This window comes from Borostomias antarcticus (genome assembly GCF_949987555.1).
Source record: "Borostomias antarcticus genome assembly, chromosome: 24".
Classification (NCBI taxonomy): domain Eukaryota; kingdom Metazoa; phylum Chordata; class Actinopteri; order Stomiiformes; family Stomiidae; genus Borostomias; species Borostomias antarcticus.
This window is the reverse complement of record NC_140257.1, coordinates 6,855,515-6,927,603: the sequence shown is the minus strand read 5'-3', so window position 1 is coordinate 6,927,603 and position 72,089 is coordinate 6,855,515. Positions and strand designations below refer to the sequence as shown.

General features: G+C 44.2%; 3 protein-coding genes across 3 annotated transcripts in view; all 3 read right to left on the bottom strand.

Moving 5' to 3' along the window:
- The window catches only part of rasal2 (RAS protein activator like 2), a gene marked incomplete at its 5' end in the record, with an annotated part of 47,727 nt that extends 32,967 nt beyond the window's left edge, over positions 1-14,760 (bottom strand). The window contains one exon of the mRNA XM_084458190.1: positions 14,220-14,760. Within this exon, the coding sequence (XP_084314316.1) occupies positions 14,220-14,760 (541 nt within the window). The remainder of the gene's footprint in view (positions 1-14,219) is intronic.
- Positions 14,761-22,296: 7,536 nt separating this feature from the next.
- On the bottom strand, positions 22,297-25,248 carry LOC311325649 (putative nuclease HARBI1). The gene is made up of 2 exons (XM_084458375.1): positions 25,009-25,248; positions 22,297-23,953 (listed from the first exon to the last, which is right to left on the bottom strand). The coding sequence occupies exons 1-2, from the start codon at positions 25,207-25,209 to the stop codon at positions 22,910-22,912; spliced, it is 1,245 nt and encodes a 414-aa protein (XP_084314501.1). The 5' UTR covers positions 25,210-25,248; the 3' UTR covers positions 22,297-22,909.
- A 400-nt stretch (positions 25,249-25,648) lies between these two features.
- Positions 25,649-58,383, bottom strand: LOC311325472 (uncharacterized protein; the record flags this gene model as incomplete). Its single annotated transcript, XM_084458189.1, has 32 exons — positions 57,836-58,383; positions 54,252-54,999; positions 54,092-54,172; positions 53,896-53,984; positions 53,704-53,817; positions 52,275-52,346; positions 52,016-52,151; positions 51,072-51,175; positions 50,514-50,661; positions 50,335-50,422; positions 49,033-49,210; positions 48,661-48,803; positions 48,284-48,420; positions 47,887-48,059; positions 47,224-47,302; positions 47,075-47,136; positions 43,270-43,422; positions 42,921-43,028; positions 40,171-40,281; positions 39,583-39,671; positions 38,219-38,396; positions 37,847-37,989; positions 37,472-37,608; positions 37,091-37,299; positions 32,379-32,531; positions 32,021-32,128; positions 29,565-29,660; positions 29,286-29,396; positions 28,664-28,787; positions 26,798-26,976; positions 26,399-26,559; positions 25,649-25,709 (listed from the first exon to the last, which is right to left on the bottom strand). Exons 1-32 carry the CDS (start codon positions 58,376-58,378, stop codon positions 25,649-25,651), a joined length of 5,016 nt encoding a protein of 1,671 aa, XP_084314315.1. The 5' UTR covers positions 58,379-58,383.
- Positions 58,384-72,089: the final 13,706 nt, after the last annotated feature.

Below are 72,089 nucleotides of genomic sequence, written 5' to 3'. Positions count from 1 at the left end.
CCTACTGGCCCATACACACCCATACTGGCCCATACACACCCATACTGGCCCATACACACCCATACTGGCCCATACACACCGATACTGGCCCATACACACCCATACTGGTCCATACACACCCATACTGGCCCATACACACCCATACTGGCCCATACACACCCATACTGGCCCATACACACCCATACTGGCCCATACACACCCATACTGGCCCATACACACCCATACTGGCCCATACACACCCATACTGGCCCATACACACCCATACTGGCCCATACACACCCATACTGGCCCATACACACCCATACTGGCCCATACACACCCATACTGGCCCATACACACCCATACTGGCCCATACTGGCTCGGCTACACACCCATACTGGCCCATACACACCCATACTGGCCCATACACACCCATACTGGCCCATACACACCCATACTGGCCCATACTGGCTCGGCTACACACCCATACTGGCCCATACACACCCATACTGGCCCATACACACCCATACTGGCCCGGCTACACACCCATACTGGCCCGGCTACACACCCATACTGGCCCATACACACCCATACTGGCCCATACACACCCATACTGGCCCGGCTACACACCCATACTGGCCCATACACACACCCATACTGGCCCGGCTACACACCCATACTGGCCCATACACACCCATACTGGCCCAGTTACACACCCATACTGGCCCAGTTACACACCCATACTGGCCCATACACACCCATACTGGCCCGGCTACACACCCATACTGGCCCATACACACCCATACTGGCCCATACACACCCATACTGGCCCATACACACCCATACTGGCCCATACACACCCATACTGGCCCGGCTACACACCCATACTGGCCCATACACACCCATACTGGCCCATACACACCCATACTGGCCCATACACACCCATACTGGCCCATACACACCCATACTGGCCCGGCTACACACCCCTACTGGCCCATACACACCCATACTGGCCCATACACACCCATACTGGCCCATACACACCCATACTGGCCCATACACACCCATACTGGCCCGGCCACACACCCATACTGGCCCATACACACCCATACTGGCCCATACACACCCATACTGGCCCATACACACCCATACTGGCCCAGTTACACACCCATACTGGCCCAGTTACACACCCATACTGGCCCATACACACCCATACTGGCCCATACACACCCATACTGGCCCATACACACCCATACTGGCCCATACACACCCATACTGGCCCGGCCACACACCCATACTGGCCCATACACACCCATACTGGCCCATACACACCCATACTGGCCCATACACACCCATACTGGCCCAGTTACACACCCATACTGGCCCAGTTACACACCCATACTGGCCCATACACACCCATACTGGCCCATACACACCCATACTGGCCCATACACACCCATACTGGCCCATACACACCCATACTGGCCCATACACACCCATACTGGCCCATACACACCCATACTGACCCATACACACCCATACTGGCCCATACACACCCATACTGGCCCATACACACCCATACTGGCCCGGCTACACACCCATACTGGCCCAGTTACACACCCATACTGGCCCGGCCACACACCCATACTGGCCCATACACACCCATACTGGCCCAGTTACACACCCATACTGGCCCGGCCACACACCCATACTGGCCCGGCTACACACCCATACTGGCCCATACACACCCATACTGGCCCATACACACCCATACTGGCCCGGCTACACACCCATACTGGCCCAGTTACACACCCATACTGGCCCGGCCACACACCCATACTGGCCCATACACACCCATACTGGCCCATACACACCCATACTGGCCCATACACACCCATACTGGCCCATACACACCCATACTGGCCCAGTTACACACCCATACTGGCCCGGCTACACACCCATACTGGCCCATACACACCCATACTGGCCCATACACACCCATACTGGCCCAGTTACACACCCATACTGGCCCGGCTACACACCCATACTGGCCCATACACACCCATACTGGCCCATACACACCCATACTGGCCCATACTGGCCCATACACACCCATACTGGCCCATACTGGCCCATACACACCCATACTGGCCCATACACACCCATACTGACCCATACACACCCATACTGGCCCATACACACCCATACACACCCATACTGACCCATACACACCCATACTGGCCCATACACACCCATACTGGCCCGGCTACACACCCATACTGGCCCATACACACCCATACTGGCCCATACACACCCATACTGGCCCATACACACCCATACTGGCCCATACACACCCATACTGGCCCATACACACCCATACTGGCCCATACACACCCATACTGGCCCATACACACCCATACTGGCCCAGTTACACACCCATACTGGCCCATACACACCCATCACTGAGGCTGGGACTCTGCTGGAAACCACAGTGTGGAAATAAAAAAACACGTTAGCCAGCAACGGTTGGCTCTGGTCAACACAATGGCATTAAAAGATAACATCAACGCGCCTTCAACCAGAACCGAAGTCCTCCCTGGCCAGAATACCAGAGAGGAAATACCGGCCCTACGGAGGCCAGCCAGACAGGTGACAGGTCTAAATCACTGAATTAACTATGAGGCATCCTTTTACATGGCTGTCAGATATCCAAGGCACATGAACGCACAGTAACAGCAAATGAAAGCCATGAAAAGACATTCCAGTCAATGTTCCTTAATAAAAAAAAGAGGACAAATTAGTGTAACGAGAATTGCAAAAAATATAACAAAAAGTGCTTCTGAGCCAAAAAATGCGTACTGCACCTTTAAATCCCTATATTTGTCTCTGGCCACTTCCGACAGCTTGTAAGGTCATGAAGAGGCACACAAGGTCAGACCCCAGAGGACACAGATAATATTTTCTGGACTCTGGGAACGGTGTTGGTTGTCCAACAGTCTCAGTTTAACTAGAGGAGATGGCTGGAGGCCCTGGGCCAAACAACAGGCTATTACTGCTGGGAGTCGTGGGAAACGCAGCCCGCAAACGTTATGCTTGGCAAAGAGATGCACGACAAAAGCATAAGCAGGCCAAGATGGCCGCCCCTACGTCACGTCGAGGCGAAGAAAACCCGGCCTCGCTCTGCGGACGACGCGACGGCGCACGCTTCTGATTTATCATTCGGTGCGAGTCGTGCGCGGGTGTCCTGTAGTTGGGGCCCTCAGACCGTTCGCTTGCTTGTTTTGTGGCGCTTACAGGGCCCACAACAATCAGTGGCGAACGCTGGCCAGCTGGAAGAGAGCTAAAGCTGCCCGTTTGTGACCCGGTGGGGGTCAGGAAGAATAAATAGAGACCTACGAGGGAGGGAGCGCCGCCAAGGGCCCCGGCACTGAGACTACTGAGAGAGAGAGAGAGAGAGAGAGAGAGAGAGAGAGAGAGAGAATGTGTGTGTGAAACGGAGGCAAAGAGCACTTGTGGCTTCTATGAATACCCCAGTCCAGTCAGGCAGTGCTGTGACTGGCTGTGGTCCACACACGTTGTATGAGGAGAGACCCCGCCCCGCCCCCCCCCCATCACCCCCCCGCGCCCCCAACACTCCCCCCCCCCCCTGCTTCCTGCCCGGAATGTCTGGGAACCGTGGGGAGAGGTTCTGCCACCTGTCCTGGATGGGGTTTCAGGAGCATGCTTTGAGATGCTAATCACAGCCGATATAGGCTTTCGTAAACAACACACACACACACACACACACACACACACACACACACACACGCAGCACACGTGAAGACACGGGCATACATGTCATGACGGCTGTTCCATGACCAGCCACCATCACATGATATCTGAGACGTGGACAGCTTTCCCGAGACAAAGCGTTCTCTCCTGCTCCTCCTGCTCCACCATCTCCCCCGTCTCCCCCGTCTCCCCCGTCTCCCCCATCTCCACCGTCTCCCCCATCTCCACCATCTCCGCCTCTCCTGCTCCCCCGTCTCCACCATCTCCGCCTCTCCTGCTCCACCATCTCCACCATCTCCGGCTCCAGCTCAGCAAGTTTGCGCAATTCAATGTGGGAAGCCAGATAAAATAGAAATCTGCTAACAGACGCAAACACACACACACAACTTCTCAAACCAAGAGGGTTTCACTTCAACATTTCTCAGCAGAAAAGCTGAGGGACAAAATGTTATCAAAGAAAATCCCTTTCCTCTCTCCCTAAAACGTCTTATCATTTAATCTCAAAGGCAAACCAGAAAGACGTGATTATAACAGGGGAACGTCATTGTTAAACTGCGGAGGCTAATTTCCTGGGATAACTGAACTCCCACACCGTCAGCCAGGTGTCCACACCCCACGTCTCCTCCTCAGAGGGACAGAGGAAGCTTTGTGTGAGAGAGCAGGAGTCTCTACCTCAGCCCTCCGAAGGGCCAACCTATACCTATCTGTAAAGTAATAGGGCCACGTCTCCGTGGCAACCGGTAAATACGCACCTCTGCTCCAATCACAACGCACTGACATGTCGTTTTATCCAGACAGGCCTGCTGAATGGCCGGGGGGGGGGGGAGACCGCGAGTGAAAACAAACAGACTGAGAGGGGTGTGGTGCCGAGAATGACCTCATACAGGGAGCTCTATGACAGGCTGTCACTTGAACCTGACAAGGCCCAGATAGTCACTGAAACGGGACTCAATAAGGACCAAAAAATGGTCAAAATGTGAAAGTCCAGAGGACAATGGATGGAGTTTATCATTGTAAAATCAACTAGAAAGGGTGAGAGAGCACAGAGCTCCGCCCAGTAATGCATTTTGTTGGTGTAATCGAGTTGAAATGGTTTAAGTCCCTTCTCAGTATAAATATAGCACACTTGCATCATTGAAGACTAAGCTTTTTGGTGATGTAACTGATGGTGGTTTTTATTAGAGGTGGTCATGTATGAACACAACTGAACATACTAATTTTTTCAATCAGCCATTACAGACAATAACAGAAGACATAAGTTACAAAACTATATACAGAAATTAAGTCCAGTGTTCATTCCTCTGGGGGGTAAAAAGGACGGGCACTAGCCCAGTGTCCATGTCTCTGGGAGGAGTAGAGGGGCACTAGTCCAGTGTCCATGCCTCTGGGAGGAGTAGAGGGGCACTAGTTCAGTGTCCATGTCTCTTGGATGGGTTCTTAGTTGGCTTATGCTACATCCCTCCATTGAGTTTCGTGAAAATCGCCCTGGTAGTTTTTGTATAATCCTGCTATGTGATGGATAATACTGTTTTTTTCGTTTGCTTCAACACTCAAATAAAAGAGAACACATAGTTAGTGAAACCTGACACTCAAGGGGCAAAACCTCAGCCCAGATGTGCAGGTAACTTATGATTTATATGTAGACTAATACCATAGGTTCCAGGCTAAGAAAATGTAACTTTACTTAATACAGTGTTTATTAGGGGCCAGGCAGCGTAGCTGCCAGAACCCTATTGTATTTGCCTATATTATTATTTATTATTAGGGGCCAGGCAGCGTAGCTGCCGGAACCCTATTGTATTTGCCTATATTATTATTATTATTATTATTATTATTATTATTATTCTCCTTCCACTGAAGTCTAACTTCCCGTGAACAAAAAATCACCAAAATTTGCACATAGCTCCAGTACTATACCCAAAGTCCTCAACCTGCATTGTAGGTCAAAAAACCTGAAGGTGGCGCTACAGCAACAGTCTAAAGTTTAAAACTTTAAAAAATCATAACAAATCAGCCATAGGTGCCATCACTGTAAAACAACCACGTGAATGTAGTTCCAAGTGAGACAAAACTTTCATACGCTTTAAGCTTGCAGGAATTTTGAAGTCCATCACTCTGATTTCTTCATAAACTGTAAAACCTATCAAACCTATCTCCTCCCACATTTTTTGTTCAATTGACACCAAAATGTATCTACTGTATCTTCAGACTGTCCTTACCAAACGATCCTCACAGATTTTTGAAATATGAAAAATTAAGCCCACAGCACATCAAAAAGTTTTACTGTTAACAGTTCTGTATACAGTTCCTATTAATTCTCGCCAAATCAATGTCTGATCATCCTCATAAAAAGTGACGACATTGGCCACATATCCACGATGTAGTGTGATTTTTTTCAGAATTTTATTTCAAAAATTGAATTTTTAAAAATATGTTTAATTCTGTCCTCTGAAACCAACACTGCATACAGAGAAAACTACGTTACCCACAATCCAACGCAAGCTCCACGAATCAGAGACATCGCTGTTGGCAACCCTAACCAACCCCCGCCGAGGATTACAATGACTAAATTGATTGATTGGCAACTGACTGAGTACACAGCTGCTGAAGTTAATGTTCAATTATGAGAAAAAAAAGCTAACAAAACCTGTAACCCACATTTTTCAATCAATTAACACTAAAGTTGCTACACTGGATCTTCAAACTGTCATTCACAAACTCATTGACCAGATTATTGAATTATCAAAATTGAGCTTACAATGCATCAAAATGTTTTACTTATTATTATTATTCTCCATCTTCCACTGAAGTCTAACTTCCCGTGGACAAAAAATCACCAAAATTTGCACAAAGCTCCAGTACTATACCCAAAGTCCTCAACCTGCATTGTAGGTCAATAAACCTGAAGGTGGCGCTACAGCAACAGTCTAAAGTTTAAAACTTAAAAAAAAATCATAACAAATCAGCCATAGGTGCTATCACTGTAAATCCACCACGTGAATGTAGTCCCAAGTGAGACAAAACTTTCATACGCTTTGACCTTGCAGGAATTTTGAAGTCCATCACTCTGATTTCTTCATAAACTGTAAAACCTATCAAACCTATCTCCTCCCACATTTTTTGTTCAATTGACACCAAAATGTATCTACTGTATCTTCAGACTGTCCTTACCAAACGATCCTCACAGATTTTTGAAATATGAAAAATAGAGCCCACAGCACTTCAAAAAGTTTTACTGTTAACAGTTCTGTATACAGTTCCTATTAATTCTCGCCAAATCAATGTCTGATCATCCTCATAAAAAGTGACAACATTGGCCACATATCCAAGATGTAGTATGATTTTTTCAGAATTTTATCTCAAAAATTGAATTTTTAAAAATATGTTTAATTCTGTCCTCTGAAACCAACACTACATACAGAGAAAACTACATTACCCACAATCCAACGCAAGCTCCGAAGACATCGCTGTTGGCAACCCTACCCAGCCCCCGCCGAGGATTACAATGACTAAATTGATTGATTGGCAACTGACTGAGTACACAGCTGCTGAAGTTAATGTTCAATTATGAGAAAAAAAAGCTAACAAAACCTGTAACCCACATTTTTCAATCAATTAACACTAAAGTTGCTACACTGGATCTTCAAACTGTCATTCACAAACTCATTGACCAGATTATTGAATTATCAAAATTGAGCTTACAATGCATCAAAATGTTTTACTTATTATTATTATTCTCCATCTTCCACTGAAGTCTAACTTCCCGTGGACAAAAAATGACCAAAATTTGCACAAAGCTCCAGTACTATACCCAAAGTCCTCAACCTGCATTGTAGGTCAATAAACCTGAAGGTGGCGCTACAGCAACAGTCTAAAGTTTAAAACTTAAAAAAAAATCATAACAAATCAGCCATAGGTGCTATCACTGTAAATCCACCACGTGAATGTAGTCCCAAGTGAGACAAAACTTTCATACGCTTTGACCTTGCAGGAATTTTGAAGTCCATCACTCTGATTTCTTCATAAACTGTAAAACCTATCAAACCTATCTCCTCCCACATTTTTTGTTCAATTGACACCAAAATGTATCTACTGTATCTTCAGACTGTCCTTACCAAACGATCCTCACAGATTTTTGAAATATGAAAAATAGAGCCCACAGCACTTCAAAAAGTTTTACTGTTAACAGTTCTGTATACAGTTCCTATTAATTCTCGCCAAATCAATGTCTGATCATCCTCATAAAAAGTGACAACATTGGCCACATATCCAAGATGTAGTATGATTTTTTCAGAATTTTATCTCAAAAATTGAATTTTTAAAAATATGTTTAATTCTGTCCTCTGAAACCAACACTACATACAGAGAAAACTACATTACCCACAATCCAACGCAAGCTCCGAAGACATCGCTGTTGGCAACCCTACCCAGCCCCCGCCGAGGATTACAATGACTAAATTGATTGATTGGCAACTGACTGAGTACACAGCTGCTGAAGTTAATGTTCAATTATGAGAAAAAAAAGCTAACAAAACCTGTAACCCACATTTTTCAATCAATTAACACTAAAGTTGCTACACTGGATCTTCAAACTGTCATTCACAAACTCATTGACCAGATTATTGAATTATCAAAATTGAGCTTACAATGCATCAAAATGTTTTACTTATTATTATTATTCTCCATCTTCCACTGAAGTCTAACTTCCCGTGGACAAAAAATCACCAAAATTTGCACAAAGCTCCAGTACTATACCCAAAGTCCTCAACCTGCATTGTAGGTCAATAAACCTGAAGGTGGCGCTACAGCAACAGTCTAAAGTTTAAAACTTAAAAAAAAATCATAACAAATCAGCCATAGGTGCTATCACTGTAAATCCACCACGTGAATGTAGTCCCAAGTGAGACAAAACTTTCATACGCTTTGACCTTGCAGGAATTTTGAAGTCCATCACTCTGATTTCTTCATAAACTGTAAAACCTATCAAACCTATCTCCTCCCACATTTTTTGTTCAATTGACACCAAAATTGATCTACTGTATCTTCAGACTGTCCTTACCAAACGATCCTCACAGATTTTTGAAATATGAAAAATAGAGCCCACAGCACTTCAAAAAGTTTTACTGTTAACAGTTCTGTATACAGTTCCTATTAATTCTCGCCAAATCAATGTCTGATCATCCTCATAAAAAGTGACAACATTGGCCACATATCCAAGATGTAGTATGATTTTTTCAGAATTTTATCTCAAAAATTGAATTTTTAAAAATATGTTTAATTCTGTCCTCTGAAACCAACACTACATACAGAGAAAACTACATTACCCACAATCCAACGCAAGCTCCGAAGACATCGCTGTTGGCAACCCTACCCAGCCCCCGCCGAGGACTACAATGACTAAATCGATTGATTGGCAACTGACTGAGTACACAGCTGCTGAAGTTAATGTTCAATTATAAAGAAAAACAGACAAAACCTGTAAAAATTAATAAACATATCTCATCCCACATTTTTCAATCAATTAACACCACACAACTTGCTCCACTGGATGTTCAGACTGTAATTTACAAACTCATTGACCAGATTGTTGAATTATCAAAATCGAGCTTACAATGCATCAAAATGTTTTACAAATGTTTTTACGATACGATATGAATGTACAAAATTAACATTGGAATGTCAACTTTCTTGTTGTCCTCCTATTCTCTCGCTTATTGCTCCTAAACTTGTCGGAAATTGCCTGGCCCCGCCTCATCGCTGCGAAGCAGCTTTAATTATTATTATTATTCTCCATCTTCCACTGAAGTCTAACTTCCCGTAAACAAAAAATCCCCAAAATTTGCACATAGCTCCAGTACTATACCCAAAGTCCTCAACCTGCATTGTAGGTCAATAAACCTGAAGGTGGCGCTACAGCAACAGTCTAAAGTTTAAAACTTTAAAAAATCATAACAAATCAGCCATAGGTGCTATCACTGTAAAACCACCACGGGAATGTAGTCCCAAGTGAGACAAAACTTTCATACGCTTTGACCTTGCAGTAATTTTGAAGTCCATTACTCTGATTTCTTCATAAACTGTAAAACCTATCAAACCTATCTCCTCCCACATTTTTTGCTCAATTGACACCAAAATTGATATACTGTATCTTCAGACTGTCGTTACCAAAGGATCCTCACAGATTTTTGAAATATTAAAAATTGAGCCCACAGCACATCAAAAAGTTTTACTGTTAACAGTTCTGTATACAGTTCCTATTAATTCTCGCCAAATCAATGTCTGATCATCCTCATGAAAAGTGACAACATTGGCCACATATCCAAGATGTAGTGTGATTTTTTTCAGAATTCTATCTCAAAAATTGAATTTTTATTTATTTTATTTTGCATTTTTAAATATGTTTAATTCTGTCCTCTGAAACCAACACTACATACAGAGAAAACTACATTACCCACAATCCAACGCAAGCTCCTGAGACATCGCTGTTGGCAACCCTACCCAGCCCCCGCCGAGGATTACAATGACTAAATCGATTGATTGGCAACTGACTGAGTACACAGCTGCTGAAGTTAATGTTCAATTATGAAGAAAAGCAAACAAAACCTGTAAAAATTAATAAACATATCTCATCCCACATTTTTCAATCAATTAACACCACACAACTTGCTCCACTGGATGTTCAGACTGTAATTCACAAACTCATTGACCAGATTGTTGAATTATCAAAATCGAGCTTACAATGCATCAAAATGTTTTACAAATGTTTTACGATACGATATGAATGTACAAAATTAACATTGGAATGTCAACTTTCTTGTTGTCCTCCTATTCGCTCGCTTATTGCTCCTAAACTTGTCGGAAATTGCCTGGCCCCGCCTCATCGCTGCGAAGCAGCTTTAATCTGATTTGTTTTTCATGAATCAGATATGATTTTGTTTTACATGCATAGGTGTGCAAAAAAAAAAGTTGATATCAAAAGCTGGACCCGAGAATCGAACCCCGGCCTACGCATTACCAGACTGGTACATTACCGCTCGGCCACCGGCGGGACAGTAAACCCAGCAGGAGAAGTAGATATAAAGGGAAGGAAGCCGGTCCAAGGATGGCAAATGTTGTTTTCTTTTAATTCATGTATCTGCCCACTGATTCTGATCCGCAACTAAATGTAATGTGTTCTAACGTGGCCCATGTTCTAACACCCCTCCACAGACTTTCACCCTCTGGTAGTTTTTGTAAAATCCTGCTGTTTGACGAACGAACGAATGAAATAACACCCGACTGAAAATATACCCTCCTCCAGCGGTCGCTGGGTGGAGCCAATCACAGTCCAGTAATGAACAGGCCTACGTTCAGACTGCCCCCTACCCAGAGTCTGGTCTGCCTCATGTTTTTATCTTGCCCAGGGACTGCCGTTGAAAGCTAGCTACCCAGTTAAAATTTACATTTATAGTAATGCTGATCGGTGTGCATTGTCCCTGTACAAATAAATAAATACAATAAAATAAATAAATAAGTGTTCACATTGTGTGAGCATTTTGTCCGATAGTGATTAAAGCAAAGTCAGCCAGTACACTCCACACATTGAGAGCGGTTGTTAAAATGAGTTGTTTGCAAACTGCTCATTACTACGCAATTACAATCCCAAAGGACTAGAATCTTCTACGCCTCACAAATTAGCATGTTTTAAATTGGCAGCTGGCTAGATAGAGGCCGAGCCATTGTCACAGAGGAAATTACTGCAATTATTCGTATTGGACCCTAATTGTAGCTCTGTCTCTCTGGCATTGTGGCCGTGTCGTTAGAAAACAATGTGGGAACACAGATGGGGGAGGTTGTGTTACGCTTTTTCAGCGAGTATCTACTAAATGCAACGTTATCCTTCTGATACTTAAATGGCCACGGGCGAGGTGTTCACTGTGCATTTCCTTCTGCAGAATCAGGATTAGGCTAAACACACGCAGCAGTGAGCAGTCCCAGAACCAAGAGAGAAAGACATGGCCCGCCCCAAACGTGTTCTGTCCAGAGACCAGTGATTCAGGACCGGTTGCCGAGGCTTCAAGTCTTCCCATAAAAACACCGCTCGCGCTGAACACACGACCCAGCGGGTTCACGGTCTTCCCCTTCTGACGGAGTCATCATTCATCGCCAGTCTTTCATTCATGTGTTGGTTGTAGCTTTTTTGGAACATCTGAATCCATGCAGTGAAATGGGCCCCGCAAATCAACTTGTGAATGATATTAGTTCAGTCTTCAGTGCCGTTTCATAGACTAGCCTTACTTTGGCAAAGCAGTCCCACCCCACTTCATTCAGAGAAGCTTGACATTCAGCCAACATAAGCGCTAACATGCAAAATCAAGGAGGACATGTTCATGAATATGTATCCCTAAATACAGATTCAATCCCATGGAGGGCATCCTCTGGAGGTTAGAAGAGACCAACTGATACGAAGTAGCATTGTTCGCTGTTCCAACATTATTTGGGATAAATAATTAGTGAGCCACATGTTTTGTGTCTGATCCCAGAAAGGCTTGTGCCGCCCAAAGCCAAGGGGCTAAATGTTCTTTGTTCCTCTGGGGAGAACCAGCCACAGCTGAGTGACATTGTTCAATATTTAAATGCGCTTCCATCGCCTCCCTCAGGCCTCTCTCTCTTCACTGTGAGCCGTGACGAGCAGAGGGGTGGAGTCAGTGGGGTCAAAGGTGACTGGTGATGTCATATCTTATCATTGCGGCAGTTTATTTACAAGATAAGATTCTGGGCTATTGCTCAGTCAGGAGAAGTAGACCCAGAGCTCTTTTGGGATGCGTGTTTATCTACGTACAATCTCACTTCTGTATATGATGATCTGAGTCAAAGATCAGCATTTTTCCACCATCTAGTGCATTATTTTCTCGCCTTGGTCTACAAGCGAACCTTCGAACCCTTTCTTTCTCAAAAGACCTCGCTCCGGCAGATGCTCCCAAAGGAAAATGGAGATGGCCACCACTTTCCCATGACTGCGGGCTATAGCCACCGTTGGCCCGAGCATTGAAAGGTTAATGAGCTCTTAGGTGGCACGGCCACATTCTTTTTGTTACGGCATGTGCATTTATTTGCAAGAGGTTATTTGCATACAAAAGGAGGCGGTGTCGTTTGGCCCTCTCCCTGAGCAGAAGCTGGCTGCCTTTGTGAAGCCGGGGTTCCTCTCTGCCTGCTGTGCCCCCCCAGGTCAGCTACCCCAACCCCAGCTCCCTCACACAGCTTTGAAGTAGAGCATTTCAGTCAGAGGACGCCCAAAGCTATCTAATTTAGGCTCATCAGTGCAAAATAGCGCTAGGCTAAACCAAACCCAAGTGTAGCTGCACGCACATGGATTAATTAGCAGCCAATTAGTACGACTTGTTAATTTTCATGAGAAAAGCTGCCTCAGACTGTTATGGTGAGAAACCTTGCTATAGCCAGAGGGACAAGGGAATCTACAATGAGGAAGCCCAACTGCCGTTCACTGAACCATAGAGAAGTGAAACATCAAATGGAGTGAAGTGTGGTTTTGTGTCACTGAGTTTTCTGTTGAACTGCACCAGGATGACGGAGGATTAATGCAGCTGCAGCCCACACTTAACTCAACAACGTTGAATGAGGATTCAAATACTTCTGTAGCAAAATATCCCTTCCCTTTGTTCAACCAACTGCATATAACTCTACATTTACAGATAAAACGAGCCAACTTTTGTTTCTGTTTATGTACTGTCCACCTCAAATGCAACAGTCAACCTTGTACAACACTGACAATACAACATGGAAGGACCTACATTTCTAAGCTCTGATGTAGGCCTATGCCACAAGACTCGCTCTGGAAGGTAGAAGAAAAAGACCTAATTTGTCGGAGTATTTCCACGACTGCTTCTGAATTACACTCGCACTAAACGCATGGGTGACCTGAGTGAACACACTGCAGATGAGCTGCTGTAAGATGACACAACATGAACATTTTAATTTAAAAAGTGTAAAATCACCAGGGCATTAACGCGCTGCTCATATGTTGGGGGAATATTTGGACCATGATGTGGACGGAGTCGCGATGATTAATTTCGGTTGTCAGGAATGCATGAACACAGGTTCACCCTAAAACATGAGGCCTTAACATCATGTGATGCTGGAAAATGCAATCAGCACAGCCTTCAAACAAGCCTGGTAGAGCATGACCCAAATCAGGTCAATTAAATCTACAAGCAGAGTCGTACACAAGTGAATAATATTTACACTTGGAGTTAAGGTAGGTGCTTTCAAGCGGTGAAGAGGTTGATCCCATATCGAAAATCATTCAATAGAAAACTTCAACCCATACTTTATCCCATATAATGTAACAAACTTTACAAGATAAGCTTAATCAAAATAGGCCTTTGTCAACAGAACATCTGCAGACAAGACGTAGACATCTCTCAGTATGATATGTGACTGTAAAGGGTTGAGGGTTTGAGCTCCCCTACCGGCCCCTGGGCTCTCCGGCTCCTGCTCGTCCCCGACGCCGAGGATTCGACTGATCCTGCGCGACACCGAGGAGAACAGGCGGCTGACGAAGCGCCCGTTTCGCTCCGCGTCCGACCGCACCTTCCGGACGGCCGTCTTCTCCGAGCGGCCGCCCCCCGGCAGCGACGCCGACCTGTGGAACGGTGCCTTCGTGCCTCTCGGCGACCGCGGCTTATCCGGTCGCCCCTGACCACCCGGGTCGCTCCGCTCGCCGGGGTCGCTCCACTCGCCGGGGTCGGGGACGCGGCTCCCGGCCAACCTCCCGGGGAAGCTCAGGACCCTGAGGTGGCCGGGATCCACACGGTGACCTTTGACCCGCCGAGCAGGCATGTCCCCCTCGTACCCGTCCAGGGGCGGCTCTGGCGCGGACCGGGAGTGAGGCCTCGTCCTGGCCGTCCTGTCACGGCGCCAGCGGTAAGAACCCTCCATGACAAACGGCGACCGAGAGACGCCCTCACAACAGCGCTCGCTGTCCTCTGTGGCTCTTCTCCTTCGACTCATGATGGAATCTCAACCGAGCGCTCTCTCTCTCTCTCTCTCTCTCTCTCCCTCTCTCTCTCTCTCTCTCGGTGAGCAAACACACAGCTGAGGGCCGCTGAATGGCTGAGACAGCTAAGTCCATCCGACTGAGAAGATTCCCAATAATCTCTGGCGGTAATAGCAATTCTCCGAGCTCATTTTGTAGGATCTCTCTTCGATGGCTGATTATGAGTTCCGCTCCATCTGCTGTTAAGCAACAGATTCACAGAATTCAGCGCGTGGCTCAATGGCTGACGCGCGTCTTCCTGGGAGGAAGTGGGGTGTCGCATGTGTACGTAGCCGTCCGCGAGGCCCGTCCAATCAGAGTTCACGAAACGGGAGGCCTCAGACTGTGGTTTTCCGTACAGTCAAGATGAGAAGTGAGGCACGTCTAGATGCTCATGTATTTTCTTTTGACCGTAATGTCTAGACAACTCTACCAAACATCATTGCCAACTGTTCTATAAAAGACATTCGGTAACTCAAATAAGTCTTGGAGTTGGCCCTTCACAGGATGTATTCTCACACATTTCAAACTACAGTGCAACTATATTTTTCAGGTTTGTGGTTATAGATGTCCACACTTTAGGGTCCGAAACATTTTGACACTTCAAACCTGGAGAGAAACCACAGTTCTATCTAGCCCACACAAAATAAAGTAGTTTTATGCAATGAGGTAGTGCCAATATTAGGATTTCACAGAGGAGAATGAGCAATGTGTCAATGCCTAAAGTACCACATATACACACACACACGCACACGCACACTAATTCAATGGAGAGGGAATGATAATAGAAGTGATAACAGTAGGCTAGGCCAAGTGGTCCTGAACACACTTAATATTCTCTCATCAAAAGTCAAAATCAACTTCACATCAACTGTCAGGAGTTGATAGCACCTGTTCATGAATGTGCCTTTAATCTCCAAACTCCAAACAAATAGGCTGTAGGCAACAGGTTATTCTGATGCTCTCAACGACTGTTGCCTATTTGTTATGGGAGGATATATAAATGTAATAGATGTTGGTGTATATAAGCAGGGATACAAAACTAGTAGACTAGCGTCACTCTGCTGCAGCCGCCTCTATGAGAAGGCAGCGTGTGATAAATATTCATAAAGTGTTGGTGAATGGGCGGCCCCTGGCTGGGCCCCAGGCCTCTGTGATCAGCCAGGAAACGGGGGAGAGGCGTCCCGCAGGGAGCTGTGCTCGGACCCCTGCCTCCGTCACCACCGGGACTCGTTAGAGCGCACATCCCCATCAGCGTTACAGCACGACTAGAAACACGGCAGCCACGGTAATCGAACAAGACTCGCGTTGCTTTATGTCACTGAAGTAGTCTCATTATCTTTGGAGGGTTGGAGGAGAAAACTAGCAAAATTCCCAACATGATAACGCAACGTTACAGCTACTGTAGCCTAGTCAGAACATGTAAACAAAATTAAATTATAAATGGGACTAGGTTTATATTGGCGGCCTTAGAAGAGGCTTAAGTGACCCAAATACTTGCATTCATTGGATAATGAGGAGGTAGAACAGCTGAGAAGCATCATTCATCACATGTAGGTCAGTGCTACGAACTGGGAGCTGCAACAGGGATGTGTCTTAATCTCACAGCGTGAGCGGGAATCCGACTGGGAATCCGAGGTAAGAGCTGGACAAGATGGAGATGCCACTTCCTCGCCCTGCTTCCTGTTTACATGACATTTACACCGTCGGGGGGGAGGACACCAGCTGTCTTTGTCGTCAGAGACCCCTGTGAGGTTCCCCCTCCCCCTGGAAAGTCACTTTAAAAATGCTATTTAATAAATGAATGATCGCCTTTTAATGCCTGGATGCTGAAGGGTAGTATGAAATCACACACCAATTAATCGTAATGCACAATAAATACACACACACGCACGTGCCAAGCACTGGGTATGTGTGGAGCTCTTTTCCACGGGCGGTCAGTGAATTTGCATAGGCTGGCACAGGATGAGTGAAATGGCAGGCACAAAGAATCATCACATCCCCTTTTCTTTTTATTCCAAGTTCTTTAAGCTCACACGCAGCCGACTGGGATGCAACTTAATGAATGTTTGGTGTGCCAAGTCCTCAGATGTCCACAGAGCGTGAAGGGACCATGGTTTGGACAGAAAACATTAACACCTCATTAGCGGCAACAACAGTCTGTATGAGAAACTGTTGGCCACCATTTCTCAGCACCAGTGGGTCTGAAGCAGCGGGCGTGAAAAGAAAAAACAGATAGAAGAACAGCGCTGGGAGCCAACGATGTGATAAAGAGGGGAAGAAAGGGAACAGGAACATGTCAAACGTTCCCGTACGAGGAAAAAGATGGCAACCTGTTCCTCTGAACCCTCTCAGTTACTCAGAAGCTGTCTGCAAGTCTCTCTCTCTCTCTCTCATGCGGTGACGCATGGGCACTCCACTCCACTGCGTAGGAAAAATGACACGGGACTCCTGGCTTCATCCAACGCCACTTTGTCATCTTTTTTTCTGAGGCCTTGTCGGAAATCGGGCGCAAGGGAGCTTGTACCCCCCCCCCCCCCCCCACCCCCGAGTCTAAAAATAGTCCCTCGCCATAAAACAAGGGTAATAAATCAGCCTATCAGGGCAGGGCTTCGGAGGGACAAGGCCTCAAGAAGCCGTCCTGTAAAATACAACCGTCTCTCTGATGGGCAGAGCGGCTCTCGCTCCGGCTGCGTTGGCAGAGCTACCTGGAGATATTTCCATAGTCTGGAATCTGACACCCGACAAGCCAACTTCAACTATTTCACTTCATGACAGGATATATGACCGGCTGCTGTGATCTTTAGAGGACAGCGTATGTTTTGCGCCACCATTGAAACGCGTGTTCTAGATGGAAGATGCCGCGGAAAGAAAGTGGTGAGGAAACTGCCATTCTTTAACTCGTCCTTTCAAACGACCGTGTGTTTTTCCACTCACGCCACGCGGGAATCCTGAAATAGACCACCGGCTATTTTTGCTTCTTGTTTTGTTTTCGGGAGGGAAATCCTGTCCCTGTCTCCCAGCCCCCTGATTACAAGGGACCAACCAACACGAGGAACTTTCCGTTTCCTATCTCACTCTGCCGTGCTATTGTTGAGCAGTTGGGTAGAGGGGCAGCCGATGACACACACACACACACACACACACACACACACACACACACACACACACACACACACACACACACACACACACACACACACACACACACAGACTTCAGTCTCTCCATCTCCTTTGGGAAGGACTAGGTAGGGTTGAGCTGAAAATGTCTTAGAGGATTCTGGATTTATGTCTGTCTGATATAGTCTCCCAAATAGACGTGTTACATCCTTCAGGAGTTGCAGGTGAGAATTAAGTCTCAGGTAAAGGAAACTCCCACAATCCCCATCCAATATGGCTCCCGAACCTCCAGGGCGCTGGATAGAGTCACTCTACTTAACACCTCATAATCAGAGGAAGAACCACGGCCAAATATCCTCAAGCCATTCCCAGTTGCCAAGAGCTTCCTGTTACTGAACAGCCTGTAGCGAGCCACGCTGTCCTGCACTCCTGACCCGGAACACCACTTTCAGCAGCTTTTTATTTCTAACTCCTTCTCTTTTTTGCAGTGCTTCTTCACATAGCTGAGCGGTGATGTGATCTTGTGATGTCCATTAGAAGTGATTTCATGCGTTGAGTGAAAGAGTCAGAAATAACTCTGGAGGACATCTACTAGCGTATGTCAGAGAGAGATTCTGTAATGGACGAATTCAGACCTCCGCAAAAGACCATGGAGCTTAGCTGAAACCTAGAACAGACAACAGTATCACTAGACTGAAGATAGACTGCCATGCTTGTGTGAATTACGAACTGCTGTTGTGATTCACACAAGCACCTTAGCCAATCAACTGTAGAAATGAGAGGACTATGTTGGGCTGAATTAAAAAAATAAATAATAATAATTAAAAATTGTCCAATGAACTTAATTAATTTGCCACTCACACTGTGACTGGCTTAATATTACTCTGTGTGCTTGTCAGAAAATGAACAAAAAAAATAATCTGGGAATTAGATCCAAAACAGGATGTGAGCTTCCTGTGCTTCCGGGTAACGCCTGGGATCCCAGAATGCCGTGTTGGTGCCAGAGAGGGTCTGGACGAGAGGAAAGGGATGGGGCTCCCTGCCTGACCCACAGAGGGACACCGTACGCATGCTGCACTGGGGACACTTGGGATGAGATGATGACATGTAAAAGGTTCGGCTAAGGGTTCAGTATCATGGACTTACTTGATAAGATCAGCGGTGTGAACATTATAATTGTTTGGGACTGTTAAAATGACAGGGATTGGGCGCCCCGGTAGCTCAATGGGTTGGGGCGTGGACCATGTAAAGGCTAGTCCTTATCGTTAGTCCTTATCCAAGTTTGATTTGATATCGCAGTGCTGTGGGTTCGAATCCGGCCCACGCCCTTTGCTGCATGTCTCCACCCCCCCTCCCCCCCCCTCCCTCTCTCTCCTCCACCTTTCCTGTCTGTCCTTCCACTATCCTGTCCCAATAAAGCAGACATGCCCTATAAATATCTCCTTTTTTTATGACAGGGATTATTAAAAATAGGGATTGGTCTAGATAATCTGAAGGCCCATCAGTACCAAATGTAATACTCTTCAAAGCCTACTTCTTCATGTAATATGTGGATGACCACTAGCTACTAACGTCTCTGCACTCAGAACAGAACAGAGCAGCCCTTTCCTGGGTCTGCCTCCCTCTGTCCATCTTTAACAGGCACAAAGCCCTTTCTCTGACTAATAGGTCTACACTTCCTCAACACTTTCAATGGAATCAAGCACTACACCGGCAACCCTAATCTAAATTTGGTCTCACAGGGGTGGGGGCGGGAGTTCCAGTGACTCTTGCTTTTTCATTGTAATACTAGGCTGATTACCCCTTGTATGCAATTTATCTGAATGCTGAATGAGTTGTACTTCTGTTCACCATCCACATGTATTTTTCACACCTCCTATCTTGACCACTGATGCCCAATGGGAAGCAGTGATGAAAACCACACTTTAAGCAAATCTTATAAAATTGGCAGCTAAGCCTATAAATAAACAGAATTGTTAGTAGCTGCTTTTCCACTTGTCCCATGTGGGCTCATTTTTAGCACTGGGCGACGCTTTATTGCCATTTCACAGTCTCACAAGAACATTAAGAGGGGCAGAGGAGAGAGACGTACAAAGGTAAAAGAATGCATTTGTATGGGCAGTCGTTTTTGTTGGGTTATTTCAGCTTTGGATCCCAGTGACGAACACATGGGGCTCTGGAATCCTGGTCGCTGAGGTCATTCACAGAAATGTCTGCTTACATCACAGCCCTAAGTCACTCCGAGCAGGCAGGAGGGGAGGGGAGGGAGGAGTGGACAGGGAAGTGGGGGCAAACATCCTGAGAGAGTCCTGCTTGTGAGTCCTGCTTCTGTGAGTCCTGCTTCTGCCGGCGCCCTACCCGCACACAATCACGCCATTCACTAACTGCAGCTCTGCCCAAAAGCGCCTAACCAACATCTTCAGGGCAACACGTCTAGAGGTCACATGGCTCGAGTTTGCTGTGATAGTCTACAATTTCAAACGCTGGATCTTTACTTTTTGAAAGCTACCAAGGCAATATTATCATAAACAGGGGGCAAAAAATAGAGGGAAATATTAAAACAAGAAAAAAAAAGTATAAATAGACCTCACTGCACTCACTTAGCAAAACGTTTGCGGTGATGATGCGCATCATTTAAAGTGCAGCTGGCTCCCAAGCAGGCTCCCACTTTGTGTAATAGTTTTTAAAAATCGTAGCATCTACTAGATCATATCTAAATCTAATCAGCTGTAGGCCAATATCACTAAGGCACACCTTTCCACCAAAATATATACAAAATATTAGGCCTAATTGGTGATATAAATGGGTATTTCTTTATTACTCTGACCATACAGACTTTGTGGCTCAGTTGTAAAACCCTTAGACAAACAAAATGTGTATTTATATCAGCCTGAACTGATCTTTATAGACTGTGCGTCTTACCATACACGCGTAGCCATCCTTGTTGTTGGCACAGCGAATCCACCAGGATCCGATCCACCAAGGGCTCCAGGCTCAGTCCCCCGTGAACAGAACCAGCTTCTCCTGCCATAGAGTCGCTCTCCATTCTCCTAGCTAGCGCCTCACCTTCAGCTAGCAGGCAGGATCCGGACACAGTGAACAAGGTTTAAGTTCACGGCGTGGTCGTCAAAGGGATGTCCGCTAGCTAATTAAAATGAGTTTTTATTTTGATCGGAGAGTCTTTCTCAGATCACCAAGTTTACTCGGCTTACCAGCCCGCACACACCATCTCATTGTTTGGTAGCCTAGCTGGTTCCTTAGCCATTAACTCCCTGGCAACATGCGAAGCTATCTAATAGTCTACAGTCATGTTATTTCACACCGAGGTAACTAAGCTGCTGCATCCAAAACCCTTTAATTCAGCTCAGCCTGGTGTCGACATGCTGCGTCAATGAGCACGTTGGTTGCGAGTTACAGTCCGACTTCCATGTCTTCCTGCCCAGCGAGACCAGGCGCAGATGAGACCAGAGAAAAGGTCGGGATCAAGCACAGAAACACTAGTCCAACGTGTTCGCGCAGTCGTCTATTCGTTATTACATGTGGATGGCCGGTAAACACGCTTTCTAAAGTCCATTCCAGTTTCATTCCGAGGTGTCAGTCTGTTCCGTCCTCTTCCCCCCGGCTCACCCGCCCATGTGTTCGCATCCACTGATCCGGAGCAATTTTTTCCCCCAACTTCTCACATGCCAGCGACCAGCGAGGTTACAGGAATTCAGGAGAGACAGATGATCCCAGAGTGAATGGATTCATAGTGATATTTTAAATAGCCTACATATAAATTGATTCAATTGATTTTAATCTAAATAGTCTTACAACTGAATCAACCATAATCAACGTGTTGCTCCACAAATTATTTGACTGCTTATTTTTGTTCTTAAGTGTTAACAAAATGTAAGTAGGCATAGGCTAAGTAAAGTTAAGTGTAGCCTATAACCACTATCAAACAGCCCATAATAAGCGCATTATAAACTAGTTTACAGAGTTTGTGCAAAGACACGACAGAGAGATTACTTTTATTTTTCACTGTTGGTACGCTGATACGCTGTTGGTATTTCTACCAATGGACAGCCTTGGAAACAGATTATTAAATTGCATAACTACAAACATTCGTGTAGCCTACATTGGCTCCCCCTTGTGTTCATTCGGCATATTCTAATTTTAAAATTCACTAATGCTGGAGATGATGGATCAGAACCACAGTTATGTAAATCATTCCCCTTTAATGAAAAAATGCTGTCCGAAGCAACTCAATTCACAGGTGAAAGTGTGCAATCCAACAATCTTTTGGACTGAACAGTGAAACAATTCTATTAAAATATTCAAAACAATATAATACAGTTGACATTGTGCTAAACATTTCCCCCTGGACTTGTGACCTCGGACCTCTAATTTTCTATGCATTCCTACACTACAATTCTATTACACGTTTCCAACGGGCTCACCTAGATATGTCTTTAAAATTAAAACCTAAACACAGAAAAAACACGCCAACCTCTTTCAAAAATATAAATCAACACTCATCTAGAATGGCTGTTCGGGGACATGGAAAATACAACATTTTACTATTTTGTATGGAAAGACTGTGGCTTGAAGCCACTGGCTTCCAAGATTGTTCAATTTTCTACATGTCTTTAAAGCAGGATCTCTTCAACTTCTAATGTGTTTTCAGATGGCTTGAACTGCTTGAATGCTTTGTTACACAAAAGACATTTGTATGGCCGGTCTTCGGAATGGATTGCATGTCTGTTTCTGTTCTTACTGCGTGTGAAGGCTTTATCACATGTGTGTGTATATATGGCCGTTCCTGTGTGACTGAACACATGATGCAGTCCGCCTGATTGAAACAACGTTGCACCACAAACATTACACATCCATGACCTCTCTGAAGGCTTTGATGAAGCAGCAATCCAGTCTACGTTGGAGGCCCTTTCCACATTGATCACACAGACATGGCCTCCCTGTGTGGCCGTTCTTATGCACATGCAGAAGCAGCTGTCCTGCTCACTAGGGAAACAGCTCCGCCGCCAACCGGTCCCTGACCTCCAGCGCCTCCCGGGCCTCTTCCACCCCGTCTATCGCCTCATGCAGCTCCGCCTCCCCCCGCCTCAGGTCCCGCACCGCGTCCTCCGTGACGTCCACGTGACATCCGTGGCGCACGGCCATGTTGTGAAGGATGCAGCACGCCACAAAAAACGCGCCGACTTTCTGAGGGCTGTACTTCAACGCACCGCCGGACCCGTCCAAACATCGGAAACGCATTCTTAACATCCCGAAGGTTCTCTCGATCGCTGATCTGGCCCAATCAAAAAGATTGTTAAAAGCACGTTGCGAAGGTGTCGTGGGCGTGACGTACGGCGTGATCAGCCACGGTTTCAACGGGTAGCTGTTGTCCCCTAGTAGCCACCCATCCAGCGGAGCGTCACCCTGAAAGGCTGCAGGAATGACGGAGTTGTCCAAGACAAAGGAGTTGTGAGCGGACCCGGGAGAATCGGCAAACACGTGCGTCACCCTGGAGTGAGCGTCGCACACCACCTGGATATTAACGGACGTGACCCCCATCCGATTCAAATAGGCGACGCTGTGATCAGACGGTGCACGCAAATGCACGTGCGTGCACCCGATGGCACCCAAGACCCCGGGGAATCCACACTGCGTGTAAAAATCCTGTTTAGTTGTCTGCTGGCTGTCGGGCGTTGGGAAAGTGATGAACTCTTTTGCGTGTCGGACAAGACTGGCGGAAACCGCATGTACGGCCAAGCTGATGGCCGTCTGCCCGACGCCGGCCGACAGACCCAGGGTGTGCTGGATGGAGCCGGTGGCGAAGAAGGCGAGGGCTACGGTCACCTTCACGGCGACGGGGAGCGCGCAGGGCCCGGGCCGGTTCCCTTCGATGTGCGGCGCCACGAGCCGGCAGACCTCCGCGACCACCTGGCGGGAGACATGCAGCTGCTGCAGGCACTCCTCCTCCGTCAGGCTGATGAAGGACACTCTCGGCCGGTAGAGGCGGTCACGGTACCCCCGGCGCTGGACAGATACGTACTCCGCTCTCTGCAAACGGGAAGAATAAAACCCTTTCACTGAAGAAAAACAATGCATACAAACACATACATAAACGTATACGTGTGTTTAACAGGTGCATTAGGGCTGGGTATCGATTCGAATTTCAAGAATCGATTCGATTCCGATTCACAAGGTTCAGAATCGATTATCACGATTCAATTCGATTTGATTCAATATCGATTCGGTTAGTGTTACTAAAACCTTCTTCTTTTTTTTATGCTGTAACCTTAATTACATGACTGCCAAGTTATGCAACACATCAATACTAGGGCTGGGTATCGATACTGATTTCCAAAAATGAAGGAATGAATGAATCATTGAATGAATTAATGAACTATTCATTCCTTCATTTATTCATTCATTCATTCATTCAACAAAAGATCGATTTTGGGATTCATGAATCGATTCTGAATCAAATGATCAAATTAATCTATTATTTTTTTAACCCAGCCCTAAGGTGCAATGTGCATGTTACTGAATAGTAGAGATGGCTTCAGTCTTTCATGTCCGTGTATTGAATAGCCACATGCTTGGGTTAGTTTTTTTTAATCTTAATTGATTACAGATTGCAAGTTACCCATGGATTGGATTGGGGGGAAATTCACTATATGTCAAAATCTAATGTGATTTCAGATAGCCCTATGTTCATATGTCCACATCAATAGTCACCAAATTAATAGTGTACCAGCATTTGAGTTGAGGCGGTCTCATTGGATGTGAAAGCAAACTCATTTGATATCAAATTCACGTAGCACCAAACCAACGATTGTCATTGTCACGCCCCCTATTGAACCCACTGGCATGCAAATGGTGTTATTGTGCACCATGAAACTGCCAGGCACGGGGGAGGCAGGAAATATTCCGTTTGCAACAGAGGGAAGCAATTCACCAGGTCTGGGTCATAACACCACTTACCACCCGCACTAAAATAGGGCCCTCGATGCCTCCTGAGACAATAGTAATTTACAAACAAAAAGGGCCTCTTTTCTTAAGCGCTTTCCCACATTAAATAAAACCCGCCGTTTCATATAAACAGTATTTACCTTCTTGCGAGATACACGGCATCTTCTGGGAACGTGTTTTGTCTCCATATTTGAATCCAGCTCTGGCAGTGAGGTGTCATGATGTTGTGGTCTGTGGGTTTCAGAGCAGGAAGATGATTGGGTAATCTCTGTGGCGTTTTCCCCGCCATAATCCGTGGTTCCCTCCACCTTCTGACGCTCGTCAGTCATAGTCAAGCTCATGTGTGGACTATCAGAGGTCGTCTCAAGCCAGTCATCAGAGTCCATGTCCAGAACCTTCTTGCAACCCTTTTTTCCTCGCAGGTGTCTCTTCACATCAGTGCGGGACGAAAACCTCCTCAAACAACGGTAACACTTGTAAGCACCGGTGTGAAAATGCATGTGCCTTTTCAGGCCCTCTTTACTATACATGCCCCTCTCACACAGAGGACAGATGAATTTAGAGAATTTAGCGGCTTTTGAGGCCCAGGGGGAGCGGACATTTGCGGTTTCTAGTCTTTGAGGGGAGGAGTTTGAGGACTGAGGACTTTCCTCGTCATGTCCAACGGACGGAGAGGAAACGCTGCCCTTGTCCAAAGATGATGCGCGGTGTCTGTTCTCCCTCTTACCCACAAGGCCACGGTGCTCTCGGTGGAACCTCTCTATGTGTTGGAGCATTTTCTCATGCTTGGTGTGAAAGAACGGGCAATGTGAGCAGACGTGAACTGTACAAGGAGCGCCGCCTGGGGAAGAAATAACACAGTATGGGTGGAGAAAAGGGACATATCTACCACTTGTGTACACAAATAATATCAAATCAAAGCTTTATTTGTATAGCGCATTTCATACCCAGAGGCAACACAATGCGCTTTACAGAGAACAAGGGAGGTGGGTATACGACCCACGCCTACATATTCCAGAGGGAAGCAAAAAAACAGTAATCACCCAGGGGCCAGATAAGTGAGCTGTAAAAATTCTTCCCTGACCCCTCTCAACAAGGCGATCGAGCAAGCTCCTGGAGTATGTTTGTCTACCGGCTAAGAACATTTATAAAGCAATACATTACATTAAATTACATTTCAGAGTAAGAGAGGCTAAAAAAGCATCATAGGAGAGACATGGCAGATACTGGTGTGTGTTTGCTATGGCCCAGGCCTAAAGCCGGAAGTGGGCTGGTGTATGTCTGTGTGTACGTGTGTGTAATACAAATGTTTCATTAATATGATGCTTTGAGAATAAAAAAAAAAAAAATCCACCTCCATCTCGTACAGGATGACATGTTTACCTTTAATGCCCGATCTGGGTGTGATGTCATTATTCCTTTCCGGAGCAGATGGAAATGCTTGTTTGTATCTGAAACAAACGGAGTTGAAAATTCAAATACAGTTAATGTGCCTAAGACAATACCTTCAATCTGTGTTTCTTACTGTACCTTTCCCTCGATATCTTCTTCAGTAGTCTCAGTGACCTGTCTGGTTCAGGGCTCAGGGCTCGGGAGCCCATCTCACTTGGTCTCGCCTGCAGACGACTGCGTTCTGATGCTGGTAATGGTGGCATATTGATGTCCTCTAGTCGATGCAGAATCACTACGGGCTGGAAGGACAACATGACACAACGGAGTGAAGAAGGACGTATTTTTTGGCCGAGCTACTTGTTTGAGAGCTGTGCACGTTGCACCATTTTTAAACATTTTAGAAAGGAGTCTGGATATTCAACTACCAGAAACGGCTGTCGGTGCTCCTTTAAAGAGATCACCGACCCACTGGCCTCCCCTCTCTGACCTCTGGTCTCTCTTGTCCTCCATATTGTAATAAATATCATCCCCACTCACCCTCTGAGTCATCTTCACATCCTGTTGCTGTGCCTCGTGTTGCTCAGTGAAGGTTTCGGGAGCATTTGGGAAATGTTCAGGTGCAAACATTGATTCTGAACCAGTGTTCATCTCCCCTCTCTCTGAGAGGCAGAGAGACAGAGAGCCGAGGATGCAGTCGCCCACAGAAGAGGACTTGGCTGAAGGGAGAAAGACGAGGAGAGAAGGAGGTACATTTAACTTCCTGACCTGAGAGTCGGTAGGCAGCCAATCCGCAATGAAAGCGCACACATCACCATCTGTAAATTTAATAGCTTTACATTTTTGAAGTTAAACGTCTCCACTTTTTTCACATTCTGCATGAAAAAAGTGACATTTGTGACTTATACACTTTCATTGCGTATTTTGAATATGTACAATGGTCAATGGTTCTAGAAGGTCCAAAACTCAAACCATTAGGAAACCATCCCTTACCAAAAAGTTTATTCAAGTGTGCTATAAGTATACTTCTTTTAAACAACAAAAAAGTATACTTTCAGTTTACTTTATGTACTTATCAGAGATATACTAAACAAAAGTATAGTTAAGTATCCTTGGCTTATACTGACAACTACACAGAAAAGTATATTTGGCCTATACTTGTACTTATACTTAAGTACATTTGGCTTTTACTGACAAGAAATCAGAAAAGTATTTTTGGGCCTATACTTATACTTAATCTTTTGATCAAGGTGTATAGGATGTTCATATTTCAGCCATAACAATTTATATAAAAATGCTTATGGCGGTGGGTCAGAGGTCACTGCAGTGACCCCGACCAGCTCCAATCCGAGGGGGTGGAGTGTCGCCACCACGCCACAACTCGGCCCCTGGGTGGGCTAGAGACACGTGGTCTTCTCCAGGGGGTGCTGGGAGTGGTCCGGAGATCACTGACCAGGGCGCAGTATCAGCGCCACACCACTATCCACGTCACGAACCCCAGACACACCCCACAACTCCTCCCCCTGGGTGGGCTAGAGTCTTGGCTGGAGGGTACACACTGGTGGGCCGGAGAGGAATACCCCCCCATACCCCCGACTGGCTCTGACCCGAGGGGGGCGGCACAGAGCATGTTTTGCCATGCTGATAGATTGCGTGGTAAGGAGCTTGATAGGATAAAGTAATACACAGAGCTATTTATACATGTTGCCCTGCTCCCAGTTTGCAGCTGGGGTAGTGTCACAACATATTGGCGGTTTAGAATGTTCTGGATTAACATTGTGCAGATTCCCGCAAGACATCGTTTCACACACTGCAGATGATAAAGAGTGTCTGGAAACACGGGAACAGACAGGGTCCTGTCATTTCATTCAAGGTTTTGTGCATCTTTACATAAGGCCTGTCAGAGGTAAATAGGCTACTTCAACTAAAACACAACACTGTTTGATACATGCACAACATGCAGGGTTTTATGTGCACATTTTTGTTTAAAAATGACTAACACAGTGTACCATCTTTCAAGTATACAGCACTGTGTACTTATGAAGTTAAGGGCATTTTCAGGGATTTGGTGAATTACAGATTTTAACAATCCATTGTTACAACTATACATTTACTGTAAAGTCTACTGGAGTACCAGACCTCCAGTTCTCTAAAATTGGGCCAATTTAGTCCCAAGAAGTATTGGAATAGTACACTTACAAGTATACTAAAAGAACACTTAGTATAATTACGACAAAGTATACTTGGGGAATATATACTTTAAATTTACTTAACAAAATGAACTTTAAGTATACTTTTTTTGGTAAGGGATGGTTCTTTTTCGAGTCATTTTAAAATCTTATGCTGGAAAAACGGTGTAGTGAAACAGTTAATAAACACTGGTACTTTATATAACAAAATTCTCACTATTAGTAACCAGGTGTCCTTGATGTCTTTTGTACTTGAGCAGTGTTTTCAGGGGCTGAGGGCGAGACACACAGTGCATACATTCCTCCAGGTCAGAGGAAGCAGAGCTGAGCAAAGAGCTAGTCTGAATGAAGAAGAGAACAGGTTAAGTGTCGGGGCCAGGTTTAGCTACAACAGGTTAGCTCTGAAACCTACAAGTGTGAATACTTGAATTTCATTTTTTTTTTTTAAAACAAGGCTAATGCGAGTAGTGCTAAATGTAGACATGCAGGGCACTGAACTCTGGTCCACATTGTGTGACGTGAGTGTTTCCTTGTCAAACCCACTAGAGCTGAGCTTAAATATACAGTTTGGCAAATTGTGGTTTGGTGGTCACAAGAGTTTAGACAACATCATTGCAGAACCAACTGAAACTAAATAGACCATCAACAACTTTGCTTTACTCCACAAACTGAAATTTAGTGCAGCATACAGAACAGTACATACAGTATGGCTAGCTATTCACTACTGTAGTACCGAAAAAATAACTTACTTTGTATAAGCTAATTGTCACATTTACAATTTGAATCCCAAGTTCTACATTGGTTGAATCTATTAGCAAAGATGTGAGCAGACTGCCTACCTGCTCAAAGGTCTGTGTTGAAAGCAGCTGCTCCAGCCTGGAGAGGAACTCCCACACCAGGGTCTGCAGTTCCCAATCATATTTGGGGCCAAAAGCCTCAGGAAAAACCCTCTAGGATACAAGGGACACGACATCTAGATGTACGACAATTCACTGAAAAAATGTAGTTGCTCCTGTTATTACTGCACAGCTGTTCCACACTCTTCGGGATGTTGCTAGATAGCCGTTTCTCACACTTCATAAGGTGTGCAAAGATGTTTTTATTTATCATAGACCCACCTGGAAGAAATATGTCTTCTCATCTTGATCCTCTAAAAGGGTTTGGATCAGTTGCAAGAACTTTCTCTCACACGCTTCCACCTCTGGGTCACACATCTACAGCAAAATCAAATTCAAAGCAGTCAGAAGAACATCCATCATCCCCCCCACCCCGCTGCGCTCCACCCCAGCGCAGGGGGAGAGCTCATGTTTTAGTGGTGTGTGTTGCTTTGTTTGTGTGTTGCTTTGTTTGGTCGTCCGTCTGTTAGCAGGGTTACGCAAAAACTACCAGACTGATTTACATAAAACTTGGTGGAAGGGTGAAGCATGGGCCAACTGAGAACTGACCCGAATCATGGAGCGGTATCAAAATTGATACTTTCCACAAAATCGAATCTTTCCCCGATCTCCCGAGTAGGGGGAGGGGCATTCAAACAGCCATAAGGGGTTTGTTTCCACATGTACAGGGGTCTTAGCAGCATAAATAAGTCGACTGGCTCATGTTTAACTCCCACAAAGCCCGAGCAACAAGCAAAAGAATACCACCAATGCTTTTGTGATCATTCATTTGTTTACATGGAGCAAGTAGTGGAATCTCCATCATAAGTAAGTAATAACGTTACAGAATCTAGATTTTCAGCCCAGTGTTGTTCTATGCTGAAATTTTGGGCAGGTTAACTATTAACTTTAAGTTATAGTTGAATAATGTTACATACATGAACATCTGTATGAACCTGGCATCTAAGATATTGATCACCATGTTGTTTGTTGTTGACTCAATGGCAGAGGATGATATTTCATCCAAGGGTATGCATCATCCGTCAAGAAGATCATAAATTGCCTGTAACTAGTGAAAAGACAGGACGTGAGAGAATCAAACGAGCTGCTAAAATCTGTGATGTTACGAAGCGTATCAAAAGTGTGACGGGGATGACGAGGAGGATAATCATCATGGCGTGTTTGTTTAGCATAATACCAACAAATGCTACAAGATTCTGGCAAGCTGACATCTATTGAGGAGAAAAGTGCAAGCGTGGAAGAATCTATGGTGTGTGAGACGGAAGATGATGCTTCTACAAGTGTTGGATTCAGGAAAGCCCTATGTAGGAGTGTTGGATTCAGGAAAGCTCTACGTAGAAGTGTTGGATTCAGGAAAGCTCTACGTAGAAGTGTTGGATTCAGGAAAGCCCTACGTAGAAGTGTTGGATTCAGGAAAGCCCTACGTAGAAGTGTGGTACCGTGTGCACCTCCGAGCTGTGACCAGGACCCCAGATCATTGCCCTGTGGTATATGTGGAAAAGTCCAACACAAAATGTGTCATGACAAATACAGAATCTGCGAGTATGATGCAGTTTCACGACCACCGCCCAAACTGGTGTCTAGTGATGCACATGTAATGTTCATTGTTATGTAGTGTCTCGTAGTAGTGTGCGTGGGTTAGATTCGACAATCTGCTAGTTACAAGCTCAGTTCGTTTCCAAACGCTCTGACCGATGACTCGAAAACAAGGCGACATGGCCCAGGCCCGGGAGAGTGGTATGTACTTGTTTTCTCTTTTCCACAGAATATCTTTATTTGAGATGTTCTGTGTTACATGTACTCTTATTTTGAAACGCTTTTTCTTATGTTAACAAGCATCCAGCTTTCTCCGGTATAGGTGATGAAATTGTCTACGAAGCCCTAGCGCAGTCGATGAATGTAAAGACTTTACTATGAAATTAACGTTTTACAACTACGTAGACAATGTTGTCATATGCATGTTAAATGTAATGCTTATTGTATTATACATTTTCAGTGTGTGGATCTATCATCATACGGCTAGAACATCTACCCGTTACCAATACCCCGCCTTGGATTAAAAAAGACGAGTTAAAACCTTCTTTCTTTATTGTGATGGAAAGTGTTTTACAGATAAAATACATTATTAGTTTTGTGTTATTATTATGGTGTATAAATCCTGATACTGAGATGCCAAACTGAGCTTATCCCTGTGTGTGTGTGTGTGCGTGTGTGTGTGTCCTCGTATACACACACCAAACTAGTGACAGGCTGTCTGGACACGGCAAAGCACACGTTTACACACAAAACAAGCCCTCACAAACACATGTAAGCACACACACCAAACTAGAGACACATTGTCTGGACAGGGTAGAGCGCACACACACACACATGCACACAGGCACACACACATGCAAAACAAACCTACACACACACACCAAACTAGAGACACATTGTTTGGACAGGGAGGCATGCGCGCACACGCACACACACACGCACACACAAAACAAACCTACGCACACACACACCAAACTAGAGACACATTGTCTGGACAGGAAAGTCAAGCGCGCGTGCGCATACACACACACGCTCATAACCCCTGGGGGCACAATTTGCATAATCTATGCAAACCACCCTCTAATATACTACTAAAGCAGAAATGCCCCAAAAATATCTAAACACAATCCCAAAAAACTCACTTCCTCATCCCCAAGAGCGGTCATACAGGTCCTCATTCTGATCAGGTGTGGCTCAATGGTCTCCAGGTCGGCCAGATCATCACTCAGACACAACAGCTCCAGAATGAGCTATTGACAAAAACAGGACAAATCATTTTACACCAAAGTTGAGAACGGCATCACTCCAAACAAGGTTTCGAGCTTCAGAGATCTACCCAATACATTTAATTGATTTGCACCAAATTATATTTGTCTTATTTGTATAGCCCATTTTAGAGGCTCCCAACTTTAGGTTGACTATTCCAAGCTTGAGACTAGTCCCATCCTAAACCCCCAAAACCAGGACACAGTTTCTTCTGCTGCCAACACCGTCTCTTACCCGTGCTCGCAGCCCCATGATCAGTTGAACTCGTTCTCTGTAACTGATCAGATCAGGAACCATCTCCAACACGGTGGAGACGAACTCCTCCAGCAGCCCGTAGTTGAGCACGTCTCTCCTCTCCATGACCCTCCACAGAGCCGCACTGGCCAGCTGCACCGGGGACACCAGGAGACGCAGGGAGGACAGAGGGAGACGCAGGGAGGACAGAGGGAGACGCAGGGAGGACAGAGGGAGACCTGTGGGAGGAATGAACTGATGTTACATGATGCACTGATGTTACATGATGCACTGATGCACATTCCAGGCATATCGCCCGTAGAAAAAGTTATTTCTCTCAGAACAAGTTAGTGTGTTTTATAGCCATTCAACATGTAATGAAAATGTTAGTTTGAGGAACATGTGACTGATTTAAAGCCATGCTACATAGCTAACTTACTGTACAATGAAATGTACATTTCCAACCCTTTGTTGCATATCTCCGCACAATATAGCAAGTCAGCTACATTGTTTGTTCTAAGCTGATTAAGCTGATGAACTGCACTAATAATTCAAAAGCAAATACCAACATAAATGTTAGCAAGCTAGCTAGTAGGTGGGTTTCACAATACAAGACTAGACTAGCTGCTAACGAGCTGGCTGGCTGGGGTCAACAGACATAACTGACATGCTGTGTATTGCAGTGGCTGAATTGGCAAGCTATCTACCAAGCGAGAGTTGGACTAGCTAAATCCTATGAAACACATATCAAGAATTACCTTCTTCCTCCTCAAAACCTTCCATTTTCTGGTTGGTGTGCAGCACTAAGTCACACTCCTCTCAGCCTGGACGTCTGTTCACTCTGCACACAGTCTGCAGAGTATGAAGCGGGGGCGTAGCTGATTGGTCAGCCAATAGCCAATCAGAGATCTGATAGGAGGGGAAACATAATAATACCGTATAACACATCACACAAACATAATACTAGTAGTAGTACTAGTACTAATAATAATTATAACACAACTAACATTTTGTTAATAAAGCTGCAGTTGATCAAAAGCTATACTCCAACAGCTTGCTTCTTGGAATGGTACAGAATCTCTCTGAATCATGTCAAGGCACCATCCTTGGTTCTTGGGCTGTATCTTTATCTGACCCTTATCTGTATACTGTATAGAAATTGTAAACTTCTTGTGTAATTTGTAAATTTGTAACTTGTAAATGTGTCATTTGTAAATTGAGTATTGGAGTTCATCTGTATTGATCATAATATTGGTGACGACAGCAACATTTCACTGTGACTACACCGTATATTACATGTGACAAAGAAATCTTGAATGTTGAAACGGATTCTGTGGCTGGTGGTGTGGTTGGGCCCTGCTGGAACCAAGGACTTTATAATGGGAGCTGGGCAGGAGATCCCAGGGGTTACCAGTGCAGCTCTGGAGAGACTTGGTGCTGTGGTGGCCGCCATTAAGTGTCTCCCAGAACAGTCAAAAGCCCAACATTGTGTTCCACATCCTGACTGTGAACATTTTTTTCTTTTCTGTAAACAGCACAGTAGTGACGATCTTACCACACTAGGTAATATTTTTTTGTCTGGAATGCAAAATGTTAGAATGACAAACCTTTCAGGCTTTGAAGTAGAGGTCATCAGATGTTAGTACTGAATTGGGTCCATGTTAGACTTTGCTTTCCTCAATTAGGGGGGTGCAGTCGTTTTCCGGTAGGTCACCAAGTTTGTCATGAAGTCTCTCATTCACAGTTGTACATGGTACGTGTCTCCTGCACAATGACAAACTTTAACTCACACTTAATCCATCTAATGGAGATTTGTAAAGTAGTCTGTGTCCTCAAAGAGCCAAAGATCATCTCTCGTATCCTGTATGAATTATAACACTGCACAAAGAAAAGGTAACCGCGTGACCATATCCACATTGAGCCCTTTTTTCTCATTTTAGAAATAATGTGTTAATCGTTCTTTTCAACTGTCATCTCTCACCATGGATGATCTTTACAGTAAGACCCTGGCAGACAGCATCACAGCCCCTCCCCTATAGTCTTCTACAAACACTCCTCCTGCATTGACCCCGTGTGGTCGGTCAAGCACCTTGTGTCCAGGCTGATGCGTCTTGTGAAACACCCGTCTTCATATGCACCTTCTTTTGACTACAGTAATATTCACTTTTCCTCCAGGGCTACTGGTGCTGGAAACAGCTGCTCCCTCCAGTTTGTGAACTCTCAAGCCCCTCAGGTGGAAGGAACATTACACGCCCTGGGGAGGGGCTTCCTCATTTACCCACATATGGGACAAGTGGTATATTCCAGACCCCACATATGGGACAAGTGGTATATTCCAGACCCCACATATGGGACAAGTGGTATACTCCAGACCCCACAGGTAAATTCACCCTATCCAGAAACATGAGTAGACATCAGTAGATACTTGGCAATCAACAGTAGTGTTGAATATCCCAGGTTCCCAACAAGTGACTTCTCAATAAAGCACATTGATGCAAACCCATTCCAAAAGTCCCTTTACCAGATTACTGTTAAATCAAGTGTTCCTATTTAAACAGGACCTTTTTCCAAGAACACAATTTCCTTAAACCTACAGCTGCCCATCTCCTCAATCCTTATCTTTGTTACATACCAGATTTTTTGCATTTTACCTAGTCTTACCATACATGTTTTTACATCAGCATTTCTCCACAACACCTTACATTCAGCATCATGCGGTTTACTTATGGATTTAGTCATTACAAACCATGTGGTATCATTACTTGTGCAACAGATCAAATGGGTATTTTTTTATCATGTTAAAACAAGCAGTCCTAGGTCACTTCAACTTGATGTCACTACTGATCAGGATGTTTTTATACGCTTAGGTAAATATCTATTTAAATGTCATCTTTTTGTATGAGATTTTATAAGCTTTGCTTGTCAATGTCTCTATATTAACCTGTCATCTGGTATATTAGTATTTTAATGCAGTATTAGGATCATATTACCCATAACACATTTTATAAAAAAAAGAAAAGGTTGAATTGAGGCAATAGACGGAGCAGGATTATTTATTGTATTGACTGTACACAGTAATCCACATCATAACATTTTACAAATTTACCTTGGGTAAAAAAGGCTTTCAAATATACAGGTAAATGTCTTGAAATGTACTGATGAAATGATGCCGGTAGGTAAAGAAACAGATACTGTAGTTGCTCATAGAAGAATCCATACAGGAGAGAAAACATAGAAGAATCCATACAGGAGAGAAACCATACAGGAGAGAAACCATATCAGTGTGAGGAATGTGACAAAGCTTTTAGTCATAAGACTTACTGAACCACAGAAGAATCCGCAAAGGAGAGAAACCATATCAGTGCCAGAAATGTGACAAAGCTTTTAGTGAGTAGGGGTTTAGTTTGCCATAGAAGTATCCAGAGAGAAACCGTATGAATGCCAGAAACATGGCAAAGTTGTCAAGACAGACCGTAAATTATTGAAATGGCATTACAGCAAAGTAGCGCTTAGGTTTTAGTTATAAGAATTCTTACTAAAACTAACTATTTGATGAGACACGGAAGAAACCACATCCGAGCTGTTGTGTTTGAGAAGATGCATTCAAGTTTGAGATGATGTATTCGAGTTAAGATGTAAAGTCACTGTTCAGAAGTCCTACTCATCACCAGCCTGGTCAGAAGTCCTACTCATCACCAGCCTGGTCAGAAGTCCTACTCATCACCAGCCTGGTCAGAAGTCCCACTCATCACCAGCCTGGTCAGAAGTCCTACTCGTCACCAGCCTGGTCAGAAGTCCTACTCATCACCAGCCTGGTCAGAAGTCCTACTCATCACCAGCCTGGTCAGAAGTCAGGTTGATGCAGACTGAATGGAACCTCCCTTTTGCCGATTCATCTGTAAGAAGGAATAATACTGTATAAAGATTTGTTCAAACACTCACTTTAGTACAAAAGGGATTGAAGTTATTGCATTGTAACTTACCAGTTACTGGCGTCGTCTGTGATGTCTCCATTTCATCCGTCACTTCCTCTTCTACACACTCCTGATCAGCATCTAAAGGCTATAATCAAACATACTGGTCAAATCCAGCACTTGGAATAGAACTTGAAATGCAAGTCCTCACTTGTTTTTATCCTCATCTTACACAGCCTGGCATCACCAGACCAATTCACAAATGTTTATCTGGCAACTCATTTTCAATTTCCAAGTGGCATTATCAACAGGCGCAGACCAAAATGCCTCAGGGTGCAATTGGATAGACCTACAACCAGTCAGAGGAAGAAACGGTTTTCACTATGTTGCCAGTTGGTAAAATAAGCTTTTACCAAGTAGGCCTACGGCAAACATCTTATCAACAAAAACTTAAATGCAGTCAAGGTTTATTTTTTTTATAGCAAAATATTGCATCCAGTTTGTTTAACATTGTCACAATAGCAGATTCAACAGCACATTCCACAATAGCAGCAGCCATCTTTACGAAAATGCCTCTGTAAAGTCATTGTATCAAACTGCCCTACATTAGACAGTTACTTTTACTATACTAGTTACAGTAGATAACGGGTGGGAGGTAAGACTGACCCATGGAGAGAAGCAGATTGTGAGCTCATGATCAGGATGGTGATGCCAGGGAAACGCCAACACCCACCCTTAGGTGCAGATGACACTCAACACTATCTGGTCCATAGAAAAGGTCATCGTTGAGTTACCTACCTCTCCATTTCTCTCCATCTCATTGAGCTCTGTAGGAGCAGATCTTTCCTCAGGGACATGCGTCTCCGTCAGTACGCCTGCTGGGGTCAGTAGACCTGCTGGGGTCAGTACGCCTGCTGGGGTCAGTAGACCTGCTGGGGTCAGTAGACCTGCTGTGGGGCCTTTAGAGGTGAAACCGATGCTGCTCGCCTTGTCAGGAAACTTCACACCTGAGACAGGAGATGAGCGTCAGTCACAGTTCCAACATCTGACTTGATCATTCATCTACTGGTTAGATAGTCTGAGGACCAGCAAGACGCTCTCACATGTCCGATGCCTCTTCAACGGCAACCGTATGTACAACTGTATATATGGAGAGTATCATTGTATGAAGGGACATACTGTTCAGAGTCTCTTGGTTGGCTGTCCTCAGCTTGTCCAGGTCCCAGCCCTTCTGCATCTGAGCTACGGTGGCGTCACACAGGTACGTGGGGAGGCTGGGCTTCTCAGGGGCTTCGCAGTAGTAGCTCAGCTTTGCTCTGAGGAGATTGTAGGGGAATGAGAAAGTTATGGGGCACAGACTACAGTACTCATAACTGACTGTGCAAGAGCAACTACTAGATGAATACAAGCTAATCGTCTCAATCAGCATTAGGATCAGAGTTGGATATGAAGTCTTCACTATGAATTCGAGTCCTACGTTATTGTCCTCATTTCCATGCTGACAGACAGAATAACCTTCATGCTAGGTAGATGGATGGAGTTGATGACCCTCACCCAGTCCAATCACTGAGGAAGGCAGTAGCAGCCTTCTCCGCGTTAGGAACTCCGCCCTTCTGCAGAAATCCTCGTTTCTTGGCAAAACAAGTTAAAAACCCCAAGGAGTTTCTGAAGTCTGGAACATTGTACTGGAGCATAATCTTTAAAGACAAAAGCACATCACATTTCATGTCACACAGCCAGATGAAAACATGAAGACCAGACAAACTAGTTTGAAACTTAATTCAGCACTTTATAATCCAATGTGCACGATGGGCACCATCTAAACAGTTTGGATTTGAAAATAAATCAGAGCAGCACAGACAAACCACCGCTTCTGATCAAGCTCATTCACGAATCCCACTGGGCCATCATCTGAGTCCCTCTCACCTGCTGTTTGTCACATTGTCTGAGGAGGGACTTGACGGCTTCCAGCACGCTCTCCTGCTTCTCCTCCACCTGCAGACTCCTCAGGGCCATGGACGCCGGCGGGTTGGACTGACATGCCACGATCCCCGGGCTGTCAATCATCTGCATGTTTTTGCTGATGTGCACGACTTTCATACATCTGTAAGAAAAATTGTGAGACAAAGACATTTTCCAAAAGGGAAGGCAGTTTCTAATGTGAGGTACATTTAAAGCTCAGTTGTCAGGTTAGCTGCGTGTAGCAGCAGGGGTAGGTTGCATAAAAACAGAAAAGTTACCAAGATCCCAGGCATTCTCAACAGGTCCAAAACAAAAGGAGAATATTCAAGGTTCAGGAAGGGAAAAGTCCAGTAAACACAGAAAACACACGACATGACAATGAACCGACAGAGAAACAAACGATCTGGGCTGGTGCCTAAAGTAAGAGGGGCCTAACGAGGGAAGGAGCTGCAGGTGAGACTTATCAAGACGAGGGACAGGTGTAGACAATCACACAGACACACAAGGGCAGGGAGCGAAGGGTTAACTGAAACGAGACAAGCGCCCAATCTCAAAGCACCTCAACCTCCTCACCCTGTTCACTCCCCCTCTGTTTGCATGTTCAGCAGAGATTCGCCATATTAAGGGCCATCCCAAACCAATTAGTGTGGAATGCGTTTGGATTGCGAGTGGACTGTCAAACCCTAAAATAGCGTGCACAATATAGTTAATTTGCAAAAACATATCTCCATGTGAATTTTTGATAATTTCTCAATGTATTCAATTATAGTGATTTATATTTTTTATTATAATTAAATATTTTTTCCCATAAATCACCTAAATATGCCATGGTGACGGCTGCTTCCATGTTTCGGTCTGTCCCGGTCGAGTGGTGAGCCCGGTCCATTTATATACCCTCCCCCTCAATTTGAGATGCCCTCCAACGCTGCGAGTGAAAGTGGATTTGGAGTGACACTCGGTGGTGGAGTGGGAGAGGGTAGGGGCTGGTTTGGGATTGGGCCAAGGTGAATATCAAATAATACCAGAAAGACAAACAGGCCAGTGGGGAAGTCACTGGGGAACAGGGTGGAGTGAGACATCAGTGTTGGATTGAATAAAGACTCTGTGTTCTTGTCAGATCATCACTTCCTCAAGCTTCCTACACTTTCCCCACCAACATTGTATAATAAAACAATAGGCCGAGATATGATGCCACTACAGCCAGGAACCAATTCTAATCTTAGCAGATACAGACATCATATTGTACAAGCAGAAGTTAATAAACACTGGTACTTTATATAACAAGATGCTCACTATTAGTAACCAGGTGTCCTTGATGTCTTTTGTACTTGAGCAGTGTTTTCAGGGGCTGAGGGCGAGACACACAGTGCATACATTCCTCCAGGTCAGAGGACGCAGAGCTGAGCAAAGAGCTAGTCTGAATGAAGAAGAGAACAGGTTAAGTGTCGGGGCCAGGTTTAGCTACAACAGGTTAGCTCTGAAACCTACAAGTGTGAATACTTGAATTTCATTTATTTTTTTTAAAACAAGGCTAATGTAAGTAGTGCTAAATGTAGACATGCAGGGCACTAAACTCTGGTCCACATTGTGTGACGTGAGTGTTTCCTTGTCAAACCCACTAGAGCTGAGCTTAAATATACAGTTTGGCAAATTGTGGTTTGGTGGTCACAAGAGTTTAGACAACATCATTGCAGAACCAACTGAAAATAAATAGACCATCATCCATCTTTGATTTACTCCACAAACTGGAATTTAGTGCAGCATACAGAACAGTACATCCAGTATGGCTAGCTATTCACTACTGTAGTACTGAAAAAATCACTTACTTTGTATAAGACAATTGTCACATTTACAATTTGGATCCCAAGTTCTACATTGGTTGAATCTATAAGCAAAGATGTGAGCAGACTGCCTACCTGCTCAAAGGTCTGTGTTGAAAGCAGCTGCTCCAGCCTGGAGAGGAACTCCCACACCAGGGTCTGCAGTTCCCAATCATATTTGGGGCCAAAAGCCTCAGGAAAAACCCTCTAGGATACAAGGGACACGACATCTAGATGTACGACAATTCACTGAAAAAATGTAGTTGCTCCTGTTATTATTGCACAGCTGTTCCACACTCTTCGGGATGTTGCTAGATAGCCGTTTCTCAACACTTCATAAGGTGTGCAAAGATGTTTTTATTTATCATAGACCCACCTGGAAGAAATATGTCTTCTCATCTTGATCCTCTAAAAGGGTTTGGATCAGTTGCAAGAACTTTCTCTCACACGCTTCCACCTCTGGGTCACACATCTACAGCAAAATCAAATTCAAAGCAGTCAGAAGAACATCCATCATCCCCCCCACCCCGCTGCGCTCCACCCCAGCGCAGGGGGAGAGCTCATGTTTTAGTGGTGTGTGTTGCTTTGTTTGTGTGTTGCTTTGTTTGTGTGTTGCTTTGTTTGTGTGTTGCTTTGTTTGATCGTCCGTCTGTTAGAAGGGTTACGCAAAAACTACCAGACCGATTTACATAACACCTGGTGGAAGGGTGAAGCATGGGCCAACTTAGAACTGACCCGAATCATGGAGCAAAATTGATACTTTCCGCAAAATCGAAACTTTCCCCGATCTCCCGAGTAGGAGGAGGGGCATTCAAACAGCCATAAGGGGTTTGTTTCCACATGTACAGGGGTCTTAGCAGCATTAATAAGTCGACTGGCTCATGTTTAACTCCCACAAAGCCCGAGCAACAAGCAAAAGAATACCACCAATGCATTTGTGATCATTCATTTGTTTACATGGAGCAAGTAGTGGAATCTCCATCATAAGTAAGTAATAACGTTACAGAATCTAGATTTTCAGCCCAGTGTTGTTCTATGCTGAAATTTTGGGCAGGTTAACTATTAACTTTAAGTTATAGTTGAATAATGTTACATACATGAACATCTGTATGAACCAGGCATCTAAGATATTGATCACCATGTTGTTTGTTGTTGACTCAATGGCAGAGGATGATATTTCATCCAAGGGTATGCATCATCTGTCAAGAAGATCATAAATTGCCTGTAACTAGTGAAAAGACAGGACGTGAGAGAATCAAATGAGCTGCTTAAATCTGTGTTGTTACGAAGCGTATCAAAAGTGTGACGGGGATGAGGAGGATAATCATGATGGCGTGTTTGTTTAGCATAATACCAACAAATGCTACAAGATTCTGGCAAGCTGACATCTAGAGGAGAAAAGTGCAAGCGTGGAAGAATCTATGGTGTGTGAGACAGAAGATGATGCTTCTACAAGTGTTGGATTCAGGAAAGCCCCACGTAGAAGTGTTGGATTCAGGAAAGCCCTACGTAGAAGTGTTGGATTCAGGAAAGCCCTACGTAGAAGTGTTGGATTCAGGAAAGCCCTACGTAGAAGTGTTGGATTCAGGAAAGCTCTACGTAGAAGTGTGGTACCGTGTGCACCTCTGAGCTGTGACCAGGACCCCAGATCATTGCCCTGTGGTATATGTGGAAAAGTCCAACACAAGATGTGTCGTGACAAATACAGAATCTGCGAGTATGATGCAGTTTCAAGACCACCGCCCAAACTGGTGTCTAGTGATGCAAATGTAACGTTCATTGTTATGTAGTGTCTCGTAGTACAGTGTGCGTGGGTTAGATTCGACAATCTGCTAGTTACAAGCTCAGTTCGTTTTCAAACGCTCTGACCGACGACTCGAAAACAAGGCGACATGGCCCAGGCCCGGGAGAGCGATATGTACTTGCTTTCTCTTTTCCACAGAATATCTTTATTTGAGATGTTCTGTGTTACATGTACTCTTATTTTGAAACGTTTTTTCTTATGTTAACAGGCATCCAGCTTTCTCCGGTATAGGTGATGAAATTGTCTACGAAGCCCTAGTGCTCATCGACGAATGTAAAGACTTTACTATGAAATTAACGTTTAACAACTACGTAGACAATGTTGTCATATGCATGTTAAATGTAATGCTTATTGTATTATACATTTTCAGTGTGTGGCTCTATCATCATACAGCTAGAAGATCTACCTGTTACCGATACCCCGCCTGGGATTAAAAAAGACGAGTTAAAACCTTCTTTCTTTATTGTGATGGAAAGTGTTTTACAGATAAAATACATTATTAGTTTTGTGTTATTATTATGCTGTATAAATCCTGATACTGAGATGCCAAACTGAGCTCATCCCTGTGTGTGTGTGTGTGCGTGTGTGTGTCCTCGTATACACACACCAAACTAGTGACAGGCTGTCTGGACACGGCAAAGCACACGTTTACACACAAAACAAGCCCTCACAAACACATGTAAGCACACACACCAAACTAGAGACACATTGTCTGGACAGGGTAGAGCGCACACACACACACATAGGCACACACACATGCAAAACAAACCTACACACACACCAAACTAGAGACACATTGTTTGGACAGGGAGGCATGCGCGCACACGCACACACACACGCACACACAAAACAAACCTACGCACACACACACCAAACTAGAGACACATTGTCTGGACAGGAAAGTCAAGCGCGCGTGCGCATACACACACACGCTCATAACCCCTCGGGGCACAATTTGCATAATCTATGCAAACCACCCTCTAATATACTACTAAAGCAGAAATGCCCCAAAAATATCTAAACACAATCCCCAAAAACTCACTTCCTCATCCCCAAGAGCGGTCATACAGGTCCTCATTCTGATCAGGTGTGGCTCAATGGTCTCCAGGTCGGCCAGATCATCACTCAGACACAACAGCTCCAGAATGAGCTATTGACAAAAACAGGACAAATCATTTTACACCAAAGTTGAGAACGGCATCACTCAGGTTTCGAGCTTCAGAGATCTACCCAATACATTTAATTGATATGCACCAAATTATATTTGTCTTATTTGTATAGCTCATTTTAGAGGCTCCCAACTTTAGGTTGACTATTCCAAGCTTGAGACTAGTCCCATCCTAAACCCCCAAAACCAGGACACAGTTTCTGCTGCCAACACCGTCTCTTACCCGTGCTCGCAGCCCCATGATCAGTTGAACTCGTTCTCTGTAACTGATCAGATCAGGAACCATCTCCAACACGGTGGTGATGAACTCCTCCAGCAGCCCGTAGTTGAGCACGTCTCTCCTCTCCATGACCCTCCACAGAGCCGCACTGGCCAGCTGCACCGGGGACACCAGGAGACGCAGGGAGGACAGAGGGAGACGCAGGGAGGACAGAGGGAGACGCAGGGAGGACAGAGGGAGACCTGTGGAAGTCATGAACTGATGTTACATGATGCACTGATGCACATTCCAGGCATATCGCCCGTAGAAAAAGTTATTAACTTAAGTGTGTTTTATAGCCATTCAAAATGTAATGAAAATGTTAGTTTGAGGAACATGTGACTGATTTAAAGCCATGCTACATAGCTACTGTACAATGAAATGTACATTTCCAACCCTTTGTTGCATATCTCCGCACAATATAGCAAGTCAGCTACATTGTTTGTTCTAAGCTGATTAAGCTGATGAACTGCACTAATAATTCAAAAGCAAATACCAACATAAATGTTAGCAAGCTAGTAGGTGGGTTTCACAATACAAGCTAGACTAGCTGGCTAACGAGCTGGCTGGCTGGGGTCTACAGACAATAACATGCTGTGTATTGCAGTGCAGGCTGAATTGGCAAGATATCTACCAAGCGAGCGTTGGACTAGCTAAATCCTATGAAACACATCAAGAATTACCTTCTTCCTCCTCAAAACCTTCCATTTTCTGGTTGGTGTGCAGCACTATGTCACACTCCTCTCAGCCTGGACGTCTGTTCACTCTGCACACAGTCTGCAGAGTATGAAGCGGGGGCGGAACTGATTGGCCATTGGCTGACCTATCAGAGATCTGATAGGAGGGGAAACAAATAATAATACTGTATAACACATCACACAACAATTATATTAGTAGTAGTAGTAGTACTACTACTAATAATAATTATAACACAACTAACATTTTATTAATAAAGCTGCAGTTGATCAAAAGCTATACTCCAAGCTTGCTTCTTGGAATGGTACAGAATCTCTCTGAATCATGTGTCAAGGCACTATCCTTGGTTCTTGGGCTGTATCTTTATCTGACCGTTATCTGTATACTGTATAGAAATTGTAACCTTTTTATTGTGTAATTTGTAAATTTGTAACTTGTAAATGTGTAATTTGTAAATTGAGTATTGGAGTTCATCTGTATTGATCATAATATTGGTGACGACAGCAACATTTTACTGTGACTACAACGTACATTACATGTGACAAAGAAATCTTGAATGTTGAAACGGATTCTGTGGCTGGTGGTGTGGTTGGGCCCTGCTGGAACCAAGGACTTTATAATGGGAGCTGGGCAGGAGATCCCAGGGGTTACCAGTGCAGCTCTGGAGAGACTTGGTGCTGTGGTGGCCGCCATTAAGTGTCTCCCATAACAGTCAAAAGCCCAACATTGTGTTCCACATCCTGACTGAACGTTTTTCTCTTTTCTGTAAACAGCACAGTAGTGACGATCTTACCAGACTAGGTAATATTTTTTTGTCTGGAATGCAAAATGTTAGAATGACAAACCTTTCAGGCTTTGAAGTAGAGGTCATCAGATGTTAGTACTGAATTGGGTCCAAGTCAGACTTTGCTATCCTCAATTAGGGGGGTGCAGTCGTTTCCCGGTAGGTCACCAAGTTTGTCATGAAGTCTCTCATTCACAATTGTACATGGTACGTGTCTCCTGCACAATGACAAACTTTAACTCACACTTAATCCATCTAATGGAGATTTGTAAAGTAGTCTGTGTCCTCAAAGAGCCAAAGATCATCTCTCGTATCCTGTATGAATTATAACACTGCACAAAGAAAAGGTAACCGCGTGACCATATCCACATTGAGCCCTTTTTTCTCATTTTAGAAATAATGTGTTAATCGTTCTTTTCAACTGTCATCTCTCACCATGGATGATCTTTACAGTAAGACCCTGGCAGACAGCATCACAGCCCCTCCCCTATAGTCTTCTACAAACACTCCTCCTGCATTGACCCCGTGTGGTCGGTCAAGCACCTTGTGTCCAGGCTGATGCGTCTTGTGAAACACCCGTCTTCATATGCACCTTCTTTTGACTACAGTAATATTCACTTTTCCTCCAGGGCTACTGGTGCTGGAAACAGCTGCTCCCTCCAGTTTGTGAACTCTCAAGCCCCTCAGTTGGAAGGAACATTACACGCCCTGGGGCGGGGTTTCCTCATTTACCCACATATGGGACAAGTGGTATATTCCAGACCCCACATATGGGACAAGTGGTATATTCCAGACCCCACATATGGGACAAGTGGTATACTCCAGACCCCACAGGTAAATTCACCCTATCCAGAAACATGAGTAGACATCAGTAGATACTTGGCAATCAACAGTAGCGTTGAATATCCCAGGTTCCCAACAAGTGACTTCTCAATAAAGCACATTGATGCAAACCCATTCCAAAAGTCCCTTTACCAGATTACTGTTAAATCAAGTGTTCCTATTTAAACAGGACCTTTTTCCAAGAACACAATTTCCTTAAACCTACAGCTGCCCATCTCCTCAATCCTTATCTTTGTTACATACCAGATTTTTTGCATTTTACCTAGTCTTACCATACATGTTTTTACATCAGCATTTCTCCACAACACCTTACATTCAGCATCATGCGGTTTACTTATGGATTTAGTCATTACAAACCATGTGGTATCATTACTTGTGCAACAGATCAAATGGGTATTTTTTTATCATGTTAAACAAGCAGTCCTAGGTCACTTCAACTTGATGTCACTACTGATCAGGATGTTTTTATACGCTTAGGTAAATATCTATTTAAATGTCATCTTTTTGTATGAGATTTTATAAGCTTTGCTTGTCAATGTCTCTATATTAACCTGTCATCTGGTATATTAGTATTTTAATGCAGTATTAGGATCATATTACCCATAACACATTTTATAAAAAAAAGAAAAGGTTGAATTGAGGCAATAGACGGAGCAGGATTATTTATTGTATTGACTGTACACAGTAATCCACATCATAACATTTTACAAATTTACCTTGGGTAAAAAAGGCTTTCAAATATACAGGTAAACGTAAATGTCTTGAAATGTACTGATGAAATGATGCCGGTAGGTAAAGAAACAGATACTGTAGTTGCTCATAGAAGAATCTATACAGGAGAGAAACCATAGAAGAATCCATACAGGAGAGAAACCATACAGGAGAGAAACCATATCAGTGTGAGGAATGTGACAAAGCTTTTAGTCAAGACTTACTGAACCACAGAAGAATCCGCAAAGGAGAGAAACCATACAAATGCCAGAAATGTGACAAAGCTTTTAGTGAGTAGGGGTTTAGTTTGCCAGAAGTATCCAGAGAGAAACCGTATGAATGCCAGAAACATGGCAAAGTTGTCAAGACAGACCGTAAATTATTGAAATGGCATTACAGCAAAGTAGCGCTTAGGTTTTAGTTATAAGAATTCTTACTAAAACTAACTATTTGATGAGACACGGAAGAAACCACATCCGAGCTGTTGTGTTTGAGAAGATGCATTCGAGTTTGAGATGATGTATTCGAGTTAAGATGTAAAGTCACTGTTCATAAGTCCTACTCATCACCAGCCTGGTCAGAAGTCCTACTCGTCACCAGCCTGGTCAGAAGTCCTACTCATCACCAGCCTGGTCAGAAGTCCTATTCATCACCAGCCTGGTCAGAAGTCCTACTCATCACCAGCCTGGTCAGAAGTCCTATTCATCACCAGCCTGGTCAGAAGTCCTATTCATCACCAGCCTGGTCAGTAGTGAGGTTGATGCAGACTGAATGGAACCTCCCTTTTGCCGATTCATCTGCAAGAAGGAATAATACTGTATAAAGATTTGTTCAAACACTCCCTTTAGTACAAAAGGGATTGAAGTTATTGCATTGTAACTTACCAGTTACTGGTGTCGTCTGTGTTGTCTCCATTTCATCCGTCACTTCCTCTTCTACACACTCCTGATCAGCATCTAAAGGCTATAATCAAACATACTGGTCAAATCTAGCACTTGGAATAGAACGTGAAATGCAAGTCCTCACTTCAAGACTTGTTTTTATCCTCATCTTACATAGCCTGGCATCACCAGCCCAATTCACAAATGTTTATCTGGCAACTCATTTTCAATTTCCAAGTGGCATTATCAACAGGCGCAGACCAAAATGCCTTAGGGTGCAATTGGATAGACCTACAACCAGTCAGAGGAAGACACAGAAGGTTTTCACTATGTTGACAGTTGGTAAAATAAGCTTTTACAAAGTAGGCCTACGGCAAACATCTTATCAACAAAAACTAAGTGCAGTCAAGTTTTTATTTTTATTTTTTTAAAGCAAAATATTCCATCCAGTTCGTTTAACATTGTCACGATAGCAGATTCAACAGCACATTCCACAATAGCAGCAGCCATCTTAACGAAAATGCCTCTGTAAAGTCATTGTATCAAACTGCCCTACATTAGACAGTTACTTTTACTATACTAGTTACAGTAGATAACGGGTGGGAGGTAAGACTGACCCATGGAGAGAAGCAGATTGATAGAAAAGGTCATCGTTGAGTTACCTACCTCTCCATTTCCCTCCATCTCATTGAGCTCTGCAGGAGCAGATCTTTCCTCAGGTACATGCGTCTCCGTCAGTACGCCTGCTGGGGTCAGTACGCCTGCTGGGGTCACTACGCCTGCTGTGGGGGCTTTACAGGTGAAACCGATGCTGCTCGCCTTGTCAGGGAACTTCACACCTGGGACAGGAGATGAGACGTCAGTCACAGTTCCAACATCTGACTTGATCATTCATCTACTGGTTAGATAGTCTGAGGACCAGCAAGACGCTCTCACATGTCCGATATGCCTCTTCAACGGCAACCGTATGTACAACTGTATATATGGAGAGTATCATTGCATCAAGGGAAACCGTATGTATACTGTAACTGTACATGGTGTATCATTGTATGAATGGACATACTGTTCAGAGTCTCTTGGTTGGCTGTCCTCAGCTTGTCCAGGTCCCAGCCCTTCTGCATCTGAGCTACGGTGGCGTCACACAGGTACGTGGGGATGCTGGGCTTCTCAGGGGCTTCGCAGTAGTAGCTCAGCTTTGCTCTGAGGAGATTGCAGGGGAATGAGAAAGTTATGGGGCACATGGACTACAGTACTCATAACTGACTGTGCAAGAGAAACTACCAGATGAATACAAGCTAATCTTCTCAATCAGCATTAGGATCAGAGTTGGATATGAAGTCTTCACTATGAATTCGAGTCCTACGTTATTGTCCTCATTTCCATGCTGACAGACAGAATAACCTTCAAGCTAGGTAGATGGATGGAGTTGATGACCCTCACCCAGTCCAATCACTGAGGAAGGCAGTGGCAGCCTTCTCCGCGTTAGGAACTCCGCCCTTCTGCAGAAATCCTCGTTTCTTGGCAAAACAAGTTAAAAACCCCAAGGAGTTCCTGAAGTCTGGAACATTGTACTGGAGCATAATCTAGACAAGACAAAAGCACATCACATTTCATGTCACACAGCCAGATGAAAACATGAAGACCAGACCAACTCGTTTGAAACTTAATTCAGCACTTTATAATCCAATGTGCACGATGGGCACCATCTAAACAGTTGATTTGAAAATAAATCAGAGCAGCACAGACAAACCACCGCTTCTGATCAAGCTCATTCACGAATCCCACTGGGCGATCATCTTGTGTCCCTCTCACCTGCTGTTTGTCACATTGTCTGAGGAGGGACTTGACGGCTTCCAGCACGCTCTCCTGCTTCTCCTCCACCTGCAGACTCCTCAGGGCCATGGACGCCGGCGGGTTGGACTGACACGCCACGATCCCCGGGCTGTCAATCATCCTCACGTTTTTGCTGATGTGCACGACTTTCATACATCTGTAAGAAAATTGTGAGACAAGACATTTTCCAAAAGGGAAGGCAGTTTCCAATGTGAGGTATATTTAAAGCTCAGTTGTCAGGTTAGCTGCATGTAGCAGCAGGGGAAGGTTGCATAAAAACAGAAAAGTTACCAAGATCCCAGGCATTCTCAACAGGTCCAAAACAAAAGGAGAATATTCAAGGTTCAGGAAGGGAAAAGTCCAGTGAACACAGAAAACACACGACATGACAATGAACCGACAGAGAAACAAACGGTCTGGGCTGGTGCCTAAAGTAAGAGGGGCCTAACGAGGGAAGGAGCTGCAGGTGAGACTAATCAAGACGAGGGACAGGTGTAGACAATCACACAGACACACAAGGGCAGGGAGCGAAGGGTTAACTGAAACGAGACAAGCGCCCAATCTCAACGCAGCCTCAACCTCCTCACCCTGTTCACTCCCCCTCTGTTTGCATGTTCAGCAGAGATTCGCCCTATTAAGGGCCATCCCAAACCAATTAGCGTGGAATGCGTTTGGATTGTCAAACCCTAAAATAGCGTGCACAATATAGAGTTCATTTGCAGAAACATATCTCCATGTGAATTTTTGATAATTTCTCATTGTATTCAATTATAGTGATTTATATTTTTTATTATAATTAAATATTTTTTCCCATAAATCACCTAAATATGCCTTGGTGACGGCTGCTTCCATGTTTCGGTCTGTTCCGGTTGAGTGGTGAGCCGGTCCATTTATATACCCTCCCCCTCAATTTGCGATGCCCTCCACAGCTGCGAGTGAAAGTGGATTTGGAGTGACACTCGGTGGTGGAGTGGGAGAGCGGAGTGGGAGAGCGTAGGGGCTGGTTTGGGATTGGGCCAAGGTGAATATCAAAAAATACCAGAAAGACAAACAGGCCAGTGGGGAAGTCACTGGGGATCAGGGTGGAGTGAGACATCAGTGTTGGATTGAATAAAGACTTCGGTTCTTGTCAGATCATCAACTTCCTCAAGCTTCCTACACTTTCCCCACCAACATTGTAAAATAAAACAATAGGCCGAGATATGCCACTACAGCCAGGAACCAATTATAATCTTAGCAGACACACAGACATGGTATTGTACAAGCAGAAGCTTCACTAACTTGGTGATCCCTCTCCGGAAGCCTGTGTTACACGCCCGGATCCCCTTCAGACTGTTGACCAGGCTGCTCTTCCCCACGCTGGGGAAGCCTGAGCAGGGAAAACAAGAGCACTGTGAAATACTGTAGATGAGTTCAGAGTTGGATTGTGCACGTCTTTTTAAATACACATATATCTTTACCTACTACGCCCACTTTGAGCGCACCCTCTCTATCTGAGGCACCAGCATAGTCTCCTAGTAACTGGAGGAGACGGCTGCCTCCGAAACAGGCCGCTCCTTTGGTTTGGTCCACCACCCCATTAGATGCCATTGTGCTTTTCTTCTCTTGCTGAGAAGAGAATAAAACAATTGGGAGGAAAAAATAACATGAATATACACATTTCCTTGTGGGTCAGTTCACACAGGTATCGAATTGAAACCTTTATTTATTCAGGTTATGATTTCAGGGAAGACAATTGAGAGCAAGCTCTCTTTTTCAATGTCGCCCTGATTACATTAATAAGACATATAGAATAGGGACATGATACAACAAAACAACAAATTCACAAAAAGAGGTCACAAGATCCAAGAAAAAAACAAGACAGAAACGTGTAGTCGACAACATAAGTCAACAATCAGTACACTAAGTCGATAAGGCACAAGTCGACATTTGTGGTATAACTACATAGGTTATACATTTCCCAGTGGATTATCAATGAGGTTTATTCCATTCATCATGCTGAATGTGGATGTACTTACCACTGTTTTGTCCTGCAGTTGGGTAGATGCCTGAAACGCCACAGCAGGGAACTCTTGCTGTAGACACTGCAGCCACCTCTCCACATTCTCCTTAGGCACGAGATCTGAGGGAAGGGAAGTTACATCACATTACCTCACAAGAGCCTGAGCAAAAGATTATTTCAAAAGCAACTGAGCATTGATGGACCGTAAAGACAATGGCTGTGTCCCAAACGGCTAAACCTGTGTCCCAAACCTTTTTAGGCAGCATTCGGAGGCAGGGAGGCATCAAGTCATGTCCCAATTGAATATTTACACATATCCTTCGTTGGTCAAGATATCCCACAATCCCATGCGCCAGCTCAAAAAAGAGCAATTTTGTTTTCCTTTACTGTAGGCTAAAGTTAGCTAGCTACATTAGTTAGCTACATGCAGGGTTCAACAGAAATGTCGGAACAAATAGCTTAACTTGTCAAATGATTTGGGGGCCAATATCTTTAGCTAGCTACGTAGCTAAAGTAAATAGCTTACTATATTGTTGTCTTAGCAGTTGGTAAAAGAACAGGATAAAAATACAATTGCTATACAATACCAAGACCATTTGTGACTGGATGGCAACAGGCAGTCAAATACTAGGTTAACGTATCAGACAATTTATTTGGGAACACGTTAGCTGGCCAGCATAACCCAGATTGTTGGCTTTTCGTTTTGACAACTGATAAGTTCATATGTAACACAGCAAACACTTTTTCCAGAATGATGTTTTAGTGATGATTGACCAATAGGTATTTAGCGACATGACATCATGACGTTGTTACGCATTGCTTCCTTGGAAGTCTGTCTCAATCCAGACTCAATCCAGACTTTACAGGCAACTTCAGACAAAAACATTGCCTCCAAAGGATACTGCCTCGCTAGGCAGCAGGCAGCTGCCTACCGTTTGGAACAAAGTTATACTAATCTACCTATTTTATTCAACAGGAAGAGGAGTTTCTTGTTTCCTTCCCTCCTGAGGACGGCCTCCTCGAGTTGAGGGCATCGGCAACCCAGGGGATCTCTGGCATCCAACACTTCGACTATGACCTCGGAGGCATCAATCACCTGCAGAGAGCCAATCAGATTTCAGAAGGCTCATGAATCTCAGATTCATACCCAGTAAATAAGGCTCAGGGTGATACGATATGCCCACAGTTCCCAACTCATTATGTTGCATAACAGATTTACCTTATTTAACTCGGAGCACAGGAATTTCTTGGAACTTTTGTCTGTTGAGGAAAGCCGTTTCAAAATCTTGTCCTGAGCAGATAAAAATAAGAGAATTAAAGGGCAAGCTGTCATGGTCTAGACCACAAAGGGTGAATGTCATGGTGTAGATCATCAAAAAGTTTAGTTCTGAACGAGTCTGCCATTTTGGAAAGGACGCACAAAGTGCTGTCATTACTCCATGCAAGACAGTGGTTTTCAATGAGGTGAAGAGTAGGGCTGCAACTAACGACTATTTTGATAATTGTCTGTCGATTATTTTTCTGATTGATCGATGAATCAGTAAAAAAACAAACAGCTATGCTTCAAATTTGTCCTAGCTCACTCTGATTTAATCCTATTGTCTTTGTGACATTTCCTTTCCCTCCTCATAACAAAGTGTAACAATCTACAGCTTTATTATTTCTGAGTGAAGTGTGAGTGCCTTTTCAGTGTAGTGAGGAATGAACTAGAGTGAAGCAAATAGTTTTAACACAGAGGAGGGTAACAGTTCACACCAGTGCGTTGCTCTGCCCTGTCACCCAACTCTAAAATAATCAATTAAGCTAACATGTGTGATGCGAAATAACATGCTAAGATTGCCTTATCAGACAAATACATAAAGCGTTAGCTAACTAGTAATTGGAAATGCATAGCAAGCTGCTGCGAGTCAGTGGTTGATTCATGAAGATGGCAACATAAGCATCTAGCTAGCTAAGTTGAAAGCCACGGCTAACATTGAGCATAGCTAGCGGTCGTTACATTAGCTGCAGCCAAAGAAGAAGCTAGAAGCTAGCTGGCCATGTTAGGTTTGGCTGGGTCAATTAGCTAGCTAGTTGCTAGATATGCTAGTTAGCTAGCATGCTTGTAGAAGCCATCGTACACAACAGTCACTGTCTGTTATGAAATTCTACAAGGCTCTGTCTAAACGTTAGCTATTCATAACACGAATGAGGAGAGAGAAGACGTTCAATGAAATTCGTTGCCGACTTCTTGAAGCAATTTTTAGCGTTTTAATTGATTCGTTGTTGCAGCTCTAGTGGAGAGAGGGAGAGGGAAAGCAACAGCCATGCAGTAACTGCTGGGGACTGTGGAGGGTAGTCGGCCATGTTTAAAGAGATGTCATGTTCCAGATCACTAGTAGTAGAAAAAAAAGAGTTGATGTGCAAAACAGTGGTTTTCAATGAGGCGGAGAGGGGAGGACAACAGAGGTGCACTATTTGTGAAACGTCACCACAATGCTCATGCGTCGTCCTGTTCGTGCTAGAAGAACTAGAAGACGATGTAATACTGTACACCATTTGTGGGTGGTCCTTCGCTCCTACGTGCTCTATGTGGCCACCTAGTGTTCTGAAACTAAATTGAGTCTCTTTAACACAGAATATTCACTGACATGATTACAGGTCTCTACCTTCCGCGGCCTCTTGGCTTTGGGGTCAGCGTCACCAGTACCGGCATCTCGTTCTTTATTCCTCTTTTGAGCTCGATCCTGTTGTTTGGAAATTTTCTCTTTTTCCTCCTCAAACTGGGCATAATAGAAATCCACAGATTTTGGACATGTTCAAGAATCATGAAATGCAAATCTTCTGAGTGATGACCTTACCTTTAAGCTCCTCTGCTCTGCTTCTCGGAGAACGTCTTCTCTGCAAGGGTGGATGCTGGGCACTCCGGGATCCTTTTTCACTTGCTTGCCTACGCCAAAACAAACCAAAAAGCATACATAAAAAGCATCAGTACGATCACAGACACTTGTCGTGGACAAAACAATTTAACAAAACTTGATGTCTAGTCATTCTCACCTGACAAGATAACCTGCTCCATGCTTTGCATTATAGCTTTGTCCAGGTCCCTCGCTAGTGTGCTTGTTCCAGTAGCTCCCTCTGCATTCAAAGATTGAATTACGTTGAAAAATCCAGAGAAATTACTCCCAACATAAAGTAAAAATCCTGTCCCTCTTACCTGTTAAGACAAACTGTTCCATGCTTGTCCAAACATTGGACAATTCCCTCTCAGAGTCTTGCTGTAGGTCAGTAGTGTCCTCTGTCCCCTCAGAGTCTTGCTGTAGGTCAGTAGTGTCCCCTGTCCCCTCAGAGTCTTGCTGTAGGTCAGTAGTATCATCTGTCCTCATCTGCTGGTGGCCGAGTTGTGATTTGTTTTTTTTGAGCAGATGAAACGCTTCACCACAGGTGTTTGCCAGCAAATGTTTCTTCTTTACTGCGCTGCAATGACTAGTTGATATCCCAAACCTGCTGAGCGTTTGAAAGACGGCCTTTTTTGCACCACCGTACTGCAGAACACTGTTGATATAGTAAGCAAATGCGGACAGGTGGGGATTTCTTCCCCTCAGGGCGATGGATGCAGCAGCACAGGTTTGAAGAGGAGACAGGTTTGTGACGGCGGAAAACAGCGAGAACAGAAATGGAGCCAGGCGCTGTAGATCGGACTCCATCTCGGCTAATGAGAAGGCCTTCAAGTCTTCGGGTGAACAGCGCCCAAGCATAAAATCTTGATTAGGATTGCAAAGTCTCTTGCATTCAATGTCTATGAGAATGAGCACACCTTCTTTTATTTTATCAAGCAGTACGTCGTGTTTCATGATGAGGTTTGCAGCGGTCGACCAGTTTCCTTTAGAAATACTCTCCACAATCCCTGCTGCAGATGTGGGGCATATCCGTCTGGTTTGTTTTGAAGGGTAGTGAATCAGTACCTAAACGATTAAACAGAGTGCATTATTATTTACAGCATTATTGTGTATAACTGTGTAATAACATTGGTTAAGGCTAATCCTATAAGTTATCAATTAAACAAGCCCTAGTAAGGTTGAGTCTTCAATTTTCAATCTTTTTATCATATGAAGTCAATTCAACAAAGAATAACACATTTCTCATACATGATGTTCTGAATACTAAGTAGTATGCAGACCAAAAATTCTGTGGAAGTGGTGGAGTGGGAGGTGGGAGAATGGGGACGTCACCTTCGACATAACCGCGTTACAGGTGACACCAACAGCTCGGAACAAAGATGGACGTTAGCTAACTTTGTTTGTCAAACCAGTAGATAACGCACTACGCAGGATTTTGCACAGGATTTTGCACATACAAAAGAGATATCGAACATGTCCTCAGATAACAGTTGGAGAATACTGTGTGTACGAGACACAAATAATACAGAAATGCTAATAAAACAGTATTACTAAAGTTTCATTTTGTTACACAGGGAGCTGCCATCTTGTTCATGATTTCCAGAGCGAACTGGGGGCAGGGTCGAGGGGTACGAGTGGAGGACACAAGTGGAGAGGGGTGTTCCAGTTAAAACTGCGACTGCGAGTAGTATCTCGTAAATCCCGACTTCCCGGGCCAAATGGAACCCAGCATAACATCAGACAACTTGTCCACAAAAAATGAAAGATAGTACTGCAGTCCTTATCTGAAAAAATATGGTACAGCAGGAGGCACCAGTTGTTGACATCAGATCTACTGTATGTGACGAGATGAGCGCATCCCACTCTTTTCGGAGATCTACCGGTCAGGGACACTGAGCAAGCGCCAAGAGGGGGATATTGTTGGATTCATCTCTGCCCACAGAATCCACTCCAGCAAGACCAAACACGAGCTGTTACAAGTTGATATCGTCTTATTACAGGCGAGGAGAATAACCCCCCTCTGACTCCCATTCAGTTGGATATCCCACTTGCAATCTATGTGTTAAGGCTGTAAATGGCCATTGGTCGCCTTCTCGTGGATCTATCATCTAGCAGTCGGTAAAATCAACCACGTCAAGATGTGGAAATCATTGGATTCCCCTCGACCTACAGAACCTAGCCAGCCTTATTTTGAGCCGTTTGGAGTCAATTAATGTCAGTGTATGAAAATTATATAGCTTAATTCACCCCAATCACCCTGTTGCTCGCAAGGTTTTTTACATGTCCGACTGCTTGCAGCTAAATTAAAGGATTCAGTGTAGTACAGGGATATACTGTCACGGGTGTATTATGTACATGCAATAAATAATCCCGGGAGTGAGATATGCTGTCATCTGCATTATACATATGGTGATGTTATATACAATAGACACTATACACTAGCTAGGCGCCAGATGGCCTGGGGGTAGAAACCCTTTCTGATTCTTTCCGTGCTCGTCATGTGGGTGCAGTACCTTTTCCCTGAGCGTAACAGAGAGAACAGTCCATTGCCAGGGTGGCTGGGGTTCTTCAGGATTCTGCTCACCTTGGTCTTGCCCATCTTGTTGTAGAGGTCCTCAAGGTGAGGGAGTGGCCCCCCTAAGGTACGTTCAGCTGATTGTACCCCTCTCTGTAGGGCCTTGTGATCCTGTATGCTGCTGTTCCCGTATCAGGTGGTGATATTTCCAGTCAGGATGCTCTTGATCGTGCATGAGTAGAATCTTTGTCGAATCTGATGGGTCACCCCAAGGTACTTTGAACTGTCCACTCTCTCTACAGGGGTCCCGCTGATGATGAAGGGGGTGTAGTTCCTCTCCTGCTTCTGTCCAAAGTCCACCAGCATCTCCTTTGTCTTGCTGACATTTAGATGGAGGTTGTTATCCTGGCACCACTGGGTCAGGAGCCTCACCTCCTCCAGATTCATTCAATTTCTGACCATTGTGTTATGTTAGCTTATGATACTGTATGAACGCTGAGCATGAGGACAAATCTAGTTTCGCATTAGCCAAGGGGAGACTAGCTAGCAGCGATGCTAGCTAGTTAGGTAACACAAATCCCTGCACAAACCTGTGGCTTAGTATTCACCTGTACAATGTCTCCATCTAGTGGCACAAAAAACAATCCAGGCAATGTTAATTTTTAAAGCACCTTAAAGGATCATACCGGTCTAAATATGATTTGATCTCCTAAAACTAGTCATCCAACGTATATCACATTATCGCAATCCATTTTCCTAAGTAAAGCTCACGTTAAAAGATATTTGTATTTTCGTGTTTTACTTACATTTCAAAAGTTGAATGTGATGGTGTATGGTCCTTTAAAGAGCTAGCCATGGTCCAGGTTAGTATACTATACCCTGGTACCACCCTGCCAGGAACCATTCCTTATGCCATAGATCGGTCTACATTACCGCATCTACCGACAATATTATTTTGTTACCGAAGTGAAGACATTTTTCGAAAGACGAAAGCCTTTTCTCCAAGGTGGCTACAGTTGTCGCCCGCCATCTTCTACATAAAAAACACTTTTGCACATAAATAGCACATATTCACTTATATCCACTAGCGTGGCTTTGCAACCCTGATCACGTGATCTCTCTCCACTAGACAGCCAGTGAGATCACGTGATTTGGGTCGCGAAGCCAGGCTAGTGGATACCATAATAGCTCAGTAGATATCAGTTGATATTATCTGTGGATAATGTTAAGTTTGAGTTTAAGTTGAATAATTCTGCCTCACAATCTTTACAAATTTGAATTGTGCAGAATATACAAAATACAGAGATGCATAAAACACAAAGTTCGCTTGTCTATTTGATTTATTGCTCTACAACCTGTTCTAATACATCCATGGCTACAACTTACCTCGGTCACACTTTGTCGAGGGGGCATATTGGATGTTGCTGCTGCAGTTGTCGACTGGCTGTGATTTAGTGTTGTGGGATGGTTGTATGGGAGTTTCTTTTTCAACGTCCGAATGATATTAGACAGAGTGGGCGGGTCCGAAGGTACGGTGGCCCCAGGCAAGGTTTCGGACGGAGTCAGCTCTCTTTCCTCTTTTTCTTTTGTTTGTGTGCTTACGTCGATGACTTGTTCTGAACAACCAGCTTCTTCGGAGAGTTTCCATTTGTTTAGAGTTGATAACGAGTCCTCCATTTTCGAAATGAGTCGGAAACACTTACAGCAAATTCGAAATGATTTGTTGACCTGGCGCCGCAATGTTAGACCAATTGCATCCAGACGTTGAAATATGGTTTTCTCGTTCGGTGCTCCTGCTGCTTCGTATATTTTTCTGGTGTTACTCAAAGTGCCTTTTATTCGAAGGAGCTCTTTGCAAAATCGGCAAAAATCGTTCACATCTGTAGACGACATAACTTGTGGCTCACCTGTCGAGTACAATACCTCCATGGTCGAGTACTGTGTATATTTCTCTGTTTCTGTTTGATCCTTGCTAATGTTTTTCTCCCGTGTATCCACTGAACAGCGCACCGTGATGGCGTCACATGTTTTGTTACGCTGATTGGCTGAAGGAGTTTGTCAAAGCACGTACTCTCGTCCACTAAAATCAAAGAGGAATGCAAAGAGAGGACAGGTGAATTTATGGCACCCGCCTGAAGAGGGTGCTCATGTAGCGTTTCCGCCATTATGGACTGTCATCTGCTGCCGAATTCATCCAGTCAGGTCAACATGTAGCCCTTTTCAGTCCTGTAGTCGCATGCTCGCTCATGCCAGACTACAGTCCTTTCACCCTCCGTTCACTTCGCCGTTGTGGTTTTCACATGCCTCTGTAATATGATCTTTAGAAACGTCTTTAGAAACGAAATATAGCTTCCCCACTTGCTCCAGCACGCATGCGCACAGCGCGCAGACTGGCTATTCTCCGTCTGTAGGCTACACTCACGGCTCACATTCTCTACGCTATGATCGGCTTGTTGGTGCCTGGACTATTGTGTGCAAGATGGCTGAATATTTCAGATTTTGAAGATATAGAAGATGACTTAGAATATAATGGAAACCGATCATAGCGTAGAGAATGTACCACACGAAAGAAACCACATTTGAGCTGTTGTGATAAGGGCCTGGTTCATCCCATGAGGATGTATTTAACTTAAGAGGTAAAGTCGCGTTCAGTTAGTTAAAGTCTGTGTTTAAGTCCTACACACCGTCTGCTTTGTCAGAGATGAGGTTGATGCAGACTGAATGGAATATGACTTTTTCCGATTCATCTGCAAGAAGGAATAATACTGTATAAAAATGTGTTCAAGCACTCACTTTAGTACAAAAAGGATTGAAGATATTGCATTGTAACTTACTAGCTACTGGCGTCGTCTGTGATGTCTCCATTTCATCTGTCTCTCCCTCTTCTACACACTCCTGATTAGCCTCTTCAAGCTGTAATCAAACGCACTAATCAAATATGTCCTCTGAATTTAAAAATGGTGAATCTAGCTCAGCACTTGGATCAGAACTTGGAATAAAGGTCCTCACTGTTATCTCAAGACTTTTGCACCTTTGCACTGCACTATGGGATGAATGTTTTTGTTCTGATGTCCTGAATAAAGGGACCATTTTCTTTGCCAGATCTCAGACTCATGATTTTTTTTTTTTTTTTGGGGGGGCAGGCTTGTTAGCTCCAAAGCCTTTTGGTGGGCAGGTGTCCTTTGCCCCAATTAGGTAAAAGAATGACCCATGGAGAAAAGCAGAATGTGAGCTCCCATGATCAGGATGGCGATGCCAGGCTATCCTTTCCATGCTGGCAAACACCAAACACACCCACACTACTTGGCATAGGTGCATAGATGGTGGCATAGATGACACAACACTATATTGTCCATAGATAAGGTCATCATCGTTGAGTTACCTACCTCTCCATTTCCCTTCATCTCATTGAGGTCTGCAGGAGCAGATCTTTCCTCAGGGACATGCGTCTCCGTCAGTACGCCTGCTGGGGTCAGTAGACCTGCTGGGGTCAGTACGCCTGCTGGGGTCAGTAGACCTGCTGGGGTCAGTACGCCTGCTGGGGTCAGTAGACCTGCTGGGGTCAGTACTCCTGCTGGGGTCAGTACGCCTGCTGGGGTCAGTAGACCTGCTGGGGTCAGTACTCCTGCTGGGGTCAGTACGCCTGCTGGGGTCACTACGCCTGCTGGGGTCAGTACTCCTGCTGGGGTCACTACGCCTGCTGGGGTCAGTACGCCTGCTGGGGTCAGTACGCCTGCTGGGGTCAGTACGCCTGCTGGGGTCAGTACGCCTGCCGGGGTCAGTAGGCCTGCTGGGGTCAGTACGCCTGCCGGGGTCAGTACGCCTGCTGTGGTCAGTACGCCTGCTGGGGTCAGTACTCCTGCTGGGGTCAGTACGCCTGCTGGGGTCAGTACTCCTGCTGGGGTCAGTAGACCTGCTGTGGGGCCTTTAGAGGTGAAACCGATGCTGCTTGCCTTGTCAGGGAACTTCACACCTGAGACAGGAGATGAGCGTCAGTCACAGTTCCAACATCTCTGACTTGATCATTCATCTACTGGCTAGATGGTCTGAAGACAATTAACAAGATGAATCTCCCATGTCCGATATATATCTATCAAGGGAAACCGTATGTATACTGTAACTGTATATGGAGAGTATCATTGTATGAACGGACATACTGTTCAGAGTCTCTTGGTTGGCTGTCCTCAGCTTGTCCAGGTCCCAGCCCTTCTGCATCTGAGCTGCGGTGGCGTCACACAGGTACGTGGGGAGGCTGGGGTTCTCAGGGGCTTCGCAGTAGTAGCTCAGCTTTGCTCTGAGGAGATTGTGGGGCAATGACAAACTCTTATGGGGCACATGGACTACAGTACTCAAACCTCTTTTACAACAATGTGCAAGAACAAGTAACCGATAAATATAAGTTAATCCTCTCAATCTGCCTTAGCATTTGGATCAGAGTTGGATATGAAGTCTTCACTATGAATTCGAGTCCTACGTTATTGTCCTCATTTCCATGCTGACAGACAGAATAACCTTCATGCTAGGTAGATGGATGGAGTTGATGACCCTCACCCAGTCCAATCACTGAGGAAGGCAGTGGCAGCCTTCTCCGCGTTAGGAACGCCGCCCTTCTGCAGAAATCCTTGTTTCTTGGCAAAAACCCCAAGGAGTTTCTGAAGTCTGGAACATTGTACTGGAGCATCATCTTTAAAGACAAAAGCACATCACATTTCATGTCACACAGCCAGATGAAAACATGAAGACCATTCCTGGAATTCCCGAATCTGACCCTTTTTAAATCCCGGGATTATAGAGCCCCCTCCCGGGAAATCCCAGGATTGCCGTAGAAACCAGAAGTGCCTTCTAATACTAATTTAATGCTACTACAGCCCTATATAAATAAATGCAACAGAACAATGCTATTTTATTGCATAAAAATGTTTTATTTGTATGAAGAACATGCATCAATTCTGTTGAAATTCTCATTAAGAAAAAAATCAATCGTTCCATTTTTAACAAAAATAGGCCTCGCATCACTGTTGCTTATATTTTACGCTGCATAAAATGTTTTACAAAATGTTTTTAAAGTTTTTATTTTTATTTTTTTTAAACGTTATTTATTTTTATTTTTTTAAAGATAGGCCTACTGAAACAGTGACTAATTCCTTGTGCTTAATAATATGAGCCTACTTTAACAATAGGCTATCAAAAGGAAAAGAACTAGCCTATTACATTATTTAGGCCTACTACATTTCTTTAAGATTACTTTCCGACTTTCCGTGCTTTTATTCTCATGAAGTGCGACTTCAAGAAGCATAAAGCATTGATTGAGCGGTTGCTCAACCTATTTCTGAGCTTTGTCACAAACTGCCCACAAACTGAGACGGCTCTTTCGGCTTCGACAGACATTGGCTGTACTGTTGCATGAGCAGAGTAGAGCTGCTGGAGGTATTTGGGTCGTTCTTTGCTCGCCTCGTAGAGGGCGAGCTCCTTTGCTCCTTTTTACAATGACCGGGTTGTGTAGATACAAAAAAGCATACGAGTGCACACAACTCCAAATGAATCTGGAGCAGTCCCGGGTGCCAGGTCAAGTGCTATAATAAATGAAGGAAAGCACCGGCACTCACAAGATAGACATAGTCTTCAAAACTTTAATGGTCAGGAATGAACGTTTTGGCCTTAAAGGAGTAGTAAAGGGAAAATGCATGTTTAGCCCTGTTTTAAGGTTACTTATGATCATATACAATGGTTCAGATCAAAATGTTGACAAAACTATCACTTTTGAGAAAGTCTGATAATTGCTCTACCACCGCTTTGGTCATACAATGGATGTGGGTGGGCACCTTGAAAAATCTTTCAAAAACACGCCACGATCCCCGGGCTGTCAATCATCTGCATGTTTTTGCTGATGTGCACGACTTTCATACACCTGTAAGAAAAATTGTGAGACAAGACATTTTCCAAAAGGGAAGGCCGTTTCCAATGTGAGGTAGGGGAGAGCCGGGACGAAAGTAACGGAGGACGAAAGTAACATGCGCATTTTCTCTAAAACTACGGCAACCTCGAAGACGTGGTTACGTTTGTACATGCATATACCAGTGCCTTAGCTTCATACAAAATTTCGGCACCAACCGAGTTTGTTTGGTGGAGTTATAGCAGGAAAACGTTTTTAAGCGCCATAAGTAAAAAAGTGGTCCCCTAAGTATTTTTCGATTGTAGAATTGTGTTTACTTGTTTAAGTTTGTAAACATATGTAGTTTTCTTAAGACATCTAGTGACTAAATGATAGCATAGGTTTTAAGTTTCATGCGATGAAGTCTTGGAGACTAGCCAGGGATAAGTGACGGGAGAGCGGAGAGGGGCGGAAGTAACAGTAGCCTGCGGGACGAAAGTAACAATAGCTATTTCGCTCCGTGATATTTGACAGTGACTTACAATGCATTTATTTTGTTACATTTACAGAATATTCCGAGAATTAGGGTGAGGTAGACCAGGAGAGGGTTATTCTTCCAAGAAACCTGCAGACAGGCAGCATAGGAGGTCATAGCTGGGCAGCTGTCTGTGCGCTGTATGGATTTAGAATTTATAGCATTTATTTAATCTATACAAACATTATATGGTGTATAATAATATATGTGTTGTGTGTAATAGTATATGTATTGATAGTAAAGAGACTTACAATCCTGAAATACAGAGATACGAGGACCCTTCGTTTGCTGTTACTTCCGCCCCACTGTTGTGTTACTTTGGTCCCGCTCCATAGGGACGAAAGTAACATTCCACTCGGTACGTTCCCAGCCTATTTATGTTAAACTCATATATCCTAGAACGGAAATTACAGTCAATAATAGTGAAGGACGTGTGCAAGTTGTGTGTCACAAAACATGGAATCTCTACCTCTATTAATTTCGAAGTAAATTGGATCAAACGAAAAAGTGTTACTTTCGTCCCGGCTCTCCCCTACATTTAAAGCTCAGTTGTCAGGTTGGCTCTGTGTAGCAGCTTAGGTAGGTTCTGTAAAAACAGAAAACTTACCAAGATCCCAGTCATTCCCTGCATGTCCAAAACATACTCTACTAGACATATTTGAAATGCTTGTTTACTCTAAGCTTACTCTAAATGTAAACTAGGGCTGCGAGCAGCAGTGAGCGGGCCCTCGCACCCCACGCGTGTCGGGGTGCGGCGCCGTTAAAGGCTGTGTTATTTCGGTGTCCAGTACTGAGAGAAACTTCCTGTCACCAGTAGGTGGTGCTCTAAGCGTGACTCAATACCGATGCATAGTTGTGTTCAGGACGGTACCTTGATAAAGCCTGAGAAATGTTGAGTAAATCGTAAAATGTATGTAGGAGTTATGATGACTTCCTGCTTGACCTGTAGGCGGCGCTATAAGTATCACTCAATACTGACCTACAGATGTATTCAGGATGCGACCTTCATCAAGCGTGAGCAATTTGGAGTAAATCGGATAATGTATGTAGGAGTTATGAGGACTTCCTGTTTCACCAGTAGGTGGCGCTGTAGGTATGACGCAACACTGGCTTACAGACGTGTTCAAGATGTGACCGTCATCAAGCATGAGCAATTTGGAGTAAATCGGATAACGTATGTAGGAGTTATGAGTACTTCCTGTTTCACCAGTAGGTGGCGCTGTAAGTGTGACTCAATACCGGTGCATAGATGTGTTCAGAATGCGACCTTCTTGAATCGTCAGCAATTTGGTGCAAATCGGATAATGTATGTGGGAGTTATGAGGACTTACTTTTTCACCAATAGGTGGCGCTATAAGTATGACGCAATACTGACACATAGATGTGTTCATGACAGAACCGTCATGAAGCGTGAGATATATCGGACAAATTGGATAATGTATGGAGGAGTTATGAGGACTTTGTGTTTTATGGCGAAATGTCAAACTTTGGCGGGGCGCCACGGCAAGGGTGTTTGGTGAAAACTAAATTTTTTAAGATGCAGCTGACCGAATATGAAGTTGATCGGATGAAATCTGTAGGAGGAGTTCGTTTAAGTACGAGGCATGGAAATGGTAAAAACAAGGACAAAATGGCACATTAAAAGCAAATGGCTGACTTCCTGTTGGATGTTGGGTATAGGTCCAAGAGACATTTTAGTGTGTCTCGATGAACTACATATGCCCACCGAATTTCGTTCGCCTACATTAAACTGAAAGGTGGGGCTCGCCATTTAAAATTTTCCAGGGGGCGCTCTTGAGCCGTTTTGTCACGCCCATTTCCGTCACCCATGAATTATCACATTTTTCACCGGGACTGACATATCTGCAAAGTTTCATCCGTTTTCATCGATGTTTAGGCCGCCAAAAAGGCATTTGTTTTGGAAGAAGAAGGTAGGAGAATAATAATAATCCTTCGAATTTCAATAGGGCTTCGCACCGCCAGTGCTCGGGCCCTAAAAAAGCTAAGAGAATTAAAGGCACCCAATATAGTTTCAACTCATTCTTTGTTTACATTGAAATGTTCTCCCCAAACACTGCATGTGTCCTTGTGCTCTAATAAACATGGCGAATGTATTTGTATCGGCTGCTTTTTCTTATGACGCTCCCCATACCTGGAACGCCCTCCAACAGACTTTTAAACTAGAAGTGCTTCCTTCAGTTGTAGCGTTCAAAGCTATGGCCTCTGACATTTGTTCGGTCTGCAACTGTTTTTGATCCTGTTTATTTATTGCTTTGTTGTCTTATTTTATTGTTTATAGTTTATTGTTTTGTTCTGTTCTGTTGACATGTGTAAATTTGCTGCTGTTATTATTTGTTTGGCTTGTGAACTTGTCAGCATTGTAAATGAGGGAAACCTCAATTGCTCTACGAGTATAAATAAAGGTTTGAAATGAAATTTCCAACCTCATAAGTCGTTCTCAAAGTGTTCAATTTGTAATGCGGATGGTCCTTATCTCCTACGTGCTCTATATCGCCACCTAGTGTTCTGAAAGTACATTGAGTCTCTTTAACACAAAATACATTATATTCACTGACATGATTACAGGTCCTTCCGCGGCCTCTTGGCTTTGGGGTCAGTGTCACCAGCACCAGCATCTCGTTTCTTCTTCCTCTTTGGGGCTCGTTCTTGTTTGGAAAGTTTGTCTTTTTCCTCCTCAAACTGGGTATAAAGGAAATGCATGGAAAATGTATCACAATCCACACATCAACAACAAGAACGGCCCATGGAAACATGTTGGACATGTTCTACAATCATGAAATGCAAATCTTCTGAGTGATGACCTCACCTTTAAGCTCCTCTGCTCTGCTTCTCGGAGAACGTCTTCTCTGCAAGGGTGGATGCTGGGCACTCCAGGATCCTTTTTCACTTGCTTGCCTACGTCAATCAATCAAAAGCATCAGTACAATCACAGATACTTGTCGTGGATAAAACAATTTAACAAACTTGATATCTGGCCCTTCTCGCCTGACAAGATAAGCTTGTTCCAGTAGCTCCCTCTGCATTCAAAATAAATTGAGCTACATTGAAAAATCCAGAGAAATTAATCCCAACATAATGTAAAAGTCCTGTCCCTCTTACCTGATAAGACAAACTTTTCCACTTCCCCCTCATAGTCTTGCTGTATAGCAGTCGTATCCTCTGTCTCCATCTGCAGGTGGTTGAAGAGTGATTTGTTTTGAGCAGATGAAATACAACAATATATATTGTAACAAGATACATTTTGATCTATTTTTGCGCATCTCTGACCCCCCCCCCCCCATTCTCACGAGTTCACTTTCAGTTTCTCTCTGCAGACCAGTCTAGACTTCCAGCTACTTCATCTGAGCTAAGCATGGCGGGTTTGATAGTATAAGGAGAGGCCTGTTATTCTCTCTTATTAATAATGCTCATAGTGGGTTTGCTAGTCTTGGAACTTCTTCCTGAAGTCCACAACCATCTCCACTGTCTTCACAGCAAAGTGCTCCAGGTGTGTTTGGGCACACCAGGACAACAGATCAGATGGTCAATCTCCTACCTGTAGGCACTCATCCCCCTCAGAGATATGGTAAATTAAATGGTAAATGGACTGCACTTATATAGCGCTTTTCCACCTTAGCGGCACTCAAAGCGCTTTACAATGGCCTCTCATTCACCCATTCACACACACACTCACACACCAATGGCGGTAGCTGCCATGCAAGGTGCTAACCTGCTCATTGGGAGCAATTTGGGGTTAGGTGTCTTGCTCAAGGACACTTCGACATGTGGACAGTCGGAGCTGGGATTCGAACCACTGACCCTTCGATCACTGAACGACCCGCTCTACCAACTGAGCTACAGCCGCCCCTGTCATCATCAAATGTCAGGAGCTTGACTGACTGATTACTGGAGGTACAGCTGTTTGTGTACAGGAAGAAGAGTAGAGGGGAAAGGATGCAGCCTTGAGGGGAACCGGTGCTGATGGTCCAGGAGTCAGAGGTGCATTTTTCCCGGCTTCAAGTGCTGCTTCGGCTTCAGGAAGTGGGTGATCCTCTAGCAGGTGGAGTCAGGCATGTGCACCGGGCCGGGAGGATGGTGTTGAAGGTGGCGCTGAGGGAGGGCTGGTGGATGGTGTCCGGAGTGTCCCATTGTCTTTCAAATCGACAGTAGAACTCATTGAGGTCTTTGGCCAGGTAAAGATTCCCAGGAGAAAACAACCAAGGAAAAATGGCTACTGCACCGAATGATCTGAATTTTGAAAGATTTTTAGAAAATGTAGAACATAAGCAAGGCGTTCTTGGATGTAAACCACTTCAGAAGCTATGTTTAACCACTTTAGTTTCTGGACAGGACATGTTAGCTTCTTTGCCAATGGGCTATGGTAAAGGTCTAATTTACCAAACGTGGGCAACTGATCTGCTGGCTACCGAAGTGCAGTAGATGGAATTGTTTCTGTGAGTAGCCTGCTGATATCCATAATGGAGGACAACACAAGACTCCTGATGTCCTGCTGATATCCATAATGGACGACCACACAAGACTCCTGATGTCCTGCTGATATCCATAATGGACGACCACACAAGACTCCTGTCTAAATGCATCAAAGCTGTCTATGTTGGAAAGGACGGCAAAACTGACCAGGACAGAAAACAGCCGTGACCGTGTCGATCGACCGCAGGGGCCTTGGAGTGACGGGGCAGCCAGTCGCCCCGAGGTAGCAGAGCGTAGTGGTCGGGAGGGGGTGTAGGGCTTGACTATGGCCTGGAGGTAGGAGGGAGCTGTTCCTTTCATTGCCCTGTAGGCTAGTACCAGAGTTTTAGACTGGATGCGAGCTGCTACAGGGAGCCAGTGTACTGTAGATACCGGAGAAATACAGACTTGAGTCTATGGTTGGTTGGGATTGTGGTCGATGAGGTCCATAACATTGTCAATTGGTAAGCAAGATCATTATTTACTGAATGACGGTTGCTGATAATTAATAAACTACTGATTGTTCTTTCAGTGTTGTGATGTTTTTCTGTTTGTTCCCCCCCCCCACCCTACTTTTTCACTAGTGAAAAAAACAAATTACTTGATATTTAATACTTAGGAGCATACCTTATAGTCACCACTATGTCCTGAGATATCAAATGCAGATGACAGGAGGACTGTGCTTCCAGATACTGCGCTGTGGCTGCTCCCTTGGTTTATAACACCATCACTCTGTAGGTGAATAAAGTTAAGTGTAAAATGTTACAACCTATAGGCATGTTAACACACAACTAATTAGCAACTTTCTAAATCATTTTCATACACAGGTTTACTTTCTTGAGTTTGAGAATTCCATACATGCCAAACAAATGTGCATGTTTTTTTAATTATTATTTTTACTCTCTCTACAGGCCAAAGTGAGAGCCTGTGACTATCTCTGGTAGTGGAGGATGGGGGTCAGTGAGCACGAGGAGGGGAGGGGGAGGGGGGGGGAGAGAGGGAGAGGGAGAGAGAGAGAGAGAGAGAGAGAGAGAGAGAGAGAGAGAGAGAGAGAGAGAGAGAGAGAGAGAGAGAGAGAGAGAGAGAGAGAGAGAGAGAGGCACATGCATTGACAAGACAGGGAGGAGAGGCTGGAACCGGTTTGCACACCATGAACACAGATTAGCATGCGGTAGGTTTGAGTGTGTGCCATAGAGATTCTTGCCTGTGATTCATCCAAGCTGTGGGAACGCGTGGCTTCTGATGTGCTCAAATGAGTGAGATCCTCCAGTCCAAACTGTGGTAATGTACGAGTGAGATCCTCCAATCCAAGCCCGACACTTGGCTGACTGCTGCAACTGACACGGCTCCCACCCAGCTGTAGGAATTACATCTAATTTTTACTGACAGCAGATAGCACGAGCATAAAGTAGCTTAAGTAATTTGACTGTAACAAATTAAAGAATGTTTTGCAACTAAGTTGTAGTAACAGGAACAAACCTGATGTGTATATTTGCCAATGGCTTCTTGTTGCACACTCAGATTGGAAGAGTCTGCTTCCCTCCAGCTAAGCCGGTGTCTATCCCATGATTTCCCCATGTCTTTAAGTCTCTTCACTGTGCCTGGGTATGACATGCATATGCCAAGCCTGCTTAATCGTTCAATACACCTCCTCTTGGCTCCACCATATCTTAGAACCAGCGAATTACTGTACATATGCGCGGACATTTTCTGTGAGCGTGCATTCAGGAGAGTGGAGCCAGCCATGGCCGTTGAGCATATCTTTCCTCTATATCTCATGGTTTCATGTGTTTTGTCTGATACAGCAGCAGCCACATCTGATACAGCAGCAGACACATTGAGAAACTTGATAAAAGTCGGTGCAGCTCTCTTCCACTCCAAAAGCACAGTGTCCCAGTTGAACGTTTTTAAATCTGATGGATTTGTCTTTTGGAGCGCAGAGCTGAATTTTTGGCTGGTCAAAGTCTTGCATTCTTTCCTGACGATATTTAGTACTTCTGACACAACCACGTCACGGAGTCCTGGCACATTCATGACAGCCTTAGGAAGAAGTCTGTATCTTCTTTTGACAAGATGGTGGGCGATGGTGCTCGATTTCCCATGAAGGACGGCTGATCTTGTGGTGTGAGCAGTTGTAACTGTAATCTGTGGGATACAGTGCTATCAGATGAAATACATGAGGTACAAACACATATAAGATATAACTTTAATAATCTTTAGGAGGGGAAATTTGGGCATTACAACAGCAGAAAAATAAACAAAATAGAAGGTACAGAATAAAATTGAGAGTCAAGAGTCAAAACAATGAAATACGAAAATTATACATAAGAACTATAAATAAACTAAATAAGTGCTGCTGTTGTCTAGTCTGATGGCACAAAGGAACGCCTCAATCATCAATTTATATATATATATATATATAATTCTCCATTCGCAACAACTAAATGAATATACTCAATCAGCATAATTAGCAGACTCGTTAGCAGAATTAGTAGACTGTCTCTGTAAGTTCCATACCTTGACAGCAGAGGCAGACCATGGCACGGCCACCGCTGTCTGAACTGATGCTGCCGCCGTGCCGCTGTGTTCTGTGTTCCCAGACATGGTGAGAGGAGTTTGTGAGGCAACCTTTGTTGTCCCCCTGAGATGTGCAACCTTACATTCAATGGGGGAAAAGAGAAAATATGTAAATACTTGGCCTAATTATTAAATCAGTTCACAAACATGAGGACACAGCTAGACAGATTAAGATCTAGTTATTTGAGATCTAGTTATTTGAGAGAGGTTCTTAGGCAGCCTACTCTTCATTTTTATTTCAGTGTGGTGATTGACTTCGGGGGGGGGGGGGGGGGGGTTGACAGAGCTGAAGAGGATTTATCATCATCATCATCAACATCAAACAGCGTGGATGCTGCTGCTGCCCCTGCAGAGCTTGGCTGGTGGACCAGAAATACACATGACACCACTTGACCCAGTTAGACACAAATTAAACTATTGTGTTTGAGAAAGGTTCCGGGGTAGTTACTTAGTGGTACGGCAAACTGGAATAGGTCTCCGTAATGTCTGTGGAATAGACTACTGGTCCATATGTTCTTAAAGGAGAGCTACTATGACCTTATGACTTATCTTCAAGCCATAAAATAATCTAATAGCAAATGCTAAATACAATATACACAGAATGTACACAGAATGTAGAGCGGTGACTATAGTGATCTGATTCTGATCTGATAGAGCTACACTCTGCACTCGCACTATACTCACCTATACTCACTATACTCACCTATACTCACCTATACTCACTGCACTCCATTCTGTGTATATTGTATTTAACATTTGCTATTTATTTGATTATTGTGTTGGATAACTCTATTTTGTATTTGCACTGTCCTGTCTTTGCACCGCCCCGCCTTTGCACCATCTATCTATTGGTGTGACTGTCTCCATCAGTATATGCTTGACCAAAAGGAATTCCTAGTATATTTAAACTACCATGGCAATAAAACGGTTTCTGATTCTAAAGTCTGTTTCTCAATAGGCTAGAACAATCAATGGTGTATAACTGACAGCAAGCACATCAAAAGAAGTTGACTAGGACTGGGTCGCACTGTGTGAATCAATAGGTTTGTAGCCCATAGGCCCATAGGCCAACTCAATGTAATGTCTCAAATGAAATAGATGTGTGGATATGTTGACAGCTAGACAAAAAACAGAGTAATCTATAGATAGACTGCAGTGAATTGAAATTGAGAGTTTAACATGTTTTTTGAATGATTTTTCAAGGTGCCCACCCACATTCATTGTATGACCAAAACGGTGGTAGAGCAATTATCAGACTTTCTCAAAAGTGCTAGTTTTGTCAACGTTTTGATCTGAACCATTGCATATGATCATAAGTAACCTTAAAACAGGGCTAAACATGCATTTTCCCTTTACTACTCCTTTAATTTTCATGGGGAAAGCATTTTATTGACATTATTGTCTAGGTCATGAAATAAAAAAGTATGTCTATTTGAGTATTAGGCCTATAGATAAGTATACAGACTGCATGTATGCAACCCATTATGCATACTGTAGGCCTACATAGCTATACAGTATGCATATTCTTTACTCTGCTGTACTTTTCCACTGCTGAAACAATCAATTTCCCCCACAGGGATTATTTAAGTATCTATCTATATAAAATGATGTCACCACCTCCCGGCATTGTGCCGAAGTGTCCTTGAAGAAGACACTGAACCCCAAAATCGCTCATGTGCGACACGGTGGCGTAAGTTACTGTCGCCTCACAGCAAGAAGGTCTCCGGGCCTTTCTGTGCAGAGTTTGCATGTTTTCCCCGTGTTCGCAAGGGTTTCCTCCCAAAGAACCCAATATGAAAAACATGCAGAAGAACAGATGCTCTTCAGTCCGGTCCCTGACCAGGACCTGGACTGAGCACTTGGACTTGGTCCCCGGGTGCCATGAACGATGGCTGCCCACTGCTCCTGGCTGCCCCTGGAGGAGGACAACTTGGATGGGAGAATGCAGAGAACAACTTCCACAGACGACCCCCGAAAATTGCTATGTGCTGTGTGCCGCGTTGCCGCTCACTAGGGCTGATTATTACATAATCGTCAAACCGTGATTATTTTTTCTGACCACGATTGTTTTTTTAACCTGCGGTTATGAATAAAATATTTAAAAAAAAGAAAAAAAAAGATTTTCTTTTAATACAAAAAATTCTGTTGTAGCAACCCTAGTTCAATGGAATTCTTCAACTTGTTGG

What these genes read in the sequence shown, in the direction of transcription:
- LOC311325649 (XM_084458375.1), bottom strand. Translation starts at nt 25,209, where the DNA reads ATGAGCTTGACTATGACTGACGAGCGTCAGAAGGTGGAGGGAACCACG. An exon ending in GCCGTGTATCTCGCAAGAAG is followed by an intron (nt 23,954 to 25,008) that starts GTAAATACTGTT and finishes TCCCGTTTGCAG; the next exon opens with AGAGCGGAGTACGTATCTGT.